Consider the following 68186-nt stretch of genomic DNA (forward strand, 5'->3'; position numbering starts at 1 on the left):
TCAGTTCCTTGATCCAGGAAGAAAGCAGATGACCTCCTTCCAGGAGTGCACACACAAGCCACCTTGGGGCTCCTCCTGCCACGTGCAGACCTTTAACTGTCCCCTTTAGGCTTCGTCACACAAGGATGAACAAGAGTCAGGCCTCAATAACCACCAAGCGAAACCCACATATATGGGGCACTTATGGGATCACAGGGTCACATGCTTTTTATGGTCATCTCGCTTAGTCTTCCTGATTGTCCTTTGACATAGGTATGAATACCCCCACTTTACAGTCAAGGAAACTGAGGTTCAGAGAGGTCCGGCTTGCTCCAGGAGTGATGCCATGGGAATCACGACATGAATATACTTGATGTCACAGCCCACACTTCTAATTACCCTGTCCTACTGCTCCTTCCAAACTACAGTCACAAGGCATCAGCAGCAGAGACGGACAGATGGGATATGGTGGCAATTCGGAAGAATTCATGACCAGCTCAGCAATGCGGGAAGGCCTCGTGGAGGAGGAGCCAGTGAAGGCTGGGTGGGATCTGACCAGTGGAGTCTGTAGAACGGTCGTTCCAGGAGGAGCAAAGGCTCACAGGTGGGAAAGCACGAGGAAGGTTCTGGACACTTGAAGCCAACCGCTTAAGCTCATGTACCGGGCACGTGGGGAAGAGAGGGAGCGAGAGGAGGGGAAAGGTGGGCTGGGGCCGTGTCGTAGAGAGTGAGGTGGAACCGACCTTCTGAGAAAGGCCAGACCGTGAGTCACATGGGCTACAGAGCCCATCCCCAGATGCCGAGGGAGTCCTTTTGCTTCGAGTCCTTTGCTGGAGGACAAGACCCTTTTCTCTGAACCTGTGAGGCTGTAGCAGCCAACCCCTGACCCCTCTACCCAGACACCTGGACGTCAGGTAGAAGGGGTGCAGGGAGAAGGGAGACAATTCATTTCAGACAGGACATGTGCATTCCTGCCACGGGGAGGCCCCTAAAAAGTCCACTTGCATTTTCAATTCAGATCCTACTTGAAAACCAGCTGGACTCTTAACCTTTTTGTAAACCTTTTTTCTCTCCTAACCAGGCTTTAGAGAGCTCAGGAAGAGACCTGATTAGTTACAGACTAAAAAGATAAGTTACAGACTAAAAAGCAATTTTCTTTTGCTTATTCGAGCTGTAGTTGAGGATTCCATTATACATATACTGAGATTCTGGGTAAGACTGTGTTTTGTTTAAAAACTTCACTACCAAAAACAGCTTTTAAATATCTTTTTTTTTTTAATGCCCCAGATTGTCCAATCCTCTCATTGAGTGAGGGATTGGAGGCCCAGGGGGAAGCCTAGAAGTCCCTTGAGGCCACACAGCAGTCAATGAGTGACAGGGTCTAGCCATCCTGAGGCCCAGGGTGGCTGCGAACACAGCCCAGTGCTCCTGCCGTAGTTCGGAGCTGCGTGGCCTATGGTGGGAAGGAGAGTGGGCCGAGGGCTCAGGGCTACGAATGTCCAGCATAAGTGCTCCTAGAAGCCTCCTGGGGACCCCAAATACCTTAGATGTGTGTTTGACCAGGGCTGAGCCTGAGACCAGGTCCCAGGCAACACCCATGCAAGCCCTTCTCTCCTCTCCCTGGCAGACCCCTTGCCTGCACCCCATGAGGCCGCACCTGGCTCAGTCATTCCTCCACCAAGGGAAGCCTAGCACTGCCTGGACTGAGAACTGGGTGAGGGGTCAGCAGCCCGGGGATCCAATCCCGCTGGGCCCTGTCCTAGCTGAGCAGCACTGAGCTGCCCCCTGTCACCTCTCTGGCTTCCTTGGCTATAAAATGATCAGAAACTTCCCCAAAGCAAACAGGGATGAGGGGAGGACATAGGCCCCGCCACAGTCATATACACAGTTCCTCAGAGGAGTGAATTCAAAACGAGCTCTGGGAGCAGGCTGCCTGGGATTGTGTGCGCTGTGTGAATTTGGCCAAGTACCTTAACTTTCCTGTACCTCAGTCTCTTCATCTGTAAAATAGGGATGGATAATAGGAACTACTCTCATAAACGAGTTGTGAGAAAATTAAGGAAGATAATATAGGTTGAGAGTTTAAGACAATGCCCGATACAGAGTAAGTGCTCAATAAAAATCGGCTATTATTGTTATTGCTCCTGGAGCCTCGATTGACCCCACACTCCCCACCTGGTAAAAAAGACACAGGTAAAAGCACTTGGAAGACACAGCTGTTTGTCTTCCCAGGCGCCTAGCTGGGGTCTAAAGTGAGCGTGGGGTGGGGAATTGCTTAATACATGCTCCCAAAAGTCTTAATACTTGGAAAAGAGGTGGATGCAGCTCACTGCAGCCTCGTTCCCCACAAACCTTCCCTTCCTCACTCAGTGCACCTCCTCCAGGGGTCAAGGGCTGGTAAATGAATCTTTAAATGATACATATTCCTCTGTGTAATGTTTAGTAATAATGAGCTTGTACGCCGGGTGAGTCACCAAACCTGGTTCGTGATCTATGCCTCACATATAGCCATGTAATTCCCGAGGTCCAGAATCAACAATCCTGGGAATTTATTCATTCAACACACATTAATTGAGTGCCTGCCAACTTACTGATTCATGAGTTGGAAGGGGGTAAATATTATTTGGAAGTCACACAAGGGCAGGCAGTTTATGTTATTGGACAAGAACCTGTCCTCTGATCTTGAGCGAACTATACTTATGTGACCTTGTTTATGAATTAATGAGAGCCAGCTAATCTTTCAAAAGACCTCGATTTGCAGTTTTGGTCAAAAGCCCTTCAGCCTTTACGAATGAACACCTCTCTTTCTAGGTTGGGCTAACCCTTTCGCAAGTTAAAAGCTTCCTGTGTCTTTAAAAGGGGGCGGTACCCTGTCAAATAGACCCTAAAACATAGGCTGAAGGCGCGTGTTGTCCCACCCACTTTCTGTGACGTCCTGCGCCTCGGCTTCTGATTGCTCGCCTCAGACATCAATCGCGGGGCGTGTGTCTTGCTGGGACACAGTGGAGGTCTCGCCTCTGGTTTGCGGAGCGGTCGGGTGTGTTCGCCGCTCGCCCCCACGCCCTCGAGGACCCCGCCGCCCGACCCAACGGCGGAGCCAGCCAGTGGCTCCCGCGGCGCCCTCCCGCACCGGATCGCTCCTCGCTGGGGCGGGACCTAGCTCGACAGCTCCAGTCACTATGGTCAGTGGTCGTGGCGGGAGGTGGGGAAGGGGGAGCGGGGAAGGGGCGCGGTAGGCGGGGTCGCCGCCGTGGCGCATGTGCACTCACGGGACGGGGCTCTGGCGCGAGGCTCAGGTCTCAGCGCGGACCCCTGGCTTTCGGACGTCCCGGAATACTGAGGCAGGACGGAATCTGGGGGCCCCTGTCCTTCCTCGGAAGGTTCTGCAGGGCCCGGGACGCGCCCCGCTATTCACCATGAACGCCCAGCGATGGGAACCCACCGGTCCCCCAGGCCCCCGTCCCCGCGCGTTCGTCCCAGCTGCCCTGAGGGTGCAGCCCTGAAGTCGCAAGGTAGGCGCCCTGGACGGGGAATCAGGCTAAGGAGCACCCTTGCGTGTTAAGTAGTCCCTAGTCCGAAGCTCACGGCCCCATCACCTGTCCGATGATGTCTCAGCCATCAGAGACCCCCCTCCCACTAGGGGCGCGCGGGTGGCCGGATCACTGAACATTCTCTCCTTCCCGCTCAACACAAGGTGTTTGGAGTTAGGACCCACATGGAGAGGCTGCTTCAAGTTGTGAGGCACCTGAATGAAAAGTTCAGGCGAAGCGAAGACTAGAGGAACCCCAGATTCATTCAGTCCGGTCTGAGCAGGAAGGGCTGGAGAGCCCCTCTGAGCCAAATCTGGGGCTTGGGCAGGTGGGGAACTGAGGCTCAGCCAGCCTCTGGACTCACAGTCCAGTGCTCTTCGTGCCACATCCGTGCATCTTCTGGGCTTGCAGAGAGGGGGTCAGACAATCTTCAGCGGGCTGGGTGTGATGACTGCCCCAAACCCCTAAGCGCTGAGCGCCCTGTTCCAGGGATCCTGTAGAGCATAAGGGCTGGTAGCCCTTAGGGTGGCTTGGGGTCACACAGCCTGAGCTCAGATATCTGCTCCACCTCTTGGGAAACCGAGAGGCTTCGGTTGGTCCATTCCCTTCCCCAGCACTAATTTGCTCCTCTGTACACTGGGATGCTGTGAGGACCATGTGCGGTGATACAGCTTTTCTTGTGATGACAGAGTCCTGGAAAGAAGTGTGCACAGGTTCTTTGCGCTTGGCCTCCTCCTTCCCATGTCTGGGCAGGGAAATGGGTCAAAGCTTGGTTTCAGCAGACACATTCTGAGTGTAGCATGGGTAGCCGGGTCATCTGAGCCAGGGCTGTCCTGGACAAACCAGCTTGCTGCTGGGGCACAGCCGAGGCCCCTGGGGCATCTGGGAGCATCAGCTTCCTGCTTCTACCCAGTGCCCAAGTGCTTACCTGGCTCTGCTGCTCCTGGAAGAAGGCCCAGGTGTTTTGCATCACCTACTAGGGAGTGGCAGGAGATGGGGTAATGGGTTTCGCCACCACGAAGCCTGAGGCTGGCATGCCTTCCGGCCACTAGTGGGTAGCTAATGGCCAGTGAGGATGGGACCTCAACTTCTTGTCTTTGTGCTGCACAGTGAGGCCTCTGACCCCACCCTCCAAGTCTGCCCTGGACTCATGAGACCAGAAGCTAGAGGGCAGTTGGGGTCAAAAGCACCAAGCCCTTAGCCTGTCGTTGGGTCTCTGGCGCATTGGAGAGGGGTGAAGAGGTTAACCCACCAAGTAGGACATCTGCCTGGGAATCATGGGGGTAGGGGCAGGGGATGTTTAGGGTCTGTTCTCTTCCATTCGCCCACCATTTATTGAGCACCTGCTGTTTGTCGGGCACCACGGTGGGCCCTGGGCTGCGTGGTGTGGATGCCGCATGGTGTGTGTGTGTGTGTGTGTGTGTGGTGGGCAGAGGAGAATGCCCTTGAAAAAAAAAATGTCTTCTTTTTTTTCCCCATTTCAAAGTCATGGGTAGAAGACACAAAGCCCCTTGGGAGGGACGAGGGCCCGACCTTGGCCTGCCATTGGCGAGGGCTTTAGTTAGCAAGGGGTCTCGCGCTCACTCAGAGTGCCTTTAACTCTGGGCGAATGAAGGAGTGTGTCCGCCATGAACAGTAAAGCGCTGGACCCTTCTGTGCTTTATTCTTTTATTTATCAAACAAGCTCCCAGTAGGCATTTTAGTCAGGCCCCATGCTGGGCACTGATGAGAAAGACCCGTGGCCGGCCCTCTCAGGAGCTAAGTGCCTGCTGGTCACCATAGCAGACATAAGCACTTCCTGAGCTACTGGGCGTGGCCTGGGAGGTCTGACCAAGGACTTCGGGAGTGTGGCAGGAAGCCGGTGCTCTCCAAGGTGGTGGAGAGTGTGGGGAAGGCTTCACAGAGGAGGTCTTTTGAACTGGGGGTTGAAGGACACATTCTTCCGGAAGGATTAGGGGAAGAGAACTTTCCAGGCAGGGTGGCACAGCTAAGTGCCTGGAAATGTGGTTCAGAACGAGATATTCTGGGAAAGGACAGTGGCCTGTGTGGAAACAGAGAGCTCGGGGGAGGGAGGAGAGTTGAGTCTAGAAAAGTAAGTGGGGTCAGAATGTGCTGTGCACGGCTTCATGGGCCAGGCTGTGGGGTTCGGGCTTGATTCTGCTGAGGGGGAGAATCATCAAGAGATGGTTGGCCTGGGTGACCTCTCTAGCAGTGGAGTGGCCGCGGGCCTGGAGGTGGCCAGGCGGAGTCTGAGACCGGCTCATCCATCAGCTCAGTCGTCCATGCAGTGTCTGCTGGGCAGTGCGGGTCTAGTCGTAACAGGCAGGCAATGTCCTTGCCCTAATGGAGCTGACATTCTAGTGGAGGGGGACAGACAGTGTGCAAGTAAACGAGCAGAGCCTACGTGTCACAGAATGCTCTGAAGAAATAAAACGAGTCAAGGCGATGGGGTGGAGGAGGGGCAAGTTCAGACAGAGTGGTCAGGGAAGGCCTCTCCGAGGAGGTGAGGTCACCTGAGGCCTGTGAAGAGGCCGAGGGACATTCCGGGCAGCAGGAACAGCGGGTGCAAAGGCCCTGGGGTAGAAGCGTGTGTGTCTTGTTGGAGGAACAGGAGGAGGGCCATTGTGGCTGGAGCGAGGTGAGCAGGGCCAGATGGCGCACAGCCTGCGAGGCGTCATCCGAAGGCTGAGTCTCTTCCTCCGTGAGGGGAGCGTTGGAGGGTATCGAGGAAGGGCGTGCTGTCGGCTGGTGGACGTGTTAGGCAGCCTGCCCTGGCTGCTGTGCAGGATGGTTGGGACGGGGGCCGGAGTGGAAGTCGGGAGTCAGTTGGGCAGACGCTGTTGCAGCCTCCCTGGGAGGTGGAGGGGGGATGGACCCAGGGGCAGAGCCGATCGGGAGGACAAGAGGGGAAGAGGACTCCTGGGTCTTTGGTGTGAGCTCTGCGGGCTGGAGGGGCCTTTCAGGGAGCTGGGGACACCTAGGGGAGGAGGCTGGGGTAGAGCGAGAGAGGAGTTAGGAGCTGGTGGCTGTTTGAGGCTGGAACTCCAGGGAGAGAGGTCAGGGCTGGAGACGAAGCTCTGAGGACCCGTCGGGCAGATGTTGTGTGAGTCCAGGCATAGAATGAGAGGCCCATGCCTGAGTTCAGGGTCTCTGCAAGGCCAGCCGATAACTCAGACCCAAGGCGCATGGGGGCCCGGATGCAGGGTCTTCCTTGTTTCCAGAGCCAAACAGTAGAGAAGGGTGTTCAGGTAGTGGGCTGAGTAATAGCCCCTGAAGGTGTCCACATCCTAATCCCCAGAACCTGTGAGTAGGATACCTCATGTGGCAACAGGCAGTTGGCAGTTGTGACAGAGTTAAGGATCTCGGGATGGGGAGCGCGGTCTGAAATTCCTGGGAGTGGGGGCAGTGGTGTAATCACAGGGGCCTTAGGGAGGCAGGCGGGTCAGAGTGAGGAGACGTGACATGGGCAGGAAGGGATCATGAGCCCAGAAATACAAGTGGCCTCTGGAGGCCGCAAAAAGGAAGGAAATGGGCTCTACTCTAGAACCGCCAGAAACGCAAACTCATCATAAGTCCATGTTGATCTAAGTTCCTGACTTTGTGCTCATTGGTTAGAGCAGCAACAGCAAACTAACTAATTCAGGGTTCTAGGGCTTCTTCCCCCAATTTTTTTCCTCCAAACATTTTTGATTACTCACTTCAATAAAAATACTTTTGATTCTTTCATAAATTCTTTATTATACCTCATACCCTGAACAGGCATTTAAAAGGCTGTTCTCTTCCAGTCCCTATACCAGCCCACTCTGGAGAACTCAGGCCCTGGGCAGGTAAGGCCAGGGCTGGAGTCCCTGGGAGCCTCGGAAAGTGACGGCGGGGACCTTCTGAGAAGGGAAGTCGGCCAGGTTCTGCCCTTTGCCCTGCTCTGGAAGGAGAGTCGGTAGCTTGAGGTCAGGCCACGCCGTGAGTTTTGGCTTCTCGGTGGCTGGGGCTGGTTAATGAGGCTGACTCACAGCCCAGGTTGCCTGGTGCAGAAGCCCCAGAGGGAGGTTGAGCTGGCTGAGGGCCGCCATTGCCTGCTGAGGCCAGGGGCCGGGGTGCGCTGTGAGAGGCCCGCCGACACCTCAGAGCCTGGGTTGGAGGATGTGCTAAAAGCGTACGCTGTTGGGGGGTCATGGTAGAGATGTGAGCCCGAGACCTGGCTGTCGAGGAGCCATCAGGCAGTGACATGTGGAGCCAGTGGATTCCTGTCGTGGAGGGTGAGAAGATGCAGAAAGACAGTAGCTTTTAGTCATTCATTTAACAAACATCTCATCCCCGCTCTGTTCCAGGCCCTGGGTTGGGCCCTGGGGAATCAGGCAGGTGAACAGAAGGTCTCAGATGGTTTGACAGGCTGTCTGTCCTGTGCCAAGGGAGGTCTGAGTGTCTTTGGAGACTTTGTTGAGTAGGGACATCCAGGCCCCCTAGAAATGTCCTTTCCCAGTCACAGAGCCTCTTCTCTGTCCTGGATGCTGGGGGGCAGGAATCAGGGCCTAAGAAGCTCCTTGTCAGACAGGAGGTTGGAGTCTGTCCGATGTGGAGACGGCTAAGCCACTTACTGCTTCAGGTGGCAAGCTCTGTAGAAATCGAATCGCCGCATATCCAGACACGTTTTTCCAGGTGGAACGGGGTTGGTGACATCGGAGGCTCCTCTGCGCACATGTGGTCTTGGGGTTGACATCATTGTCTAGTCAGTCGGGAGGCTAAGGGGACGCCGGGGAAGGCCCCTGTGGTTAGAGGCGTAAAGTGACAGTGACAAGCTCTGGTGACACATTATCAACAATGATGGCAATAAATTGATGGAAAATTGAATTTCCATTTATAAAAGTCTCAATTAACGTCAACATTTCAGCGGTGAACGACTGCATGAGCCCTGTCTCCTTGGTTGTGTGCAGGTGCTTACAACTAACTATAAACTATAAACTACACGTGGCTTTAACACCAGCTCCTCCTGCACCGTTTTCTTGCTGAAATCAGAGCCCTTCCTGGGGGAGGCTGGAGGCAGGGCTGCATCTCCCGCTTGTCCGAGTCCTGAGTCTAGACAGGAAAAGCATGAAGCAGAGCCATGGCCTGTGGGCGGCTGGCCGTTAGAGATGCCCCTCATGCTTTACCTGGCTCTGGAGCCTCCAGCTGTCATTACCTGCCTGCTCCCTGCCAGATGAGTCTTTCCCAGCCCTCCTGAGGCCTCGACTGACTGACGGGGAGACTCATCTTCCTGGGTTGGAGTTGATTTTGACTCTGAGCTGGGCTGCAATATGAACTTTCACCGGTAGGTGGTGGATCTGGCCAGATGTTCTAACCTCTCCATGTCTAGCATGTGCTTGACGCAGGTTGGATGTTTGGGAATTGTTGCATGACTAAAAGAAGGAATAAATGAATGAGACAGGACGGACAGAGGAGGCAAAGGAAGATTTCATACTCCAGCGTGAGGGTTCACTAGGTTTAAGGTATTATATTCTATAAAATGAATCAATTCAGCAGTTGAAAGATGGTACCGCACTATGATGCGGCCGCCCTGACTTCCGTCCAGGGAATGTGGTGTGCAGGGTCCTAGTAACATTGTTACACATGCCTGTTGTGGGAAGGTAACAATCGCTGTGTCAGGCAACTACAGATCAAAGCCTTTCTGCTGGTTGAAAGCTCCTCAGTTGCTTTTGAAATCCTTCTTTATCTTTCAGAGTGAAACATCTTTCAACCTAATATCCGAAAAATGTGACATTCTATCAATTCTTCGGGATCATCCTGAAAACAGGATTTACCAGAGGAAAATCCAGGTGAGACAGAGGGTCAACAGGAGAGGATTCTACATTCAGTGGACTAGAGTTGGGAGCAGAGAAGATGCCGCTTTGAAGGCAAAAAGGCTTAGCATTTGGACCAGGTCCTTGGGCAAATTAAAGTGCTCTGAGAATATTCTGATGTTGGGTATTTGCCTTAGTGAGAAATCCTTTAGTGGGAAAAAAAAAAACACAGTTTTTAAAAAAGCTAGGTACTATCCTACAGGCTTTATATTCTAAGACCTCATTACAACATCCTAAGGTCAATACTTTTATTATCCACATTTACAGCCAAGGAAACTGAGGCACAGACATTAAATGGCGGGCGCACGGTCCTACAGGCAGTGCACAGATGAGCTGGGATTTGGACCAGGCAGCCTGGCTTCCTAAGCTGCAGCCATCAGCCCCCTGGAGGGAAAGCCCACTCCAGCGGGGCTGCACGAAGGGCAGTTTGCCGGAAGGGCGCACAGACGCCCACAGAACGGGGGGCGGCATGTGTCTGCTCCTCTCTGCACATTGGCAGGACTGTCCCGTGCAGCTGCAGGGAGCACTTCCTGGGGCAGGCGCATGGCTGGGCGGCACAGCGACTCTCATGCCCCCTGGAGTCCTCTCGCCGTCCCCTGCTGCCCCGCCGCCCATGAGCCTGTCAGCTCTGAGCTTTCTCGTGGCCATGATGGGAACAGGGACTGTCCAACCTCTTGAAAACCATGCTCTGCTGTCAAAACCCCGAGTGCAGCCCCACAAGGCAGCAAAGGGGACTCGGGGCCATTTGGGAGCACCATTAGAGCATGGGTCACAGGGAGGACCAGACCTTTTGAGAAATGTTTGAAGGACGGGCCGGACTGCTTCATATGCCCGAGGAGGCCCTTCCTGCCGACTCTGCAGCCCTCTGGCCCGCCCTGTGGCCACGCTGCAGCCCTCACACCTCTGCTCGCACATGCTGCCCCTGCCACGCACACCCCTTGCGCGCCCCTGATGCTCTTCCCGGCGCCGGTGCTCCAGGAAGCCTTCTTAGGCTTCTGAAGCCTGGTGTGGATGCTATTGCTCCACGGACCCCGCCCCCCCCCACCCCCACAATGCTTCTCCAGTCCTCCTGTCTCAAACTTCTAACTGTCCAGCTTCCCTGCTGGACCTCGGGGCTGAGGGTGGGGCCCAGGTCCCCGGTCACCACCCGGTGTCTGACACAAGGACGCAGTCAGTGTATTTTCATGTTTGGGGGATGAATGAGAGTTTGGCGACCGGAAGGGGCGGGCAGCCTGGGCGAAGTGGGGGCCCGGCTCTGAGAGGACACGACAGAGGGGTGTCGTTGCACACACCCACATTTCCCTCTCTCCCCCGCAGGAACTTAGCAAAAGGTTCACCGCCATCCGCAAGACCAAGGGGGATGGGAACTGCTTCTACCGGGCCCTGGGCTATTCCTACCTGGAATCTCTGCTGGGGAAGAACAGAGAGATCCTCAAGTGAGTGGGGCCGAGGGGCCACTGGGTGGGCTCCCCGGCTCCGAGGCTGTGTTCTCTGCTACGTCGGCCCTGAATCTCCCTGAGGGTTTTTCTTTGGCACAGCCTGCTTAACTCAGGGAGTGAGCCGGGAGGGCTGCCTGGCAGTGGTGTCGATGTTCTGGGATGCTAGATATTCTAACCTCTCCATGTCTAGCATAGGGCCTCATGGCCTTCATAAGGACCTTGAATTTCAGCCTGGGTGAGATGGAGCCACAGTGGGCTTGAGCAGAGCAAGGGGCCCGACCTGCCGGCTGCTGCATGCAGGACGGACGGGCCGGGTGCAGCAGGGGGCAGCAGCCCATGTGCTCGGGGAGGGCCCCGCCGGGGAGATGCCGGGGCATGAGCCGGTGCAGAGAAGTGGTCAGATTCCAGGTGATGGCAGGATGCGCCCACGGATCCGGATCCGGTGTGGCACCTCCGTGTGAGCAGAGCGAGCGGGTCAGGGGTGACTGCCACGCACTTAGCCTGGGAGTTATCAGGACGGAGGAGCTGCTCGCGGCAAAGGGAGGCTGGGAAGGTCGGGAGCGTCATTTTGGCGATGCTAAGTCTGACATGTCTGGGGGCCATCAGAGCGGGGGTGTCCAGCCGACAGCGGGGCGAGCTAGGCTGGTGTTACCCCCATTTTACAGTTGAGTAAACTGAGCCTCAAAGTGACCTTCCCATGGCCACAGTGAAGCTGGTGTCAGCTGAGCTGAGAGAGCCAGTACTCCAAGCCCCCTCCCTTGCCTCATGGGCGCGTGAGTCCTGGCCTGGGTGACACTCATCACCGTGTCCCCAGTGCCTGGCGCAGTCACCGGTGAGCAAGGCATGTGGGAATGCTTCAGAGCCGCAGTGGTGGGAAGGGGGAGGGCGTAGGGGCAGGAGAGCCGGGATGGGGGCGCAGAGCTGTGCTGATCCCGCCTCCCCGGGACCAAGTGACCCAGGGATCCTCTAGCGGCCCTCATGGAGGCACCGTACCATCACCCACACTGCGAAGAGGGGGATCCGGCCACCCCCAGCACGGCGCTCGTCCACACCTGCCCTGGCCTAACAGACTTGGATACCAGGCCAGCCAGGGGCAGGTTGCCTTTGGGCACAAGACACCCCACCTCTGGTCTACGTCCCTTTCCACGCCCCCCCCCCCACGCCCTCCCTCTCACCTCCTGTGACAGGGCACCTCAGCCTCTCCCGGCCTCCCTCCCTGTCTTCAGTCCCTTGTGAAATGCCCCTCCTGTGTTTTCCTTGGAGTCTGGCCTTCCTCCGCAGGGGACAGGGGACGGGCTGCAGCCCTGCCCATGCGAGCTCTGAGCTCCGCCCCACCCCACCCCGCCCCCAGCCTCTCTCCAGGGTCCCTCTGGTGTGGGCTGCTTCCCCGCCTCTGTGGACCACGGTCACTGGATCTGTATCTCGTCTCTGCTGCGCTAAGCTCTGTGTCCTGGGGCCGGGGACCAGGTGGGGCTCCTCGTCGTGCCCCCCAAGAGTACCAGGACACGTCCCAGCATGCGGCTGTGCCATGAGGCGGCCTGCAGTGGGGCCACAGAGGGCGAGGCAGTGCTGACAAAGCAAGGGCCGTTGGATCAGGTCTGGAAGGGTGGCCGGTGCTGGCCAAGGCGTAACTGCTTTGTTAGCCGATTTCTTTGGTATAAATATTCCTGTCGTGATGGATTGTCAAGCTGCCATCATAGGGGCATTGAGCAGGGAGACAGGAAGACACACTGCAGTCCAAATGGTATCTCTGCCACATATACACAGCAGACAGCTAACCTTGAGAGCATAGATAATAGTAAAATATTTAGGAAGTGATGAGTTTTGAATATTTATTATCTTTGTTTTTTTAGTATAATTTATTCAATTGTAAGTTTACATAACTTGATTTGTAAATAATGGCTCTGTATTTAACGCTGGGCTGGCGAAATTCTTGAAAATTTAACGATCAATTAGCTCTTGTGAGTGGGGATAGCTGTCAGTGGCACACCACTTAGGAGAGCGTCCCTGGCCCAGGGGACGGTGGGTGCTAAGGGGCGAAAATGAGAACGGAGAGGCTGTGGGTGGGAGGGAGGCTGGGAGACGGGCCCAGAGGTGCGGTTGGCGAGCGAGGCAGGGCCCTCCCTGGACGCTTGTGCTGAGGGAGAAGGCCGTGTGTGGGAGGTCACTCCAGAGGCCCCTCTGGAGAAGGGACCAGGAGCAAGGGAAGGCTGGACCAGAAATGGTGACGGTATGGCAGGAGCCATGGGGACAGGACGGAGGGGCAGGGTCGAGACACTTTTGAAAAGTAGAATCAGCATGTCTGGGAGCGGGTGGTGATTACCTCAATTTTCTCATCTGCGAAATGGGTATAACACGCACCTCCTGGGATCGTACACAAGGAGGAGGACAGGACAAGTCAGTGAGTGGTCCGCGTGGAAAGGTAGGAAAGTCCTTCGCCTTAGTGACGTGCACCTCCTCGGGTGTGTCGGGGGGGGACAGCGGGTGACAGCTGGCAGTCACAGCGGTGCTCGCCGTGCCTCCCCGTAAGCATCAGTCCACCCCCTTTAGGTTCAAAGAGCGTGTGCTGCAGACACCCAACGACCTGCTGGCCGCCGGCTTCGAGGAGCACAAGTTCCAAAACTTCTTTAATGCCGTGAGTCGACCTGGGCACCTGGGCGCCACGGCCGAGGGGCGGGCCCTTCCGAGCCCGCAGAGCCGAGGAGTGGGTGCTGGCCCGAGCCCCCCCACAGCCCACGGCTCTGCGGTCCTGCCGCTGGCTGCTCCCGGCTGGGGAAAGCCCGAGGGCCACTTCCTGCCTGGGGGGACAAGGGGGGCTGGGGCCTGGGAGGAGGCGCCTCCTTCAGGGCCACTGTTCTCAGGCTGGAAACATGCCCCCAGCTTCCTTCGCCCCATTCCCTCTCCACCCTACTCCCCTGACCCCGTTAGCGAAGGAGGGGGGAGGGGTTGGAGGACTCTCAGTTCTAAATGTCTAAAAATCCCAACCAGATCATGGTTGCCAGACGTGGCTCTGGGCTAAGGCGCTTAATACGCCCCTGTTACCTATTACTCGGCTTTGGTCAGACCTCAGGTGGATGGGTTTTCGTACCTCAACTTGAGGATTTAAAAAAAATGCAAATGCACGTGGCGGGGAGTCCCCTGGAGCGGGGGCCGTGGGTCTGACGCCCTGGCGCGTCCAGTTCTACAGCGTGGTGGAGCTGGTGGAGAAGGACGGCTCGGTGTCCAGCCTGCTGAAGGTCTTCAACGACCAGAGCTCCTCGGACCAGATCGTGCAGTTCCTCCGCCTGCTCGCCTCGGCCTTCATCAGGAGCCGCGCCGACTTCTTCCGACACTTCGTCGACGAGGAGATGGACATCAAAGACTTCTGCGCTCATGTAGGTCCCCAGGGCCCCAGGCTTTGGGGACTCAGTCCCCAGTCCCAGGGCTCAGCGCTCCCCTCTCTCTCCTTGAGACCCTAGCACCGGCATCCCTAGCCAGGGGACTTGGGTGTCACCCTGAGCACAGATTAGCAAGCCGGAAGTATCCTACCTCAGCTGCCTGAAAAGTGTGGCTTTTGAACAAGTCACTTTCCATCTCTGGGCCTCAGATTTCCTCAGATTTCAGAATAAGGGCTTTGGACTGGACTGTTGACATGTAGCAACCCTGGAGTCACATTTGCCCCAAGACCCCAATATGTGTTCTATTGATCATGTTTGGTATTAAAGAACTGCCAGCATTTAAACACTGGGCAATTTTCATATGAAAACCTGGGTTTCTCTGGAAGAATCAGAAGATCCAGCTTGCAGGGCTTATCCGTGTGTGGCAACAGTCAGCAAGAGCTAAGTGGCAGCCGCCCCAGTTATGTGGGACATGACTCTCTCTGCTCTTGCCATTGTCACTTCGGCATCCCGACTCACTTCGCCTAGCCCTCTGTCAGCACTTAAGCTTGACATCCCTTCATGACAGAGGCCCGTCCTGCTCCGAGACTCTTTGGTTCTGTGCATTAGGAAGCCCGAGCTGAGAAATCCCCGCCCCTGCTTTCCAGATTCTTCCTGGTGTCCTCTTCTTACAGACAACTAGGGGGCTCGTTTCGGGATCTAGCTTCGGGCTTTGCAATTCTAGCGATTTCTAGCTGTTACTTCCTCACCGAGCTTCAGTTTCCCACTCCGTAAAATGGGGGCGTCAACACCTACCTCATGGACCGTTGTGAAGATTCTCTCACAGCACAGAGGCTTTGACCCAGGACCGCGAGGGGCCAGGGTTGGACTTCTCACTTGCCCTCTGCTAGGCCCCCTTCCTAAATTGGGTTTTTTTTGTTTGTTTTTTTTTTTCCATTTCGGCCTTTGCAGGAGGTGGAGCCCATGGCCATGGAGTGCGACCACATCCAGATCACAGCCCTGTCGCAGGCACTGAACATCGCCCTGCAGGTGGAGTACGTGGACGAGATGGACACGGCCCTGAATCACCACGTGTTTCCCGAGGCCGCCGCCCCTGCCGTTTACCTGCTCTATAAAACATCGCACTACAACATCCTCTACGCAGCCGATAAACACTGATTAAGTGTAGGCCACGCAGTGGAACCTGTCACCTAACGGGAGACTGCATTCTGAACGGAACCTCCCGGCTTTTCCCTTTTTTAAGCGATTTAGACTGTAGTTAGAAGACAGAAAATGGATAGCCTTTTGGGCAGTCACTAGGAATGAGGCCTGCCCGTTATGGAGTGTGGTAGCTTGGCAGTGTTCTTAGTATTTATTTTTATGGAGGGTCGAATGCTTTCCAACTCGTGACTTGGAGGCCAGGACCTCTAGCTCTCCCCCGCAGTTCCCCGAGACCTGGGTAGGCCATCTTCCCTCTCCGGACCTGTTTCTTCATCTGGAGGAGGTCACTGCCAGTGTTGACATTTGTGTAAAACACTGTTCCTTTTCACCAGAGGCAGTGCCTCTCTGTAGGCGAGGAAAAGCTCAAGGCCAACTGTTTTAAGTGGCATACTCGTTTTATAAAAAAAAAAAATCAAGTCCAGTCAGCCGTTGGGCTGGACTTTGGCGGGCGGCTGACCGAAGCATTGGCCAGTGGAGGCCGACCTGAATGTGAGAGCTTCGGTGAGGCTTTCTTACCCAACTTCAAGAGCGAAAAGAGACTTTGATGCCGAAGTCTGGAAAGGGGCCTCCACGTGAAGCTGCACACTGGGCCCCCTCTCCCTCAGGGCCAGGACTGCCCGCCGGCCCCGCCCGGACAGAGGCTGGAGAAAGACGAGGCTCCGGGACCGGAAGCTGCCTCGTCATCCCCAGCACGTCTTACGAGTAGAAGCCAGAACCTCGGCCGGGTGGAGACGCTGGCCACGTAGCCGTCGCCTCCGGCTGGGCAGGGCAGACTCGGTTGCGCCAGGTTGTGGTCTTCGTCGTCTTTCCCCTTCCCCACTCCTGCTCGGTTTATGGCTGGCGAGAGGCTAGGCAGGAAAGGACAGAGGCAAGCTGAGGAAGTTGGCAACGGGGGAGACGTCCACGGTGGAAACTGCCTGGGCGCCAACTTCCATCCGCCCGGGCGTGCCCCGTGATACCCTCCACATCTCGCTGCCCCAGGACCTCGGAGAGCCCTGGCTGGGCGGGGGGCACTGCCAGCAAGGCTCGCTGTGGGAGGAAGTGGAGATGGCAGGGGTGTGGAATGCCCTGTGGGGTCCTTCCGCAATCGCAGGCCTTCTTCTCACAGGTTCCGTTCTGCAGGGACTTCTTAGACTCTTGGTGCTGCAGCGTGAGGCTGCCGACGGCCCGACCGTACACAAGGAGACCCGGGCGGCCTCTCAGCAGACCGCTCCACGTCCTGGCACACAGACGTCAGGTCTGTCAGTGGTCTGCCTTCGTGAGCAGACGTCAGGACGCTTTAATTCCAGGCAGGGACCCGGCTTCCCATCGTGCTCTCAGCTAGAATTTGAACCCCCAAGTGCTCAAGCTAAGTGATTATGTCACTTTTCCACAGAATCTGACCCTAATCTCTGATCTGGTTCAGTGACCCGCCTTCTCTGGGTAGGAGTGCCGAGGTCTGTGACGGTACACTGGAGGGGCGGGGGTGGGGGACATGTTCCATGGTTTCTGAGCATCAGGATCCCCGTTTCCAAACTGAACGCCCTTGGCCGCTCTGAGGGGTGTGAGACGAGTCCCGGGTGCCCAGCCAGGCTCTCAAGCACAGCCTAAGTGGCACTGGCTGCCACTTCTCTGCATCTGTGGCTTGTGCAGCGTTCACAAAGCAGAGCCTCTGTTTGGCAGACTGGCTGGAGAAATCCCAACAAGCCTTGCCTATGCTGCGCTTCCAGGCCTAGGGGCCTGCCGGGCCCGGCTGCGACCCTCCTCCCAGGAGAGAGCCTGTCACTTTAGTCAATGCCCGAGAGAGGCGGGCCAAGCTCCTTTCGTGCATTCACTCTCTGCTTTACCGTTTCACAAAACCACTGGCCAAATCCAAACCACTGCTGTCTTCCCTCAAGGGAAAGCACTATGGAGAAGCAGCCACGGCAGAATTCAGGGAAACTAAGCTGCTCCTGGATGTGGACAGGGTTCCGTCTCAAACCCAACCTAAGCTGGAAATATCCTGTCAAAAGTGCATCAATGCACCTAACCTACCGAACCTCAGAGCTCAGCCCAGCCTGCCTTAACCATGCTCAGAACACTTACATGAGCCTACAGTTAGGCAGTTACCTTGAGTTTTATCTCAAGAGTTGCCTTCCTCTTCTCACCAGAAGCAGGAGGCACAGATGGGTGTTTTGTAATCATGGCGAGATGAGAAAACACAAAATACAATATCAAAAAAACCGCTGATGACAGCACAGTGTCGCGGACCGGCAGTTGCCCCGGTGAACTCCCGGCTGGCCCGGAGCTGCGGCTCTGCCGCTGGCCAGCATCACACGTCACCTCGTCGCGGGTCACTAGCCCAGGAAAAGATCAAAATTCAAACTGTGATTTCTACTAAATGCATCTATCACTTTTGCACAACTGTAAAATCGAAAAACGTTAAGTCAGGGGCAGTCTGTAACTTGTTGAAATCTAGGCATCCACGACAGTCACCTTGCTTGTCAACAGCAGCCAGTCACTCCGGCAATCCACTTCATGGATAATTCTCTACCCCACCCCATGAAGCCATCTCCTTGTAAAGTTCCTTTGAGAGTTTCTCTTTTAACTATACATTTATTACTTTCTTTCCAAAACTTTTTAAATCAATGGGAATATTTAACAAAGTACAAACTGCCCTTGCTTTTGACTCGGTTCCTATTTTAAGCACAAAGGGTCTCTGGAGCCAGCCTGAGTATGAATCTCAACTTTGTTACTACTCACTGTGTGACCTTGGCCAAGACACTTTACCTCTCTGAGCTCCGATTCCCGCATTAGTGAAATGGAGGCAGTGCCCACACGTCACGGGATTATCGGTTAAAGCGCACGAGACCGGGCGTGTGAAGGCTGCAGGAGCTGACGCACGGCGTTCTGCAGCGGGTGCGCCCCAGCCCGGCCCTCCCGAGGGGCGCAGCAGGGCACTCACGATGGGGAAACATGCCACTGGGGCTCCCCACACGGTGGTCTAAGAACCAAAGACGTTCCCACACTGAGCAGGATGGGGGCGGGGCTGCGGCTCAGGGAGTGGCTGTCCAGGGGCCCCTGGTCCTGCGGGATATGGGCCAGGCCCTACAGCTTCCCTGGGCAGTTGGTGGAAACCTTTCCTAGCATTAAAATGGATTCTGTAACAACTTTTGTTCTGGCTGCTTAGTATTTGGTACCCTTGGGGCTTATGTCTGCGAGAGCAGATGGGGCGGGGTTGGGGGTGGTGGGGACAGAGCTCCTCGTTCAGTGGAAGATCCAGATGCCCAGCAAGTCCTGCTCTTGGGCAGGAGGTGCCAAAGGAACCACAGCTTTGCCAAAGCTTCACCTCATCGGGTCAGAGAGCGGAACTGCCTGGAGGCTGGCCTCACCTTTTCACACTTGCCCCTAACACCTCACCCCACTGAAAGGGAAAAGAATTTGCTGTTAGAGGGCAAGAGCAGGGTGCCTCCGTCCTCGTCCTCGTCCTCGGTGGATCTGTCTGGCCTGTGAAAAGCGGCCTCAGGCCTCTCATGGCTCAGGTGCTGCTAAGGGACCTTGAGCCTCCTGAAATCTCCATGTATCACTCAAAATGAAAGAGTCTCCCTGCCATCCCCTGACAGTGGTCACTCAGGAGCTGACCTCACAGACCAGGCCGTTTTCTGCAGATGCTGGGGAGACATTCCTCGGAAACACTGGCATCTTTTAAAACCAAAGCAGTTTTTGAACTTGCCCTGGGCCCACAAAGAAATACCTAGGGTTCTAGACCCGACTCTGCCACCTGGCTGCTGTGTGATCCTGAGCAGGTCTTAACCAGTATCAGCTTTCTCAACTCCAAAAAAAGGATATTAAGACTTAGGGGGCTTGCTGAAGACGAAATGATCAAGTAGCTACCAGTGCCTTATACCTGCTCAACACTCACTGGTACCGAATCAGGTTAGACCACCCGTCCTGTTGCAGTGACCCAGAGGGACTGAGGGAATACTACTGCCACCCTGCCCTATGACTGTGGCACTTGTAGCTACTCATCCAGACCAATCCAGAGGGAGCTGGGGTGGCGCCGGGAACTGGTCCCCTTGGCACACGTTTACACCATGCCCTGACCGAAACTGAAGGGCTGCGAGGAGCCCAGAGGAGATAATGAGTGGCAGGTGCTGTGAAGAGGGTGAGCATGGCTAATTCTGGTGCCCAGGGCAGGAACGCTTGACCCTGTTGGGGGCTCAGGGACCTAGAGCACATGAAGCAGTGCTCAAGGATGGGAAAGAATCAGGCCACGGGAAAAGCTTATGCAGAGACTCAGATGAGGGAAAGGGCCCATGGGACCAGGGGAAGCAACCAGTTCTGTCACAGAGGAGGGGAGCGGACAGAGAGACCAGAGAAACTGGCTAGGGCCAGAGCCTGAGTGCCTTGCATGCCAGACTTACTGGCTTCCTCATTCCCCACAAGTGGCTCTGTGATGGTAAGGAAGCCTGTGTTCTCCTGGAATCTGAGGACAGTGACCTCTTCCCTAGAGCGGTTCCAGCAAAACGCATGCCGAGGACCCAGGCAGAAGTGACTTTACGGTGATCTATACAACTCTCTGGCCTCCTGCTCTATCCACTGTCCAGTGTGGTGATAAGCATCCCACATGCATCCTGCAGCCAGAGGACTATGACAGTGTCCCCCATATTCTGGCTAAAAAAGACACAGGATGATCAGCTGGGCCTACTGTTTTTAATTTTAATTAAGGAAATTGAGTCGAACATACAAGAAGCTGTAAACACTAAAATACAGAAATATATAAGCTGCTGCATAGAACTCTTACCCCAAACACCACAAAGCTGCACGAGGTCTCTGACTATGTGGTGTGGAAGAGGGAGGTTTTTATAACCCGGGCTGACAGTGAAGTGAAATGCAAGGTGAGGTTTTCCATATAACCAGGGCACAGAGACACAGTGTGCGGTCACCAGGACACTCTACTTTGCACTTGAACTCGGCTGCAGCTCTTCCTGCTGCTGCTGCGCTTTTGGTTTTGGCTTCTTCTTCTTCTTCTTCTGTTTGGAGAGGCAGCTCAAGGCAGACTCACCGTTTCTTGAAGTAGGGATGAGCACGGGAGGCTTGCCAGACTGAGTTGGGTACCTGGTTTTTAGGTCGTCTTTAAACAGCGGCTGGGACAGTAAATGGCGCAGCTCCTTCTTTAGGACCTTCATCCGCTTTTGTCTCCGACGCTCTTCTTGCTCGTCAGCTTTTCCTCCTTGAAACACAATATAAAACAGATCACATTTACTGTGACTTATGGAAGTGTTTGGTTTCCCTTGATGGGTAATACTTGCGATGAAAATGTTTCAGAACTCTCGGGGAGGCAGGGCTCAAAAATTCCCTGCAGAAGCTAATGCGGCTAAGTCCTAACAGTTCAGGAGGGTTACTCAGGCCTCTGTCCTTCGCCCCTCACAACAGCCCCCTAGACAGGAACTATCTCCATTTTACAGCCTGGGAAACTCGGAGGTCACGTGCCCAAGGTCACAGAGCTAGCTGTCAAACAGATTAGAACCCAAGTCTGAGGACTTGAAGGTCAGTTTTCCTACAACACGCCCACTTGCTGCCTGGGGTTTGGCAACTCAACAGCGACAAACCCCTCAGGGGACAGCGCACACCGTCTACGCAGCCCAGCTCTCCCGTAGCTCCCCACCAGCACTGTGACTGTGCCTGCAGAGGTGGGCACAGCCGAAGGGCTCTGCGCCAGCCTGTCCTCAGGAAGGGAAGCCAGGGCCTCATGCATCTACATTCAGCCCAAGCCCCAGGCCCGAGCTCCCAGGAAAACCGGCTCCCTGTCATCAAGCCCAGCAGGTTGGTTCCCGGCTTCCATGCTGAGCAGAGCGCAGCAAGTCGGTCTCCGGACTTGGTGGCTTTGACCCCAAGATGCCAACATCCCAGCTGAGCTGCCCTCTGTGGGCTGGAAAGAACAATGACTCTAACTCTGGGGCTGTCAGTTCTAGATGTAGGTCTACTGCTTAGACTCAGGGCCGTTCCTAGAGCAGGGACCACACAGGTTTGTCCGCGAACCCTTAGCCTCCGGCCCAGGTTCGGAGTAGGGGCTCCGGGGACGCCTGGTGGTGGAGCCGTTTTCCTGCACCAATCGCTTCTCTTCTATGAGCCTCCAGTTCCCGTATGTAAAAGGATAAAATTCCTGCCATTCATGTCATGAGATTGTGGAAAAGATCAGATGCGATGTTCCATTAGCTTGGAAGACATATAGTAGCAACAATAATGGCAATAAGTAACTAGAAATGTATCGACTACTTTCTACATGCCAGTCACTGTTGTAAGCACTTTACATTCATTAACTTAAGCCATCTTTGCAACAACCCCTTGAGGTGGGTACTTTATGACCCACATTTTTTAATGAGGAAAGCCGAGATACAACTGAGATATTAAGAAACCTGACCTGGTAATACAGCCAGGGAAGGGAATGGGCCAGAACTCAAACACGGGCGGTATGCCTGGGAGCCTGTCCCTGATGCCGTTATACGCCACTGCATCTCAACGTGAAGGATGCAGTGGAAGGCTCCAGACAAGCAAGACAGAGAAGAAAGGCCAAGGGTTTCAGACTCATGCGGGACTACGGCCTGTCTCAAGGAAGGAAAGGCATCTTGCAGATTTTGACAGGACTGTGGGAGTGGACAGGCTCCAAGGAGACAAAAGTTGAAGAGAAAAACAAAGAAAAGCAGCGGAATGCACCCTTGCTCGAATCCCACGCGGCCCACGTACCCTTATACATTTCTTCATCCAGCTCGATCTCCAGGGCAGCGGCTGCCTGCTCAATCCAAGAGTTGTGCAGACAAGCCTGGAAGTTCCGGTACTCGGCTTTCTCAATCTGTCGAGCTAAATGGATTCGCTCCTGGGGGGAGGGAACAAAGTGTTCATCTGACAGAGGGTTCAGGCCTCTGTGAGGAAAGGTCTCAATTAGACTGTTTTTAAAAAACGCTCTCGAGATGAATGTTCCCGATAAAAACGCAGAGGGCGATCATTCACGTGAGTGTGCACACACGGAATCGCAAGAGCTGCTTCCTGAACAACAAGCCTTCGGAACAGCGCCCCCAGACGCCTGCCTCGGTCAGACTGCCCGTCTACGGGTGTCAAAGGGAACCATTTCCCAGGCACTACAGCTGGCTTCCACGGCTGAGCTGAGACCCTGAAACACCCCAACAGGCTGAGTTAGGGCCCAGCTCTCAATCACAGGGACAGCAAAGTCACAGAACCACCTTCCCTCTCTTTCATGTTGTCCTTTACCAGAAGCATTTCAACTCTCCCTCCCGTGAGCGTTGGGGTCAGACCCAAGTGACAGAAAACACCAGTGAAAGGGAGAGACCTTGTGACGTGGGGTAGAGGAGTCACAGAGAGCCAGGCTGGCTCCCAACGCTGCTCACAGGAACCTCCCACTGTCCGCCCTCACCGTCCACACCTCCCCACGGGGCCGACATTCCCTTCGAGCCAGAGGAGCCAACGGTCCTGAACTGTTCCATGCTTCTGTTCCCTCAGCTCCCCAGATTTCATCTCCTCTTCGCCTCTCCACAGCTCTGTGTGCAGGAGGCTCAGAGGAAAGCTCACCTCCCACCAATATGACCATGTGTCCACCGGTCCCACAGGGCTCCATTTGTACCTGAACCTGAGCATGGGCTTGGCATGCCTCATGAGCCAGCGGACCTCTACGGAGAATCCGCCCTGCTTGGCTACCTGACGCGCTCTGGCCCACAGCAGCACCCACTCAGAGAAAGTCTGCCAAGTTAAAATATAACTCAAAGGTAGGAATTATTGGCATCTGCTGCAGGAATGTAACAAATCTTGAGTATCTGCCGTGGCAAGGCACTACGGCTGGCTTCGGGGGACTTCAGGCAGCCATGCTCGCTGCCATTGTCCTGAGGAGGGGGGCGGTGATGGAGGCTTTAGGAGCAGACAGTGAAGGAAGGGTTCAGGAAGACAATTTCTCACTTTTGGCCACTGGCCCTTCCTCCCTTATACTAGACACAGCGTCCCCATTCCTGAATCTCCCCGTTTGCTGGTGGCAGAACCATCACTTAGTTCCCAAGGGTCGCACTGTGGAGGAGAAGGGTGAGGGCGCGGCGCAACCCCTGCCCTCACTAGCACTGAGCTTTTAACTTCTTTTTACCTTGACGGCGTCCATGTACTTTGTCTGCACGGGGAACAATGGGATGTCCTCATCTTTCTTGAGGGTTTTGTAAATCTTCTTAAAGTTGATCACGTCCTCAGGCCCAATCAGCATGAGGCTGAGACCTTCATTGGTGGCACGAGCAGTTCGACCACTTCTGTGGACGTAAATCTCCGAAGTGCGAGGGACCTGCCAAAGGAGGAATTGGGAGGTCACCACATGGCCATCACTAAGCACTGCTCTTCCCGACAGGGCCAGCGACCCAATGCTGGACCCTCCTTCGTCCCGGCCAGGCAGCTAGAAACCCCTCCAGCACTGCGGACCGACCCGGCCCTTTTCCCTCAGTCCCACATTCACTCTGGCCCCAGGTTTATTGCCCGTTCACTGGGTAGACTGCCTTCCCGTGCCCCTGTGCCCTGGTTTAGGGCCTCGTGACCACAAGTGGAAAATGGCAGTCACTTCTTATTTGGTCTCTAGTTGTCCCTGACCCAGCTCAAAGCAGCCAGTGTCATCTTCCCGACTCAGAGCTCTGACCATTGTCCCACCTCTAAACACTCCACTGGTTCTTCATGCACTCTGCATGGATGATTGGTGATGGTAATCAAAACCAGTATTTACTGATTACAATGCGTCAGGCAGGAGGAAAGCCCTCTGCGTGTATTACTCACTAATTCCTCAAAATACCATGAGACAGATGTTTAAGATTACTCACACTACAGACCAGGAAGAACTGCTTAGACCTAGGAGGTATGGTAAGTGTGTTTCAGTGTCATTGTTTGTAAAGTGGGAGTAATAACGCTACTTGTGCTTTTTTTTAAAGCGTAAAGCACTAAAAAGGAAAAATAATAACGCTAGGAAAGCTGCCACTCACCGGGTACTTACACTGTGCTCGGTGCTTCCTCGGCATCAGTTCTTTTAATTCCAACTACCCTATGGGGTGGGTAGCATTACCACTTCCACTTGACAAACAATGACACTGAAACCAGAGATGCTAAGTACCATACCCAAAGCTAACCAACTACGAAGCAGCCAACAAGCCTCGCACCCTCGAAGTGTGGCTCTGGAGCCCACACTCTCACTGTCATTCTATGCGAACATTCGCCAGGTACACACACTGACATTAACGCTGGTAGCAAGAGCGGCTGACGCTGATGATGTGCTACACGGCTTTCTGAGATCTTCACACGTGATGACTTAATTTTACCTTAATAAGAACTTGAGAGGTAAACACTGCCATTTAACAAATGAGAAAACTGAGGCACGAAGAAACTAAATAACTTGCTCAAGGTTACGTGGCTGGGATTTAAGCCCACGCAGGTGTTAACTACCAGACTCTTCTACTCTCTACACCAAAGTGACCGTATTACATGCTCATCTTATTATCCCCATTTCATGGAAGAGACTAAGATGCTAACTGCCAATGTCAGGTAGCTTGCCTGAGTAAAAGAGAGAGGGGCCCTCTGACACCAGAAAGTGCCAAGAGGTTTTGAGAATAAATCTCACCACAGTGTTCCAAAAGTGACAGCAGCTGGTCGGTCACTAGATGCCAGCACTATTACCTGTTGCGTGAGGCCTTGGGACCAACAATTCCTCTTCCCTCTCCCAACTGTTGCTTTAAAAATTCCTCCATTTGATGCTGGGAGATGTCTACAAGCTCCCTGATGCCCCTACCTGGTAATGGATGACATGCTGTACTTTAGGAATGTCCAGGCCCCGAGCTGCCACATCCGTTGCCAGGAGAACACAACTGTGGTAGAGAAAGAAAGCTCATTAATCCTATCTAAGAGCATTACTGATCGACTTCTTACCACCTGCTGAGCACTCTAAACACTACGGTCCTTGCAAACACTCTATGAGATATTATTATTTCCCTTTTACAGATATAGAAACTTAGGCTCAGAGAGATTAACTTTCCAAGGTACATACACGGCTGCTCAGTTGTGGAGCCAGGATCCAATCCTGGGTCTAGCTGACCACAACCACCAAGTCACTCTGCAATACTGAAGACCGCCTCAGGCGAGTTCAATGGAGCCGCACGCACTCCAGGCCGATGACCGCATCTTCCATCACCTGCCGCGTGCTGCCCTCCAGTCACAGAGACGTCTCTGCTTTCCCTCAAACATGTCAACCATGCCCTCGCCTCTAAGTCTTCGTACTTGCTATACTCAGGTCTTAAAAAGTCTTCCTCAGATATTCACATTTCCTTACTTTTCTTCCATTCTCTGTTCAAGTGTCACCTTACCAGAGAAGTCCCCCTGACCACACCCCCACAGTCTACATAATTCCGCGTAACTTTACTACTCAGCAGTCAGTACCACTTGGCAAACTACAGTCTACTTACTTTTCAATTTATTATTTCCCTCTACTGGAAAGTAGACTCCATGCGACTTTACATTATTCACTGTGCTATTACCAGTCCCGAGAACAGTGCCTGGTTCAGAGTAAGAACTTGATATGCTGGGTGATGTTTCCTCATGTGTGTAGTTAAAAAAGTCAAAAGTACCTGAGGTCTATCTTAAAAACAAGATTCTGGGCCTTCGGTGTCCCCACTTACTGTATCTACGAGGTAGGGCTGGGGAATATGATGCAAACTAAAGTCTGTAAAACATTAAACCACTGCTCTAAGTCACGGTCAGCAAACTTTTTCTGTAAATGGCCAGACAGTAAATTATTTTTGGCTTTGCACATGACGGTCTCTGCTGAAACTACTCAACTCTGCCATTATTGTGCAAAAGCAAACACAGTCAATACATGATTGGGCCTTGCTATGTTCTAATAAAACTTAATTACAACCATGCAGTGAGCAGAATTTGGCCTGGGGGCCAGAGTTTGCTGGCCTCTGATTGAATAAAGCACTAACTCCACCTACCAATATTCAAAGGGAGGTAAACCAGATTTCTGGAAAGGAAATCACCCTGTAATCTGCCAAAAAACACTGTGGGGAAAATGCCAAGTTAGAGTCGGCCTCAACTTCCCGGGCCCTCATCCTGACAATGTGCTCCCCGCTGCCCGAGCACCAGTCTGGCCCTACGGCAGACTGGCCACGACAGCACGCAGGGCACGGCACGCGCTCTGGGGCCGGCCAGGCTTGTCCGAGGCCCAGCTCCTCCAGGCTGAGAAACCTCGGGCAAGCCGATTCGCTTTTCCAGACCTTACTTTTTTCATCTATGAGAATAACGACAATAACAATAAACGGTAAGTGTTAAAGCTAACATTCGGCAAGTACATACTGAATGCCAGGCCTTATTCTGAACACTACACGTGTAAATTCACTTAATCTTCATATTAACCCTCTGAAGTGGCTTCTATTATTATATTATCAGAAAACTGAAACACGGAGAAGGAATTTGACCAGCAAAAGTGGCACGGCCAGGGTTTGACCTCAGGCAGTCTGTTTCCAGTCCGTGCTCTTAACCATCAATTTATTCTGCTGCTGCTTCTGAAATGTCGGCATAGTACTTCTTCTGTTGTTAAGTGGTCAATAACAGCGGGTGTTACTGTCACCATTATTCATTATTAAGGAAATTTCTGTTGGGCATTACTAGCAAACATACTAAATGACGGGGAGCCTGCCTCCACTATGCAAGAAAAGGATACCTTCTACTAATAAGGATCCCATGACAGAGCGTAGCTTTCTACCGTCTCCCCACCATCCTCGCAACCTTGACCTAGTGGCTGGAGGCTGGGCTCTGGGGACAAGTCTGACTTACTCTTCCAGACGGGCAAACTGCTCCAGGTTTCTGAGCCTCTGCTTCTGGTGCATGCAGGCATGCAGGGTCAGTGGCATGATGTCTAGGACCTTGAGGAGCCCAGAGAGGCGTTTGATGCAGGAGATGCTGTTGGCAAACACTAAGGTGCGACCCGGATACTGCATTAGGAAGTAGTACAGGTATAAGTCTTTCTCATCGGTCTCACAATGGATTTTGGTCTCTGTCAGCGTCTCCACCGTGGCCTCATTTCTTGTGAGGTCAATGACCTTGGGCTTGCCCCTCATGCCAATCTTCTGCATGAGAAGGTCAAGTTTGGCAGTTTTGTCAATTTTCTTAGTGTGCTTCTTGTGAAGGATCCGAGCAGGAGCTTGATGTACCAGGGTCAGTGTGGCAGAGAAAACAAGAGTCTGTCTGTTTGGGTTGTACTGGGAATCACTGAGCATTTCTAGCAGCTGTGAGAGCTCAGCAAAGTGGCCTTTCTCAACCATCCGATCAGCCTCATCAACCACCAGACACCTGTAGAGCCAGAGACCCATATAAGCTGGTTAGTACCAGGTAAGAGAAATCATCTACAGCAGTGGTCCCCAACCTTTTTAGCACCAGGGACTGGTGCTCCTCTGAGAATCCAATGCCTGATGATCTGAGATGGAGCTGAGGCGGTGATGCTAGCGCTGGGGAGCGGCTGCGAATATAGCCGAAGCTTACTTAGCTCGCTCGCCCACTGCTCACCTCCTGCTGTGCGACCCGGCTCCGAACAGGTCACGAACTAGTACCAGTCCGTGGCCCAATGTTGCGGACCCCTGAACTACAACACTCTACTACCTCCCCCACTCTCAACACACACACACACACACACACACACACACACACACACACACACACACACACACACACCTGCCCCATGACCACCATTAGAGCCTCAACTAATCTCTCTCGTGCATGCTTGGTTTCCTAAAGGCCAAGGTCTGGCTGGTACCATACCACGGCATTTTGTGGCAGGAGAAGGCATTGCACACACCACCATGTCGCCTCAGGCCCACTTCAGAACAGAGGATGAGGGAAAGGGAAGCTACTGTCTCTTACCTGAGCTGCCGAAGGTTGCTCAAATGAGGGTGCTTTTCTTTAACTAGCTCCCACAGCCGGCCCGGAGTGGCGATCACAATCTCAGGCTGGCGGTTCAGCATCCTCTGCTGTTTCTGCGTGGACATTCCACCCACCAGAATAGCAGTCTTAATTCCTATGGCATACAAAGCATACGGGACACTGTTAATCAGCCTAGCTGCTCATTTTGCTCCACAGGTGACGCAGGCTCTCCCAGAGGAACACAGGCATCAGTTACCAGCGCAGTCCCCGCCAGAAGTGCTAAGAGCTCAGCCAGCCTTACTTGGTGCCACTCAAGCACTTTATAAGTTTTCTACGAGCTGGGCCTTGCCTACTCCCCCAACCTCATTTCCTTCTATTTCCTCCCTTCCAGCCACAACAGAAGGCTAGATGTGAACCCATCCAACACTCTGGGAAAAGTGAGCAATGGTGCACCACCATGCTGGGAATATAGTTACCTGTAGCTGTGACACACCTTCCCTGGGAAACGCTGTCCGTTTCCCTCAACTAGCATTAACGAGAATCTCCTCCAATGCCTAGTGCTGTTCTCCTCCCTCGTGGAGGACTCCTCAAGGTATCCGGTGTGAAAGGGACACGCAGAATCATGCAGGCAAAGTGCTTAGCAAAGTACCTCGCATGTACTAAAAGCTTGGTAAATAACTGCTTTTGTTATAAAATTAAAGTTCCCAGGTAGCCCTTCCCAGAAGGAATTCCCTGAGAGAATTAAGTTCTAATGCCCTAAGGCAAAGGTTGGCAAACTTTTTCCTAAAGGGCCAATTATAAACACTTGGCTTTGTGGGCTAAATGGTCTCTGTTACTACTAACTCTACTCCACCCTGCCTTGGTCATACAAAAGTGGCCACAGACAATATGTAAACAAATGGGCGTGGCTGCACTTTATTTACAAAAACAGGTAGTTAGCCAACCTCCGCCCTAAGCATCCGCTGAATCCAATAAATCAATCTCCTATGTATGTAGAATGGCATGCGTTAGGTTTCATTCTTGGGAGAACTGAGAAAGTGTCACTCAGTTTTCTGTAGGGTTTAATTCTCCGCCAGATGAGAATGGTTTCCCATACAGGGCAGCAGCCACAGCTCAATCACCTGTGTCACCCCAGCATCTAGGACTCTCAGGAAATACTCATTAAATGGCGCTAAGCCTCACCTGTAAACCTGGCCACAGCATCGATGTGTTGTCTGACCTGGACAGCCAGCTCTCGAGTGGGAGTCAGAACCAGCCCGAGCAGAGGACGCTTTGGATGTGTTTTAGAGGTGGCACTTTGGCCACCCAACTCTTGTTTTAGCTTTCCATTTTGCTCTTCCTCAAACATTTCCTCTTTGTCCTCATCCTTTTTAGGGACAGCCTTCTCACTGATCAAAGAAGAAGGTCCTTCACCAGCATCATCATCACAGAAGGGCAGCACCTGGCCTGAGCTGGGTGGTGCTGCAGCCTTCGTTCCAGCCTCACTGGGCAGTGCTTCCCACTCAGTCCTGATTTCGTCAGACAAAGCTCCAGTCTCAGCTCCGACCTCAGTTCTGGTCTCGCCAGGTGGTGCTCCTGTGTTGCCGAAGGCTGGAGTAGGCTTCTTCACCTGACACTGCAGCACTAAATGGATCATTGGAATGGCAAAGGCAAGAGTTTTCCCACTTCCTTAGAAGAAAAACAAACAAACAAACAAAGTGTGAAACAGATGCACATACTTTTGTCTGGGGTTCTTTGTTTCACATAGAATAAGGGATCCCCGACCACCCAGGTATCACCTTGAGCAACCCAAAACTCCTCTACTCTGCTCAGGTTCTGTTACGCTGCACCTGTAATTAGGGTGGAGCCTGAGGAAAAGCCTGGTAGCCCTGAGGTCACCAATGATGACCTACAGACAAATGTCCAAACAATGAATTCCTAAAGAGATGGGCAAGCTGTGTGTGTGTTTTGTTGCTGTTAAGGAACAACAACAACAGGAATGGAAATCTGTATAGTATGTTCCCAAGACCTTTCTTTGATAAGGAGGAAATAAAATTTTCTTAGCTTTTGAGAAGAGTTTACATTAGCATACTTTTGTCTATGCTTGAATAATTTTATCCTGGCCTTTGAATGTATACTGAGTCCAAATTCACATTGTCTGGGTGGTCAAATAAACAAACAAAAAAACAAACCTCAAGCTGAGAACTTAAAGTAATTCTGAAGTTGTAATGTCCTAAGCGGAAGCAAATGAATGATCTTTGGAGAAAGAAATCTTTATTATAGGCTTCAAAGAAGCCTCACAACTAATTTTCAGAGGAAAATGAGCTGCTCAGTAAAAAGAAATAACCCACAAGAAAACAAGGTACTGTAAGAAAGCACTATAAGAAGAAAAAAAGAGAGAGCAAAAATAGACTCAGAGAACTTCAGATAAAACAGTACTTTTCATTAGAAATAATAAAAGATAGAAGGCAGTGTAACAACATCTATATTTGGAGGAGGCCTAAAAAACAATTGACAATCTAGAACGCTACACTCAGCAAAAACCTCCTTTAAAACGAATGTGAAATAAACGTTTTTAGATATACAGAAGCTGAAATAATTTATCATCAGTGGACCTGGACTATAAAAACATTAAAGGAAGTCTTTCATGTGGAAGAAAAGATGGTATCAGATAGAAATCTGGATCAACAAAAAGAAATGAAGAGCAGCAGAAATGGTAACGTGACCAAATATAAAAGATGTCTTTTTCTCATTGAAAACGCTTTTAAAAATAATTGACCATTTAAAGCAAAAATACTAAAAATGTATTTTGAGATTTCTAACAAAGTATTAAAAAACGCATAAAGGAGAAATGGAAATACATTGTTGGAAGGTTCTTGTACTAAATGTAGAGTATGTTATCACTTCAAGATAGACTGTGATATATTAAAGATATAGACTGTGAACCCAAAAGCAACTACTACAAGGACATAATAAAGAGTTACAGTTAAAAAGACAATTCGAGATAAAATGTATCACAAAAAACATTCACATCAAAGGAAGGTAAAAGAAGAAAAATAGTAACAAAGTTTAAGTGAAGACTCACTGGTATTTGCAACACAGCTGAATCTCAAACTTAAGGCTGAGTGAAAGTGCAGACACTCAAAAATACATACTGCATGATTCAATTATATAAAATTCTGGAAAATGCAAAGTAGTCTATAGTGCTAGGAAGGTCCGTCAGAGGCTGCCTGGGGATGAAAACGACAGAGGCCAAGGAAGGAGAGATTACAAAGTGGCCCAAAGTATCTTGTGAAGGTGATGGGTATATTCATGATCTACATGGGCAGCTGTCTGTCCATAGCCACACGTCTTGAATCTTGAACCTGCAGATTCACAACGTTCCATACGGATGGCCTGACAGGAGCTGTGGTATGAATCCAAACGTCAGGCTCCAGCCACGGTGGCTCACAACCTTGCCTCTGCCTTCCAGAAACCCACTTCCGGACCTCTGCACATACCACAGCATGGCAGCAGAGCGCTCCACACAGAGGCCCAGCCTGGAATCCAGGCACCGCCGCTCTTCGCTCTTCACTGTGCAGTTTTACAGACGCCGTCTATCCTCTGGGAGGCGGAGTTTCCACACCAGGCGATGAGAATAACAATGGAACCTACCTCAGGGTGGTTGTGAGAACTGTGCTCATCAATACCATGCCCTTAACACAGTGCATGATGCATTTTAAATGCTAAGTAAATGTTCTCCCTTGTTATTACCTCCATTCCTTTTCTGGGGCCTTCCTCGCTCTTCTAGAAACCAAGGCACAGAGTGCCCGGTTAGATGGTCTATTCCTTTGCCATACAATATAGTAGTCAATAGCCACACACGGCTATCGAGCACTTAAAATGTAGCTAAACTGAGGTATGCTGCAAGTTCAAAATACACATCGGATTTTGAAAACAGTATAACTATAAGAATGTAAAATAGCTCATTAATAATTCTACAATTACATACTGAATTTTTTTATATAACTAGTTAAATATATTAATTTTCACCTGTTGCTTTTTACCGTTTTAATATAGTTCCTAAAAAATTTAAAATTACACGTCACTCACATTATGTATGTATATTTCTACTGGTTGCTGCTGGTCTAGTTGGACTAAGAGTGCAGGCAGTACAAGCTCCTCCCCCTAATCAGTAGTTTAGTCTACTCAGAGTCAGTCGGCTTGTCATTGCTTAAGGCTTAGATGGCCTGGGGAATGTTTAAAGGAAACTTTAAATACAGTCTAGTCCTAACAGTCACCTCCTGCCCAAATCCGTCTACAAAATCCACCCAAGGGTCATCCACCACACATTCAAATCCTTCCAATGACAATTAAGTCGCCAACTCCCAAAGCAACCCTTTTTCTTTGGATAACTGAGAATCAGACACTTATTCCTTATCCTAATGAAGATGTACCTCTCCAGAGGGCTGATCTTAGCCCTACTCTACTTCTCCGAGCTATTTAGAAAAGGACCAAGAATAGGGGGAATAAACTACCATTTGCAGATCACTTACTATAGCAGTTATATGTAACCCACATAGCAGTAGGTACTGCTGTTATCTCCATTTTATGATGGGGCCTATAGAGCTCAGAGAGATGGACTGACCTGCCTAGGGTACCAATCAGGAACTGGCATATTTTGACTCAGAGCTAGTTGACTTCTGAAACACCTTCATTTAACACTGCTTTTGTGGCTATGTTCCCAACATCTCCCTCTGTCCTAGTTATCCAGCCTGTCAGCAGCCACAGGCACAATCCAGAAGCAATCTTGCCCTGGGCCAGACAAGGGTGCCCTTACCTGTCTCAGCAGCCCCCAGGATATCCAGTTTGTCACGGATGGCAGGTGCCAACGTCAGAGCTTGGATTGGTGTAGGAGCAGAGAAGCCGAGAAAGCTGAGTGCTCGGAGAACTGGCTTGGGTACAAACAGGTCTTTCCAAGCTGATACATCAGCCTTCTGATCATGCGCCTCAGGCATCCACGTCTTTGCTTTTTTGGGCACCTTTGGAGTAGAACCCTGTGAAGGCTCTGATTTTTTTTTCCCTTTCTTTTTCTTCTTTTTTGGAGCAGCCTGGGTTGGGCTCTCTGATGCCACCTCCTCTACTTCTAGATCAGGACAAACTGCGCCATCTCCCAGGGGCTCTGGCTCAGCATCTTCGACCTCAAACTCTTTCTGGGCACTGGTTTCTCCAGTTTCCACGTCATTACTCTTCTTCAACTTCATCTTTTTCTTCAAGGAGCTAGATTCTCCTTCCCCCTCTCCTTCTGAAACAGTTTGTGCTTTTCTCTTCTTGGGCTCCTCCTTTGAGAAGAGACTGGAGGAATTCTTGGAAGGGGAGACCAACTGGTAATCTGTGAGTTCCTCAAAGCACACCAGGTCATCCATCTGTCCATCCGCAAATATATTTGGGTCAATCTTCACCTTCTTCCATTTTCCCACAACCTTGATTCCCTTTGTCTGAAATTTGCCATAGTTTGGCGGCTTTGGCCTTGATTTTGTCTCCTTCAACTTCATGGTTGCTGAAAAGGAGAGAAATGTTCTGTTAGGTTGGCAACTAAAAAGCATAGGCTTCTGAAACAAATATTTGTATGCAGCTGATAGAGTGTCAGGCCCTGCAAAGAGGTGAGGACACAAGATGGCTCTAACACTGATACTCCCAGCTAGAGAAGATCAAAAAAGGAAAGAAATACACCCATAAGGCAGGCAGTTTGGCTTGGAACAGGGGGGAAAGGGATATGGAGCCAGGACATAGTAGCGAAATTGGATTCCTGATCCAATGCTTACTGCTGTGTGCCCTTGGAAATCCTGCTTAATTAATTCTCTCTGAACCTCAATGCTCCCATCACTTTCAAAGGAGGAAGGGCCTAATAATATCTAAGTCAGGAAATGTTCTGTGCTACTAAATAAAATCATGTAAAGCATGGAGAAGGCCTGCGATACCCAAGCCATTTTGAAAGCAGATTAAGAATCTGGATTTTTTTTTTGGGGGGGGGGGCGGGGTGGTGGTGCTAGGGGCTGAGGGGCCCGGCTTTACTGAAAGTGAAAAGCGCTTTCTTCCTTCTCAACTCTTGCCCCGGCAGGGTCTGTCCCACCATTCTGGCCTTTGACAATGGGTTAAAACTCATCCAGTTTATTCATTACATTTTAAGTGACTTAAAAACCATTTAAGCACGAGTGGTTTGAGTGAAACTCGATCCATGTTCTCCCTTTTCAGAAAGGCTAAGAACAACAGACCCTACGGAAAAGACAAAGGTGAATCCCGAGGCAAAACCCGAGCACCACTCTCCAGCTCTGGGTCTGTGGTGGGCCTACTGCTGTTGGCCTCAGTATGTCATTGGATCCTCACGCAAATGCAAAACAAGTGACGCACGTCCACAACCCATTAGCCTGGCGCCTCGCGAGGCCAGCACGACGGCCCGCAGGGACGTTCGCCCACCGAACCTGGTCGCCACGGTCACAAACAACCTGAATTCAACAAGAGGCGTGGGGGATGGTCACGCACGTGGGGACGCGGAGTGCGACCTGCAGAGCAAGCGGGATCCCTCCTCCTCGCTGCGCCCGGCTCTGCGACTGGCGACAGCGCCCCGCCTCGGGCACGAACGGGCGCGCCACACGGAGAAGCCGAGGCCGCCAAGCCCTGACGCCCACAAGGGGCTCCGGCGTGAGGCCGGCAGGCTGCTGGACCGGGCGAGCGGCCGCCCTCTCTGGACCTGAGCGAGACCCCGTGGCCTAGAGAGGCCCGCGATGGGCGCCCGAGAACCCTCCCCCAGCTCCTCTCGGGTGGCCGCCCCAGCCTCGCTCCAGCTCCGGCACGCACCGTGTGGAGATGCCGCCTCAGCTCACTCGGACGCCGGCCCGCCTGCCGCACCACAAAAGCACTCAGCGAGCCCGCAGCTGCAGCGCCCACCGCAGTTCCGGGGCGGGGCTTACGCTCCAGCACGCGGGCGCGCTGCGGCACGAAGTCCCGCCCCCATTCTAGACGCCGCCACCTGATTCGCCGCCGCACGCGATTGCCGGCTTGCGCTGTGCGGAAGTGGAGAGCCGAGGGACTGCAGGAACCGGCTGCTGGGTCCGTGCTCTTGCTGGGATCAGGGAGATGGAGGGGCCAGCGGAGGTCGCTGTGCTCCAGCCAAAAGAGCTCTACGGAAGCTCACGCTTGGGAACCGACGTTTTCTGGAGTGCAGTGACTCTCCACGTGTTGAGTAAGTACTGTGAGCTTGGAGCCCTGCGAACGTTTTAGCATTTAATTTACAACGCAACCAGAAGACTGTTGGAGATGCTCTTTTCCGTGATTTTTTCCTGCCTCATTTACCGCTTGCTGACGGTTAGGGTAGGTCCACCTGACTCTAAAGCCCAGGCTTTAATCACCAAGCTAAACCGGCTTCTTTATTTTATATAGAGAAATCAGCTTGCCAGTAGGTAATCACCTTTTTATGTGGGTGTCATGGGACCATCTGGGAAACCTTTCCATACACTATGTCTGATCACCTTGGAAAGTCCTAAAGGACAATGGGGGAATTCACCAAGCTTAGGTCAAGTGAGCCTCCCCACTATGGGATGGGGCTTAACTCATCTCTTGAGAGAAGTTGCCAGTGTGTCCCCGAGAGTCTAGGTAGCATAGAGCCTATGCCCAAGTGACGCTTGAAGTCTGATGGCAAGAGACCAGAGCTGTTCCTGATGGCAGAGTGAGGAAGGAGAGCTGCATGTTCCTGCATGGCAGGACAGTTTCCTGTCTCCCATGGGTCAGTTACACACCTTGGAGAGTGAGCCCTGACTGTTAACCTTTTGCACTGACAGTTGGACTTCTAAAAGGATTTACCCTGTGGCTTGGGCAATGGGAAGCAGAGGGGTACATAACCATGAATATGCCCTTGTGGGATCAAAATATGTGGAAAGACATTTGGGCTCACCTGCAAACACCCAATAGCAGCATTTGCTGTGTGTTCTGTACAATACCCAAGGCAACTTGCAAAGGAGTCTGGAGCAATCCACCAGAATTACCAAGCAGTGAAAGACTAGCAAAGTGATTATATTGACTCCCTCCCTGAGAGTGAGGGTTCTAAATGTGCCTTGGTTTAGGTGGACATTTCCTCTGACTTAACCCAAGCTTTCCCCTTTTGCCATGCAAATGAGACAGACACCATCTGGATATTCGAAAACCTTAGTGCCATCCATGGCGCATTGGGATATGTTGGAATTAGATGATCCTGAAGAGCAGCTTACAATCACCCCATGCTCACATGAGCAAGGTAAAGGCAAAGTCTATCTGGCTATGAGCCTAACATGAGAATGACTCAACTGGTTCATTTTGTTGCAGGATACTTGGACAGAGAGCCTGGACACTGAGGCAATAAACAGGAAGTGGCGTTTATTGGTGCTGGCCTGGGCTGGAGGGATTCTCATCCAAATGCTGAGCCCCCAGCACAGCCTTAGGCATCTTATACTTCTTCATGTCCAGTGATCGGTGCGAGTTCAACTGTGACGCTGAAAAACCTTCAACTTTAAGCAGTTAGCTCCACCTCCGCTACCACAATTTCACGGAGTTGTTAGAGGTCATCCAGGGTGTAACTGTTTAGCCCGCTGACATCCTCAGCAGCCAGCCTCAGTGTGCACAGGACTGCAACTCTGCTTTGTGTTATCAGGCAATTACCTCCCAAGGTAGGCAGGGGCCTGGGAAGTGGGGAAGGGAGGGAGCAACAGGGCTCAATTCAAGGGATCCCTCTTGACTGGCTATAAAGGCTACTGTCACTGTGATCAGAGGTGATTGTACTGGGAAGGAGTTTGAAGCCCACATTTACCCTGAGACTTTGGGAGTAAAGTCATGTCCCAACCCAGGTTACTCACAAGCCTTATGCTGGGTCGGGGGCAGTGGTCAGGGAACAGGGATGGAATGTTAGAGATGAATAGAACCCTGGACATCAGGGAGCCAAGCAAAGTCATTAACTTCAAAAGTCTGTGTGCATTTGGAGGTTGTGCGGAAGTGGCCCACAGACTGCTTATTCTCTTGTTCTCCCTCACTCTTTCCTTTCCTATCTCAACTCCCTAATTAATTTAATTAATTCTTCTTCTTCTTTTTAAATTAGTTTTACAGTTTCTTAGCATCCTCTCTCAGCAAAGGTTCAGAAGTGGAGGTTCTCGGCACATTATTATGTTGCTTCCTGTCTGTGAACCGCAGCAGAAATACCAATGAACCATCCACGAATGCCAGGGAGGTTCTGCACTTAGCCATTCATCTATGGTTAGAGTCTGAAACCATTAATGGGAATAACCAACCATAAATTCTGGAGAGTGTGTGGAGGGAGGCTGAGGGAGAGGACGAGGAGGGATTCTCAGGTTGTGTGAACTGTACCTGTAACGTTTTGTTGTATCCGGCAGCCCTCGAAAGGCACACGGACCACCAGAATTCATTGAGTGATGGGAAACACGCTCTTTATTCAGCCATCTGGGTCTGCCAGGGGTACACGGACCCCAAATTAAGCAGCCCTGAAATGTAGAGGACAAGGTTTTTAAGCCCTAAATCCCATTCTTCAGTCTGTCTGAACACAAAACTCTATTTCCCTCCTATTCACTACCTGTCGACCCACAGGTCGGGTGTGCGAGCGGGGATACAGAAGCAGAAATCTTATTGTTAGAGTGTTGTGTTCTCATAGGTAATAGCCTATGTTCTCACGGCGATAGCCAAGCAATACTTTTCCCAGCCAGCACACTTCGAGTTCTTGAGCTGAGGGAGGGGCATATAAGTGTTTGTCGTATTATTATTTATAGCTTTTTGGGTGCCTGAGAATGTTATTATACACAGTGCATATCTTAAGAGCCCCGTCAGGTGAGAAAGAGGAGAGCAAGCAAGCATGTCTCGTTCATCAACCTGCTGTGGGCAGCAGAGACACGGAATGGCACTTGGTACGAGCCTGGGGACGGAAAGGGGGCTGATGAGGGCAGTTGCAGCCGATGTTTCTGTGGTTGTGGGTGGTTCTGTCACACCCTAAGGGTGATCCCGTTACGAGTCAGTTGGACTCCTGTCAGAGCTTCTGTGAAGTCCAAAAAGTGCTCAATTCTTTATGCTCCAATACGGTGTCCAGATCTGTGTACAACATGGTGGTCCTTCTGTGTAGATCTTTTGAATATCTGAACATCTGGCTGTTGCAAGGATTAATGTTATTTTGAAAACCACCTCCCTGTCTCCATTAGAAATTAATATTTATCCTTCGAATATGTAACTGTGATCAGATGTTTTATTATGCAGAGAGCATATGCCATTTTTGATTTAAATGACAAAGCATCTTGCATTAACCAACACCAGTAGATACAGTGGCTGAAATTCCATTTCTATGATAACTCAATTTTCAATTTGGCTGGGAAAGTGTTGTAGCCTCCAGGCCCTGACAGACACAGGGACTGCCAGAAATCAGTGAGTTATAGGAAACACACTCTTTATTAAGCCCGCTGGGTCTGCCAAGGGTACGCAGACTCCAAATTAAGCAGCCCTGAAATGTAGAGGTGCAGGGTTTTTAAGCCCTAAACCCCATTCTTCATTCTGTCTGCACACAAAAGTCTATTTTTTTTTCTATTTACTAACTGTCAACCCACAGGTCCGTTGAGCAAGCGAGGGTACAGGAGCAGAAAGCTTATTTTTAGAATGTTATGTTCCAATGGACGATAGCCAAGCAGTAATTTTCCTGCCAGCACAAAGGAGGGCGGTATGGCTGTAGTTTCAGTTTCCTGTAAAAACGAAACCTATCCCATTGCTTGCTGCCTGTGTCCATCAGAGCAGAGTTGCTCAAAGCGACCAGAGCCACACGTCCAGGAATATCTGAACCCCAGCCGCCTGGGTCTGGTTCACATTCCAGAAAATCCTCTTCTCTGGCTAAAACGTGGCAGGGTGGCCCCAACATTAGGTAGGCTGTGGGTACAGGGAATGGCGGGAGACCCTGTGTATCCACTTGCAGAACTTTCTGTTGTTTCCCATTAGGGCGGCTGCCATCAGATAAGTAGTCGGGGGGAGGTCTCGGGAGGGAAGAGACTAGGTGCCTATCCGTCCTTGGGCTCTGGGATTCCAGGGGCAGTGAGCCTTGTCCGTGGCTGGGTTGGGGTGAGGCAGGCAGGGGACTCGAACTGTTAGGTACGGGAGGAACCAGATCAGAGCCTCCAGCCAAGCTTTGGAAGCAGCTGGATGTGGGTTGGGTGGCGCTTTGACATACAAAGACTAGTGACCCTGGGCGAATCACTGACCCACTCTGTGCCAACAGCGTTTCCTCGTTTATAAAACGAGGATATTTCCGAATGTTCTCATTTCCTAATTCTGGTGCTTTTGAAATGCTCCCTGGAGATTTAGGGGTTTCAAAACTATCTAAGGAATTGGCACCGGCATTTTCCGGGGGAAGGAGATATAAAATCCCTCCCCACCCCCCACTCAACCTGCTATCATAGGTCCTTTCTAACCCCAAAACCCACACCTGGGCCCCTTCCAGACGTGCTGCCCCCACAAGCTCAGAGCAGCCTCCCTATCTCCACTGGAGCCCCTGGAGGTTTTCAAGGTGGTGGGGAAACCCCAGTTCTGGTGTCCGCACCCCATCAAAGCTCCATTTTTGGTGCAGATTCGGCTCTGCCTGGTTCCTGTTATTCTGAGCACCATGCAAGACATCTTGGCCTCTTCCCTCAGCAAGATGATGTCGTCGGCAGCGAGCCTTTCCAATGCTGGGTGGGCGGCCTCTAGCAGTGTCCTGGCTGGACTGCCATCAGTGGGTGAGTGTCCCTGGGAGGGCTGGTGGGGGTGAGGAGGCCGCTGGGGAGCGAGGGCACCGGGTCCTGTTCAGAGACTCACGCTGGGGGACAGGGTGGGGAGCCTGCGGCCCCTCTCCCCTGCACTACGCTCTCCCTGGGCGTCTGCCCTGGCTCTCTGTCTGTGAAGGCCCAGAGGGAGGCCGGACCCCCAGGTGAGCAGTGTGGGTGTTTGGGGGGGAGGTTGGCTCAAGGAGTCTGAGTTCCCTCCCTGCTGGGCTCGAGTCCCCTCCAGCAGACTAAGGGGACCCAAGGCTGGTCACATTCACTGATTGTCACTAGAATTCAACCTCTTTAGCTTTTCCCCCACACGTCTGACCAGCTTTCCGTAGCCGTTCATAACGTTGCGTCTCAGATCCAGAGCGTTGATTTGAACAGAATCCGCCCGTTTGGGCCCATTTCCTTTGTGAGTCCATGTGAGCCCCTCTCTGGTTTTCCGTATTTGTTCTCACTGTTTACTTTCCCTTGAGTCCTCATTGCCCTGCCCTCAGCCAGCCTTTCCAATTGTTTAATGTGTATCCGTTTTTCATGTTCTTGTGACATAGGTGGTTTTTGGCTTGAATGTGTTTTAATTTACATACAGAATAACGTGTTATGTATCTCCTTCTATTGCTTTTTTCTGCCTGAAAAACTATGTTTTTGAGATCTGTCAGTGTCACTGAGTGAGCATCCAGTCCTGGCTTCTCCCTACAGCAAACTGATTGTGGGCACATGGACCACAATAGACCCTTCTCCCTGAGTGGACATCCAGGGGTCCCTCAACCTTCACCAGCACTAATAGCATAGAAGGGAATGGGGGGAAGGGAGTGGCGGCTCTCCCTACTACCCAACTCCTGACCTCTGACCTCTGGGTTCTCCCTCAGGGCTCCCCCTGCCGTTGGATGCTGCCCTGGCCTCCACTGTGTCTACCCTGGGATCCGTGCTGGGGACACTGGATGTCTTCTCTCCACTGGAAGTTCCTGCCGAGGCCCCGTCAGCTTCGCCGCTTGGAGGTAACTGGCCCTGGGTAACAGACTCCCCTCCTCGGGCCCCAACTCAGTGTACAAAAGTGTGACCAGAAAGTCAGGGCCCGAGCCGAAGCCAGAGGTCCTTCCTGTTTGTCAAAGGTACTGAAGCCTCCTCAGCCGATGATAAGCAAGTCCGAAATCTAAAAAAATGAGAACAGCTAGGTTTTCTCAAACGCTGTGATATCCTAGTTACTGGGTTTACACTTGACATTTATCAATTGGTTTAATTCTCATAACCCCAAGCAAAGATATAATTGTCCCAGGAAACTGTGGGAGCCCTGCCCAAGGAGGGAGCAGGGAGCTGCTGGGAGCCGGAGCAGAAAGGGAATGCAGAGCCCAGGCTCAGGGGAGGCCTCAGCGCAGGGCACGACCACAGATGACCCCCGGGGGAGCTGGGCAGACAGATAGTTAAACTTTCTGATATTGCGGCCTGTGCGTGCCAAGGTGCCGGACGGCCTGGTATCACCTCGCCTGCCAAACTGTAACGTTAAGCGTTAAGCGGTACCTTCTAACCGGGCTCTTGAGCTTGAGTCTCTCTGGCTCATACCCCACCCAGGTGGGCCCCTTGGACATTCAGGGTTTGGTTTCCACATCCTTCTTCTCTTTTTACTTCCTCCAGCGTCACCTAGAGGCTCTCTCCCTGGGGGGCTGCCTGAGCTCACTCCTGCTCATCTTGCTATCTTTGGTACTCCTGGCCCCAAAATTGCAGTCTTGGCCATTATGGCTGCAGCAGACCAGGACCTCTGCCTGCTCCCCAGGGACCCACTGTGCTGGAGAGCCAGGCCCATGCACACGTAAATGTGATCCAGTGCTGTGAGTGGCTCCAGCCACAGGGAGCAAGGATTACATTCTGACTGGGAGGATCTGGGGTGGCTTCCTGGAGGAGGGGGCGACAGGTCAGGCCCCGAAGAATCATTAGCATTCCGCTCATTAAGGCATTGCTCTCAAGTAGCATTCAAGCATTCCACAGTGCTTGCCGGCTTCCGCCAGGTTGCGCAAATGAAGCACATTTTTCTATGTGAAGATGTCTGGCTGTGTGGACTATGGGAGAAAGCCATTGAACCCTACATAAGCAAACACTGACCCCGTTTTAAGTGAGCTAACGTCTTGGCTCAGAGAGCGTGACCCGCAGCCCCTTTGCCTCTCCCTGCCCCAGTCAAAACACTGTTCCTTAAGTGACCTCACCAGAGATCATGCATTCACCGAGAGCTGCTGCGGTGGCTTGCCTTCCTCCCACATCTGTAAAGCTTTGTTTGTTTTCGTGTTGTTTTTGGTTTTTACAGAATCTGGCTGGGACACAGAGAAAAAGAAACCAATAACTTCTGATGCCCCCACAATCCTCCAGCTAACCACTCAGCAGACAGATAGGGCAAAACGAAAAAAAACCTGTACCTGATAACCGAATTTTCGGGATCAAAGACCTCAGACCCTACCCCAGATAACTCTAGGCCAAGGCATGCACACCCACTGAGGACAGGTCATTTGCCTCTGCGATCAGACACCCCGGCAATGCCCGCCAAGCTCAGGGCTGCGGGGTCCACCTTCTCAGGACATCCCACTTCCCCGAGTGAAGCTGTGGTAGGCGGTGTACAGGGGGTGTCAGGCCAGGGTCATTCCTTCCTGAGTTTCCTACCTTGGTGCGGCGCCGCACCCCCCCCCCCCCCCGCCTTCCGCCACAGGTAGGCTGTAGGCTAAGGGAGTGGAGGGGAGGCCAGTGTGGATCTACTCACAGAATGTTCTTTTGGTTTCCAGCTAAGGCTGCCGCAGCCGTGATCGGAGGAGGTGAGTCTCTTTATGGAAGGGATTGAAGTCCCCATCTGTCCCGAGGCCCTGGGACTTGGGCAGCAGCCGGCTCGTGCCCGGGTTTGCCCCAGGCCTCACGTAGTTGGTAGGAAAGGAGGTGGAATGATGGAGATGAGTAGGAAGCAAGGAACTGCAAACAGGAAACAGGGAGTTTGAAACAAGGAGTGTCATGGGAACCCCTCAGGCGCAGAGGCAGCCCTGGCAGGCGTCCCGTCTTCTCCTTGCAGAACGTTGGCTGTGTGACCCTGGACGTGTCTTTGCATTCCTCTGAGCTCCCATTTCCACCCCTGAAAATGGGCCAGTGTTGCGCATGTAGGGTTATCATGAGGCTTACATAGAATGAGACGTGCACAGAGCTGGGCCAGAGGAGGGGCATTAAAGAGATGCCGTCGGCTCAGTGACCCTGGGTCTAGCGGCTTCTCATTGCTGTGGTGACAGCATGGAGTCCCAGGGTTGGGGTTAAGCAGAGCCCTGTGCCCTGTGACCCCACAGCCCTTCCCTCTGCTCTCCCCACTTAGCTCTGCCCCCCTTATCTCGTGGCTACTAGCTCTGCCTATAGTCTCATCGAAGCTCAGAGTTCACCCCTTTCGCCACCCACCATGAGGTCCCCAAGCTTGACGGACTGTGTGTGTGTGTATATGGGGGGAGGTCCATTCCCCTGAGCCATCCCCTTAACCCAGCTCCTGTCCCCTGACAGCCGTGGCCGTGGGGGCTGTGCCCGTGGTGCTGGGCGCTGTGGGCTTCACCGGGGCTGGAATCACAGCTTCATCCTTGGCAGCCAAGATGATGTCGGCCGCCGCCATCGCCAATGGGGGCGGAGTTGCAGCTGGCAGCCTGGTGGCCACTCTGCAGTCCGTGGGTAAGTGTCCCCTGGCACGGCTCACTGTGCCAGGCCAGGAGGACAAGAGCCTCAGAGGATCCAGCCCAGATCTTAGCCCCAGGGATCATCCTGGGCGTTTGGGAAACAGAGGGTGCCGTGGGGTGGGGGGAGGTCTGGGCCTCAGGGCCTCCTGAGAGGCTCCGGAGTCTCTGACTCACTGTTCTGCCCCATAGAGCTGTCCCTGCCTGCCCATCCCTCTCTGCTCACCTTCTGCTTCTCCCCCAGGAGCGGCTGGACTCTCGCTGACGTCCAAGGTCATCGTGGGCTCCGCAGGGTCTGCCCTTACGGCCTATATGGTATAGCTCTCTGTCACTTCAGCTGCAGAGCAGGGGACCAGGTGAAGCCCTCCCACGAGCTTGATGCAGTGGGGACCAGTCCTGGGTGACAATGTGCCTGACCCTGCAGCCCCATTAGAAGATAAGGAATAAAAATGAGTCGTTGCGCCCCTGCTGTATCTCTTCCTTCTCACAGTCAGAGTGGGGGAACGCTCACGTCTCTTTCCCAAACATGTGGTCACTGAGTCACACGGTATTGGGGTGCAGTGAGCTGCAGGGGCCTATGTGGGGAGGCAGGAAGCTGTGCCTAAGTGGCCTGGCTCAGCCTCTGAAAGCACAGGCCCGTGTCACCGCCCAGCCCTGGCCTCCCCGTTGCCCCCCAGAGGAAAACATGTGACAGCAGCGTCCTCGTCCATCTGGGGTGCAGTAACAACAATCACAAAGACTGGGTGGCTTCTAAGCTACAGAAATTTATCTCTCCCTGTTCTGGAGGCTGGGAAGTCCCAGGTCAAGGCGCTGGCAAATTAGGTGTCTGGCGAGAGCCTGCTTCCTGGACAGCCACTTTATCACCTTGTCCTCCCATGGCAGAAGGGGTACGAGAGCCCTCTGGGGTCTCATATAAGGGCATCAATCCCTGTCATGAATGCTCCGCCCTCATGATCTAAGCACCTCCCAAAGGTGTCACCTGTGAACACCATTGGCTTGGGGGTTAGGGTTAAACATGTGAATTTGGGGGGTGAGGAGCACGAACACTCAGACCTTAGCAGGCGCGTCGGGAGAGGGGAGCTTAGACTTCATCCTGCGTGTTCCGGAGAGACACGGACACTTTTCAGCAAGGCAGTCACGGGCCTCGCAGCCCTGCACAGCCTGCCCTAGGCGCTGTCAGCAGCCCGCCAGGATCTGTTTCCAGCACGAAGGAAACTGGTGAGTCTAGTGGACGTTTCAAGAGTTAAACTTCCGTGTCCTCTATGGCTCCTACAGGTCAATGAAGAATGGTTGCTATGCAGACATAAGAATAAACCCCTTGGGGTGTTAATTCAATACTTGATTCTCCCCTTTCTTTGATGCCTTGGAGAATCTGATAGAACCTTCCCTCCCCACCTCAAATACACATTCTCATAACAATGGCTCCTACTGTTTGTTAGAGCTACTGAAGGCCCTCCTTGGAGCTGAAGGCAGAAACCCTTCCTTAACTAGAATTCCTGGTTCCCCACAAGACAGGCGCTTGGGTCTGACCTGGGTCCAGGAGGTTGGACAGGGGGGCCTTCCTCGTTGCTGAGGCCCGATACACAGCATGCGAGCCTCCTCCCCAGATCACTCGCTCTGGCCCCCACTTCGTGTCCCCATTTCCTTCCCTACCCCAGTCACGAAGGGGAGACCTTCCAGCTCCCAGAGGCCCCGTCCCTACTCTGAAGTCGACATTGAGTCTGCAGCCCCCACGACCGGGGTTCCTGGGTCTGCTGTGTTTCTCTGCCTCAGGCCATCAGGGTTTGGCCTCTATAGCAGGTGGAATTCTAAGCATGGCACCCAGGCCTCCCGTGCCTTGTCTACTTCCCCACTCTCGGGTGAGGGTGGGTCTGTGACTGTGTTGAGATTTGACTCCTGTAATTATGTAGTTATATGATGACAGGGACATTTTGCAGGTGGGTCTAATCTAATCCCACGAGCCCTTTAAAAGCAGCGTTCTCTGCCTGTCACACAACAGGAAGTCAGAGATCGGAAGTAAGGGAGGGGTTTGAAGATTCTTACCACAGCCCCCTCATGAGACCCCAGTCTGGCTGCGACCTTGATTTTGGCCTTGTGAGACTCTAAACAGAGAACCTGGACCTCTGACCTACAACTATAAGACAATAAAAGGACATTATCTTAAGCTGCTAAATTTGCAATACTCTGTTACACAGGAATACAACACAAATACAGCCTTGACATTCTGTCTCCTTTCACCAGGCCAAGGGGTCACTCGGGAGCTGGCCGAACATGGGGCAGGCTCAGGACTCCGGAGTCCATTGACCCTTGGGACTCCAGGTCCTGCCCTTGTGTGGTCCCAGGGTTTCTGCCTGCCCTTAGGAGCCCCCAGTGTCAGGGGACCAGGGTACATTCACTGCCAACCACGTTCTGGCATATGGCAGCCCAGTGTGCTACAGGGAACAGTGCAGGGCGGCGGAGGTGAATTCTCACTGTGGCAATCTAGGATAGCTTCCCGTCTGGACCAGAGTCTTCATCAGTGTGGCAGAGGCCCCTAGTGGTCGCCTCGTGTCTATTCTGCATTCCAGTCTCTCCCGCAGCTAGGTGTGCTCCTGGGATGCACTTCTGGCTAGGTAGAGGTGAGCAGAGGAGAAGTCTGCTACTCTCTGTGCGTGCAGTTAACTGGAGTGGGTGGGCCGCCTGGTGTGGGGAGTGCCCCTCCTGTGTGCTCTGCCGCAGGTAGAAGAGTGACCATCTCCCACCCCGCAGATGAGAGCAGCACCCTGAGGAAGGCAGAGCAATACAGTGCAGGTACCTGGGGCTCTGGGGACAGCCCCGGGAGCCCTCCCGGTTCCCAGGTGTCTACATGACTGAGTAACGGAGAAAGTCTCCTCCCATTCCAGCCAAGAGGGCCTGTCTTACAGCAAGCAAACATCTATTCTAATGAACACAGTAGGGTATCTTTGATCACAGGCACTAGAAGAATCGATTCCACAGAGAGGATTTACCCATTCCTTCTCAATATACCACTAAAACCACAGTGAAAGGCTAAAGCGAGGCTTAAACTCACATGGACAAAGAGAAGGGGAGAGAAGTTTTAGGAGCCAGAAATCATGGGCGCATGTGGTTCTACTTAGCCGTCCCCCAAAAAGCTGTATCTTAAGTTGGGAGAGAGAGGCAACTGAGCCCTGCAGGACCGTTCCGGAGGGTGGCACTGGGGTGGACGGGCAGCAAGAGAGCTGGCTGGAAGTCCGTTTAGGAAGCACGCAGGTCCCCAAGTAGCCCTCTCCGGCAAATGACTGGAGGTTTATTTTCAGCAACATTGGGTCTCTGGGCCAGGAGGCACCAGGAGCTTCCTAAAAATGAGTGTCGATACTAGTGTGGAGACCCTCGGTCTTCTTCACTGACAGGCGCCCGGAAAGCCTGCACGTGGGTTATAACTTCTGGAACAGAGGGAAAAAGGGGCCTCTGGGGAACCTTACCAGCCCGAGAAAAACATCGCCTGAGGAGGACTGCCATCTGAGGGCTCAGCCAGATCACAGCAAGAGCCGCTCCTGGAAGGGAAGGCTCAGACTGGAAGGGACATGCCTGCAGCCCCTCCTGTCTCTGGCCCTTTTCCCCCTTTGGCCCCAGCCATGGGGCACACACCCCCTGGCAAGCATAAGCGCAGCTTCCTCACTGGCTCCCCCAGGTGGGGAGGGGACACGGTGCTGGTCTGAGAGTGTGGAAAACGGTGGGCACAGAAAGGGACCCCAGCTGAGGGGAGGGATGGGCACAGGAGGGATGGGGCGGAGGTGTCGCGACCTCCGCAGCACGTGGACTCGTGGGCTCGGGGAGGAGGAAGGGGCTGTTCCCTAGGAGCACTGTCCCCAGTCCTCCCGAGTCCCCACAACTTCTCGGGCACCCTAAACGCTCACAGAGCAACTTTAAAAGTGCTGGAATGAGAGGATCGAAACAAATGGCATTAAAAATCGATTTACTGTGGTCAAGACACTGCCCATGCGTGACTCATCATGTGAAATCGGCTCGCCATTCTAAGAAAGGCGATGCTGCCGACCACTTGGCAGCTGTCAACGGAACCTGTAAGAAATGGCCCCGAGAGCTCAACTCCCGCTGCTGCCGAAGACGGGCATCTTTCTGGAGGCTGAGTACGGTTGACTCTGCGGGTCATTTCCAGATTTAGAGCCTTAAACTGGCTCCCTGCCCACCAGCTAGCTCCCTCTCAGCTGTGGCCTATGTTCAGGGAAATAAAATTGTTTCGCAATGAATCAAACAATTTCAAAGTGGTGAAGCAAGGCGGGGTGGGGCGGGGGGTGGAGTAGGTCACCGGGCCACCGGTACCAATCATCTTGGGGCCAGCCTCAGCTGAACTCTCAAGTGTCATTGGTAACAGGGACTTTTTAGAGAGGAGCACTTTTTCAAACTGAGATTGGGCCACACTTGCCCTGACAAATTAGGGACCACGCACTGGTCCGAGGGACTTACCCCATGGCCCTTGGCATGCGGTGTTGTCCAGGGTAGCCTGGCTTGGGGGCCAGCCCCAAACCCGAGCTGTGCTCTCTGCTGGGATTCCGACAGACCTGGGCCTGTCTGGGGTCCTGACCAGGTGGGGGTGCTCTGAGAGACTGTGGAGCCCCCTGCCAGAGCCTCATCCTGAGAGAAGGAGATGGATCGGGCCTGAACCCTCATTCAACAAGGAGGTTGAAGGTTCCTGTTGGGGGTTGCGAGTGCTGTGGCTGTCCCAGGCTCAGCCCTGTGGGCTCCCGCGTGGGGCCTGAGGAGAGGGCCGGAAGCTGTCTCAGGCTGAGACCCAAGACAAGGATCTGAGTGCAAGTGGTTTATTTGGGTGGTGACACCGGGGGGGCACCCAGGTGTGTCTGGAGGGACTAGGAGATGCGACAGGTCATGAAAGGGCCACTAATGAGTGAGTTCGCACTGTGAGCCACAGAGACCTAATCCTACTGACCTCTGCGAGCCCGCGTGGAGCGGGCCTCGTCCCACCTGAGGGCCGTATAGCCTCCAACTAAAATCCATCGCTGGCTAAGGGCTATTCTGGGGGAGCAACACCTGATACTTCCTTGTAGGCCTCAGAGGTGGGGTCCTCGGAGGGAGCTGCAGGTGCTGGCAGGTACTGGAAGAGTGTCGGGGAGTACAGGGACGTCTCCAACAGGGTCCGCAGCACAGCTCAGTAGACAGAGGTGAACGGCACTTATGCCCGGAAGCGGGTACGCCCCTTCTGCTGGGCCTGTCTGGGGGGGGGGGGGGGCAGCCAATCTCATCAGGGCTTGAGCTGAGTTTGGATCTCCCCGTTGCTGTGGTTGCCGTCAGTGACCACCAGCTTCGCCGTAGAGCCTGATTTTTCTCGGTATCTGCTGCACCCCGGGCGTCAGGGTTCCGTTTTGCGTGTGCATCTTGGAGAGGGTCTCTCCGTACTGCGGTGGCGCTGGCGTTCTCTGTGGTCCTGTCCAGCTACAGTCTGGGGGCACCCACTGGGCCTGGGCCTGGCACTGGGGTTTTCTCAACAGCCCTGCCCCTCTCCCGGCGGTGGGCGCGTTCTGAATACAGGCCCAGGAAGTTTTTGCACCTCAGTCTTAGGGGAACGTTTTTTTTTCTTACCCATCTGTGCTCCGGAAGGGGTGCGGAGTGGTTATAGGCTTAGCTGTCCTTCCCCCAGCAACAAAAGGCTCTTGTTTCCTGGGGGAGAAGGAAGGTGGGAGCCGAGGCTCTGCTCCTGTCTTGCTTCGGCGAGGGGAGTTTTCTCTGGGTTTCTTTCTGCCCCGCATCTTTCTTCGGAGCACCCAGCATGTCCTTCGAGAACTATAGACCACTCTTGTGTCTACAGCTCTCCGGGGTTCCACATGCTCACAGCAGCCTGTACTTGGCCTTGATCAGTCAAGACTTTTAGCTGACTTCCCACCCGCAGGCGCTGCAGCCCCACCTCCCTCCCATGCTCTGCCCCAGGCGGCTCGGTGCTCTCCTGGGGGCCACTGAATTTCCTGAGAGTTCCGGCCATCTGGTGGCCCTGCTACTCCAGCTCTCTTAGGGGTTTAAGAAAAGTTATGCTTTGGCATGCTGCTCGATACATCCACTGACTTGTCTGCTAAATGCAGCGTGTGCATCCTGGAGGCCTCCTTAGGATGACTGGCTGGGGGTGTAAGCAGAAGTTTTAACACTTCTATTTCTATTTATTTTAAAGCTCATCCTAAAAACAAAACAAACAAAACAAAACAAAAACAAAACACACACAAAAACAAACAAAAACCTCCAGAGAATGACACCTCTCTAGCAGAAACAAGACCGCATTCAGGAGGTGAACGGAGACTCGGGGACACGCCAGAGGGCTTGCCATCAGGGTAGGAGCTGGGGAATGTCAGCTCCCTTTCAGATTCCAGACATAGCGTAGTGACCGTCCTGATTCAATCTCCACCCCCTGAAGCGCCGGACCTCGCTGCAACATTTGGCATAGGGTACCATCCTAGGGTTTCGCTTGCCAGCCTCCCCACAAAAATGCCGCGGTTAGGCAGGGAAGGCTGGAGCCGTCTTATCCCCGGGTGTCAGGTGCCCATTCGGGAGGAAGGGGGAAAGGCCCTGGCATCAGTGGCTCCGTAGGTGTTCAGCTACCCCTCACCTTGGCCTCCCGACAGGATCCTCTGTCCACGCCAACTTTGAATGAGGGGTACGCTGAGGCCCACCGAAGGCCCATGAATGGCCCTGGGTGATATAGCCAACCCCTTGTGAGACTAGGACCAACCAGAGCCTCTGACGACTGATTCTGTGCTTGATCAGCCCGCCACTCGCCTCTGACCCTCCATATGCCATCCCTGAATTAAATGACAAAGCATCTTGCATTAACCGACACTGGTGGATACAGTGGCTGAAATTCCGTTTCTATGAAACTCGAGTTTCCATTTTTCTGGGAAAGTGGGGCGGTATGGCTGTAGTTTCAGTTTCCTGTAAAACGAAGCCTTTCCCATTCTCTGCCCGAGTCCATGAGGGCAGAGTTGCTCAAAGCAACCAGAGCCCGACCTCCGGGAACCTCTGAACCGTAGCCGCCTGGGTCTGGTTCACATTCCAGAACATCCTCTTCTCTGGCTAAAAGGTGGCAGGGTGGCCCCAAGCTCAGGTAGGTGTGGGTGCAGGGAATGGAGGGAGACCCCACCCTCACTGCCCAGCTCAGCCTTCTGAGTCGTCAGCATTAAGGGACACGTCTCTGACGGTATCTCTACTGCACCCGCTTTGTCAGAACAGGGGGGATGACGGGAACGATGCCGCAGTCAGAGGGGCTGCGCTTCGGGTCCTGGTTCTGTTTGCCGAGTAGCCCAGAACCAGTCACGTGACCTCTCCGGGTCGTGATTCGGCTGTTTCTAAGGCAGGGGTAGCAGCATGGCCCTCTCCGGGTCTCCCAGCACTAGGTCATATCCGGTTCGGTGGTACAAAGACCGTTCGCCCTGGCCTTACTCTCCTCACGAAGGCTGCGCTCAGGACCCTGGTCGGCCGGCGGCGCAGGCTCAGGCCCAGCGCTTTGCGCGTCACTGTCCCCTGCCAGCGCCCGGACCCCCTGGTCCCACTGTGCGCTTCGTTTCCTCAGTCGTGCTCCTGCCGAGATGCCCCGGGACCTGGTCGCTTGTTTCCTCCGAGGACTCGCCGTGGAGCATCCTCACCCGGAAGCGGCTCCAGCCCAGGGACAGGGCAGCGCAAGGTGCGCTCTATTCTTTGTTGTCGTTGTGATAAATTACATACAACATAAAATTTGCCAATGTGTCCATTTTTAAGTCTACAGTTCCATAGTGTTGAGTATATTTGCGCTGTCATAAAACCAATCTCTGGAACTTTACCTTGCAAACTGGACCTCCGCACTCATTAAACAATATCTTCCCGCTCCTCCCTCCCCCGGCCCCTGGCAACTACCTTTCCACTTTCTGTCTCTATGAATGTGACTACCCTAGGGACCCCAGGGAAGTGGTGTCAACGTAAGAAAGGTCCAAGCCTGCAGAGAATGTTTATGCGTTTGTTTGAGCCACACTTAGGACTTAAGTCAGGGAGCAGGGTCTCGAAAGCCCCGGAGAATAAGTTTCACAGCTTCTTTTGTACATTAGCGATTAAGCAGGGGACACAAGGAAGATTACGTGGAGGTGGGAGGTGGGGAGGGGGAGCAAGTCAGGGGTGGAGTACAGGATCGTTAACAAAATCATGTGCTGTCTTCAGGGTCACTGCCCCCTCTGGGGGTGTCACTTCTGGTATTTTAAAGGTGCGTTAACCCAGGTGCCCAAGAACCATGGACAGGATCGCTGAAACCCCTTCCCTGTGGAAGGTACAGGCCTGGGGTGTGACCCCCCACCGCCCGCCCAGTTAGGAATTGAGGCATCTCATACCTCTTCATGTTCTTTCTACACCAGGAACGTGCATTTTGATTGGTTGGCGGGCCTAAGGGGCGTGGCCGACCAAGTCCAGTGATCTGTGCAAGTGCAGCTGTGACACTGAAAAGCCTTCAACCTTTGTAGGAAGGAGTTAGCTCCACCTCCGCTGCCACAATTTGATGGGGTTGTTGGACGTCATCCACGGTGCAACTTTTTAGCCTGCTGACATCTCAGCAGCCAGCATCAGCTTGCAGAACTTTAACTGTGCTCTGTGTTATCAGGCAATTACCTCCCATGGTAGGCAGGGGCCTGGGGCGTGGGGAAGGGAGGGAGCAACAGGGCCCCATTCAAGGGACCCCTCCTGACTGCCTGCCAGGGCTACTGTCACTGTGATCAGAGGCGACTGTGCTGGGAAGTAGTTTGAGCCCACATTTACCCTGAGACTTTGGGAGCAACGTCTCATCCCAACCCTGGTTACTCTCAAGCCATATATAAGACTTAAGCTGGGTCGGGGGCAGTGGTCAGGGAACAGGGATGGAATGTTAGAGATGAATAGAACCCTGGACATCAGGGAGCCAAGCAAAGTCATCAATTTAAAAAGTCTGTGTGCATCTGGGGGGCGTGCGAAAGTGGCCCACAGACTGCTCATTCTCTCGTTCTCCCTCACTCCTTCCTTTCCAATCTCAACTCCCTCATTAATTCTTCTACTTCTTTTAAAGCTAGTTTTACGGTTTCTTAGCATCCCCTCTCTGCAAAGGTTCGGAAGTGGAGGTTCTCGGCACATTAGTATGTTGCTTCCTGTCTGTGAACCGCAGCAGAAATACCAATGAACCGTCCACGAATGCCAGGGAGGTTCTGCATTTAGCCATTCATCTATGGTTAGAGTCTGAAACCATTAATGGGAATAACCAACCCTAAATTCTGGAGAGTGTGTGGAGGGAGACTGAGGGAGAGGACGAGGAGGGATTCTCAGGTTGTGTGAACTGTACCTGTAACGTTTTGTTGTAGCCGCGAGCCCTCGAAAGACACACGGATCACCTGAATTCATTGAGTTATGGGAAACACGCTCTTATTCAGCCATCTGGGTCTGCCAGGGGTACACGGACCCCAAATTAAGCAGCCCTGAAATGTAGAGGACAAGGTTTTTAAGCCCTAAATCCCATTCTTCAGTCTGTCTGAACACAAAACTCTATTTCCCTCCTATTCACTACCTGTCGACCCACAGGTCGGGTGTGCGAGCGGGGATACAGAAGCAGAAATCTTATTGTTAGAGTGTTGTGTTCCCATTGGTAATAGCCTATGTTCTCACGGCGATAGCCAAGCAATACTTTTCCCAGCCAGCACACTTCGAGTTCTTGAGCTGAGGGAGGGGCGTATAAGTGTTTGTCGTATTATTATTTATAGCTTCTTAGGTGCCTGAGAATGTTATTATACACAGTGCATATCTTAAGAGCCCCGTCAGGTGAGAAAGAGGAGAGCAAGCAAGCATGTCTCGTTCATCAACCTGCTGTGGGCAGCAGAGACACGGAGTGGCACCTGGTGCGAGCCTGGGGACGGAAAGGGGGCTGATGAGGGCAGTTGCAGCCGATGTTTCTGTGGTTGTGGGTGGTTCTGTCCCACCCTAAGGGCGATCCCGTTACGAGTCAGTTGGACTCCTGTCATGGCTTCCACGGCATCCATTTTGTAAAGTCCAAAAAGTGCTCAATTCTTTATGCTCCGATATGGTGCCCAGATCCGTGTCCGGCTTGGTGGTCCTTCTGTGTAGATCTTTTGAATATCTGAACATCTGGCTGTGCAAAAATTAATGTTATTTTGTAAACCACCTTCCTGTCTCGATTAATGAATAAATTAATATTTATCCTTGGATTATGTAACTGTGATCAGATGTTTTATTATGCAGAGAGCACATGTCATCCCTGAATTAAATGACAAAGCATCTTGCATTAACCGACACTGGTAGATACAGTGGTCAAATTCCATTTCTATGATAACTCGAGTTTTCATTTGGCTGGGAAAGGAGGGTGGTATGGCTGGAGTTTCAGTTTCCTGCAAAAAAGAAACCGATTGTATTGCTGCGTGAGTCCATCAGGGCAAAGTTGCTCAGAAGAACCAGAGCCACACCCCCGGGAACCTCTGAACTCCAGCCTCCTGGGTCTGGTTCACATTCCACAAAATCCTCTTCTCTGGGTAAGACGGGGCAGGGTGGCCCCAAGCTCAGGTAGGCTGTGGGTACAGGGAATGGCGGGAGACCCTGTGTATCCACTTGCAGAACTTTCTGTTGTTTCCCATTAGGGTGGCTGCCATCAGATAAGTGGGGTGGGGGGGAGGTCTCGGGAGGGAAGAGACTAGGTGCCTATCCGTCCCTGGGCTCTGGGATTCCAAGGGCGGTGAGCCTTGTCCGTGGCTGGGTTGGGGTGAGGCAGGCAGGGGACTCGAACTGTTAGGTACGGGAGGAACCAGATCAGAGCCTCCAGCCAAGCTTTGGAAGCAGCTGGATGTGGGTTGGGTGGCGCTTTGACATACAAAGACTAGTGACCCTGGGCAAATCACTGACCCACTCTGTGCCAACAGTGTTTCCTCGTTTATAAAACGAGGATATTTCCGAATGTTCTCATTTCCTAATTCTGGTGCTTTTGAAATGCTCCCTGGAGATTTAGGGGTTTCAAAACTATCTAAGGAATTGGCACCGGCATTTTCCGGGGGAAGGAGAAATAAAATCCCTCCCCACCCCCCACTCAACCTGCTATCATAGGTCCTTTCTAACCCCAAAAGCCACACCTGGGCCCCTTCCAGACATGCTGCCCCCACAGCTCAGAGCAGCCTCCCTATCTCCACTGGAGCCCCTGGAGGTTTTCAAGGTGGTGGGAAAACCCCAGTTCTGGGGTCCGCACCCCATCAAAGCTCCATTTTTGGTACAGATTTGGCTCTGCCCGGTTCCTGTCATTCTGAGCACCATGCAAGCCATCGCGGCCTCTAGCAGTGTCCTGGCTGGACTGCCATCAGTGGGTGAGTGTCCCTGGGAGGGCTGGTGGGGGTGAGGAGGCCGCTGGGGAGCGAGGGCACCGGGTCCTGTTCAGAGACTCACGCTGGGGGACAGGGTGGGGAGCCTGCGGCCTCTCTCCCCTGCACTGCGCTCTCCCTGGGCGTCTGCCCTGGCTCTCTGTCTGTGAAGGCCCAGAGGGAGGCCGGACCCCCAGGTGAGCAGTGTGGGTGTTTGGGGGGGAGGTTGGCTCAAGGAGTCTGAGTTCCCTCCCTGCTGCGCTTGAGTCCCCTCCAGCAGACTAAGGGGACCCAAGGCTGGTCACATTCACTGATTGTCACTAGAATTCACCTTCTTTAGCTTTTCCCCCAAACGTCTGACCAGCTTTCCATAGCAGTTCATACGTTGCGTCTCAGATCCAGAGCGTTGATTTGAACAGAATCCGTCCGTTTGGGCCCATTTCCTTTGTGAGTCCATGTGAGCCCCTCTCTGGTTTTCCGTATTTGCCTCACTGATTACCTTCCCTTGAGTCCTCATTGCCCCGCCCTCAGCCGGCCTTTCCAATTGTTTAATGTGTATCTGTTTTTCATGTTCTTGGGACTTAGTCGGTTTTTTGGATTGCATGTGTTTTAATGGGCTCCCCACTCAGTGTACAAAAGTGTGACCAGAAAATCAGGGCCCGAGGCGCAGCCAGGGGCCCTTCCTGCTTGTCAGAGGTACTGAAGCCTCCTCAGCTGAGGATAAGCAAGTCCGAATTTGAAAAGAATAAGAAGGGCTAGGTTTTCTCAAAGGCTGCGGTACCCTCGTCGCCTGGTTTACACTAGATATTTATCAATTGGTATAATTCTCATATCAACCCCAGGCGAAGATATAATTGTCCCTTATTTACAAATGAGGAAACTGTGGGAGCCCTGCCCGGGGTGAGAGCAGGGGGCTGCTGGGAGCCGGAGCAGAAAGGGAATGAGGAGCCCGGGCCTAGTGGAGGCCTCAGCGCAGGGCATGACCACAGATGGCCCCCGGGGGAGCTGGGCAGACAGTCAGACTTTCGGATGTTGGGGCCTGTGCGTGCCAAGCTGCCGGCCGGCCTGGCATCACCTCGCCAAACTGTAACGTTAAGCGTTAAGCGGTACCTTCTAACCGGGCTCTTGAGCTTGAGTCTCTCTGGCTCATACCCCACCCAGGTGGGCCCCCTGGACATTCAGGGTTTGGTTTCCACATCCTTCTTCTCTTTTTACTTCCTCCAGCGTCACCTAGAGGCCCTCTCCCTGGGGGGCTGCCTGAGCTCACTCCTGCTCATCTTACTATCTTTGGTACTCCTGGCCCCCAAATTGCAGTCTTGGCCATTATGGCTGCAGCAGACCAGGACCTCTGCCTGCTCCCCAGGGACCCACTGTGCTGGAGAGCCAGGCCCATGCACACGTAAATGTGATCCAGTGCTGTGAGTGGCTCCAGCCACAGGGAGCAAGGATTACATTCTGACTGGGAGGATCTGGGGTGGCTTCCTGGAGGAGGGGGCGACAGGTCAGGCCCCGAAGAATCATTAGCATTCCGCTCATTAAGGCATTGCTCTCAAGTAGCATTCAAGCATTCCACAGTGCTTGCCGGCCCCCGCCAGGTAGCGCAAATGAAGCACATTTTTCTATGTGAAGATGTCTGGCTGTGTGGACTATGGGAGAAAGCCATTGAACCCTACGCTAAGCAAACACTGACCCTGTTTTAAGTGAGCTGACGTCTTGGCTCAGATAGCGTGACCCGCGGCCCCTTTGCCTCTCCCTTAAGTGACCTCGCCAGAGATCATGCATTCACCGAGAGCTGCTGCCGTGGCTTGCCTTCCTCCCACATCTGTAAAGCTTTGTTTGTTTTCGTGTTGTTTTTGGTTTTTACAGAATCTGGGTGGGACACAGAGAAAAAGAAACCAATAACTTCTGATGCCCCCACAATCCTCCAGCTAACCACTCAGCAGACAGATAGGGCAAAACGAAACAAAAACCTGTACCTGATAACTGAATTTTTGGGATCAAAGACCTCAGACCCCACCCCAGATAACTCTAGGCCAAGGCATGCACACCCACTGAGGACAGGTCATTTGCCTCTGCGATCAGACACCCCGGCAATGCCCGCCAAGCTCAGGGCTGCGGGGTCCACCTTCTCAGGACATCCCACTTCCCCGAGTGAAGCTGTGGTAGGCGGTGTACAGGGGGTGTCAGGCCAGGGTCATTCCTTTCTGCATTTCTCTACTTGGGGCAATGCCCTGCGCCCCCATTGGTGGGCTGTGGACTCAGGGAATAGAGGGGAGGCCAGTGCGGATCTACTCACAGAATGTTCTTTCGGTATCTAGGCAAGGCTGCCGCAGCCGTGATCGGAGGAGGTGAGTCTCTTTATGGAAGAGATTGAAGTCCCCATCTGTCCCCAGGCCCTGGGACTTGAGCAGCAGCCGGCTCGTGCCCGGGTTTGCCCCAGGCCTCACGTAGTTGGCAGGAAAGGAGGTGGAATGATGGAGATGAGTAGGAAGCAAGGAACTGCAAACAGGAAACAGGGAGTTTGAAACAAGGAGTGTCATGGGAACCCCTCAGGCGCAGAGGCAGCCCTGGCAGGGGTCCTGTCTTCTCCTTGCAGAACGTTGGCTGTGTGACCCTGGACGTGTCTTTGCATTCCTCTGAGCTCCCATTTCCAGCCCTGAAAAACGGGCCAGTGTTGCGCATGTAGGGTTATCATGAGGCTTACATAGAATGAGACGTGCACAGAGCTGGGCCAGAGGAGGGGCATTAAAGAGATGCCGTCGGCTCAGTGACCCTGGGTCTAGCGGCTTCTCATTGCTGTGGCGACAGCATGGAGTCCCAGGGTGGGATTTAAGCAGAGCCCTGTGCCTTGTGACCCCACTGCCCTTCCCTCTGCTCTCCCCACTTAGCTCTGCCCCCCTTATCTTGTGACTGCCAACTGTGCCTAAAGTCTCACCAAGCTCAGAGTTCACCCCCTTGTTGTATAGGGGGACGTCCGTTCCCCTTAGGCAGCCCCTTATCCCAGGCCCTGTCCCCTGACAGCCGTGGCCGTGGGGGCTGTGCCCGTGGTGCTGGGCGCTGTCGGCTTCACCTCGGCAGGAATCGCTGCCTCTTCCTTGGCGGCCAAGATGATGTCAGTCGCCGCCATCAACAGTGGGGGCGGAGTTGCCGCCGGCAGCCTTGTGGCTTTTCTGCAGTCCGTGGGTAAGAGTCCCCAGGCACGGCTCACTGTGCCAGGCCAGGAGGACAAGAGCCTCAGAGGATCCAGCTCAGATCTTAGCCCCGGGGATCATCCTGGGGGTTTGGAAAACAGAGGGTGCCGTGGGGGTGAGGGGAGGTCTGGGCTCAGGGCCTCCTGAGAGGCTCTGGTGTCTCTGACTCACTGTTCTGCCCCATAGAGCTGTCCCTGCCTGCCCATCCCTCTCTGCTCACCTTCTGCTTCTCCCCCAGGAGCGGCTGGACTCTCCCTGACATCCCAACTCATTGTGGGCTCCGCTGGGTCTTATCTTGGTTCATGCTTATATAACTATCTGTAACATCGCTGCAGAGCACAGGACCAGGAGGGCACTCCCACCACCTTGATGCAGTGGGGACCAGTCCTGGGTGACAATGTGCCTGACCCTGCAGCCCCATTAGAAGATAAGGAATAAAAATGAGTCATTGCGTCCCTGCTGTATCTCTTCCTTCTCACAGTCAGAGTGGGGGAACGCTCACGTCTCTTTCCCAAACATGTGGTCACAAAGTCGCACGGTATTGGGGTGCAGTGAGCTGCAGGGGCCTACGTGGGGAGGCAGGAAGCTGTGCCTAAGTGGCCTGGCTCAGCCTCTGAGCACAGGCCCGTGTCACCGCCCAGCCCTGGCCTCCCCGTTGCCCCCCAGAGAAAACATGTGACAGCAGCGTCCTCGTCCATCTGGCGTGCAGTAACAACAATCACAAAGACTGGGTGGCTTCTAAGCTACAGAAGTTTATCTCTCCCCGTTCTGGAGGCTGGGAAGTCCCAGGTCAAGGCGCTGGCAAATTAGGTGTCTGGCGAGAGCCTGCTTCCTGGACAGCCACTTTATCGCCTTGTCCTCCCATGGCAGAAGGGGTACGAGAGCCCTCTGGGGTCTCATATAAGGGCATCAATCCCTGTCATGAATGCTCCACCCTCATGATCTAAGCACCTCCCAAAGGTGTCACCTGTGAACACCATCGGCTTGGGGGTTAGGGTTAAACATGTGAATTTGGGGGTGAGGGGCACGAACACTCGGACCTTAGCAGGCACGTCGGGAGAGGGGAGCTTAGACTTCATCCTGCGTGTTCTGGAGAGACACCGAACGCTTTTCAGCAAGTCAGGGACGCAGTCACGGGCCTCGCAGCCCAGCACGGCCTGCCCCAGGCGCTGTCAGCAGCCCGCCAGGATCCCTTTCCAGCACGAAGGAACCTGGTGGTGAGTCTAGTGGACGTTTCAATAGAGTTAAACAACTTCCGTGTCCTCTATGGCTCCTACGGGTCAATGAAGAATGGTTGCTATGCAGACATAAGAATAAACCCCTTGGGGTGTTAATTCCCCTTGAGTTTCCACACATAGCGTAGTGACCGTCTGATTCAGGTTCCACCCCCTGAAGCGCCGGACCTCGCTGCAACATGTGGCGTAGGGTACCATCCTAGCGTTTCGCTTGGCAGCCTCCCCACAAAAATGCCGCGGTTAGGCAGGGAAGGCTGGAGCCTTCTCATCCCCGGGTGTCAGGTGCCCATTCGGGAGGAAGGGGGAAAGGCCCTGGCATCAGTGGCTCCGTAGGTGTTCAGCTACCCCTCACCTTGGCCTCCCGACAGGATCTTCTGTCCACGCCATCATTGAATGAGGGGTACGCTGAGGCCCACCGAAGGCCCTTGAATGGCCCTGGGTGATAGAGCCAACCCCTTGTAAGACTAGGACCAACCAAAGTCTCTGACGACTGATTCTGTGCTCGCTCAGCCCGCCATCCCCCTCTGACCCCCCATGACCCGGCAGGTGGGAAGAGCAGAGACCTCGGATTCACGACGCGCCAATCAGGGGTGCAAGGGGCGAAGAAGAAGAGGCACATCTACACAGGAGCTTTATTTCACACGCTTCTCTGCCCCGAGCGGGGGCTCTGCAGGTTTCACTTGGGATTTCTCCTGGGCCCCGTCAGCCCTGGGTCCAGCCGAGGGAGAGGAAGGTGGTACCTTTTTTGAATTTGCGAGCAAGGCCCCTAAAACTGACCCAGTGGAGGCCAGGAGGATGTTGGATGACGTAGAAAGTCCGGCTGCCCCTAGGGAAGGGACAGAGTGTGAGCATGGGGACTGTGCAGTGGCCAGTTCCCAGGGCCCAGAGATCCCACCTGGATCCCTCCTCCAGGTCCCGAAGCCACAGGGCTCTGCTCTGGGGAGAGAATGCTGGCGGCAGGAGAGAGAGAGAGAGACAGACAGACAGACAGACAGATAAGAGACGGGGATAGTCGGCCATACACTCTTGAGAGCTGTCGGTCCCCCCACTTTACACTGGAGGTCACTGAGGCCCAGACAGGTGAGGGGACCTGCCTGGACCACCCAGTTGTCAGATTTGAGTAGAAGTGAACCCAGAGCCCAGACATCACTCACCAAGGGCTCCTTCCCTTCCTCTCCGTCCCAAACCCCCAAACCTCACTCTGAACTGGGCAGAAAGAGGACCGTGAGGGAGAGACTGAGGCCCAGGGACCCTGAGGACCACGGAACTGGAGGGAGAGCACAGGCCCTCCCTCGGGCTCAGCCTCGGGGCTGAGTCCTGTCCTGGCCCCGGTCCACCTCCTCCTCCCCTCCTGCCCAGGACACTTACCCACAGACTGCAGAGTGGCCACCAGGCTGCCGGCCGCAACTCCGCCCCCGTTGGCGATGGCGGCTGCTGACATCATCTTGGCCGCTAAGGAAGAGGCAGCGATTCCTGCCGAGGTGAAGCCCGCCGCGCCCAGCACCGCGGGCACAGCCCCCACGGCCACGACTGCGGAGAAGACGCCGTCGTTCGCGGGGTGGGCTCCAGGAGCGGACCCCCTTAGGAATTCCGTAACGGTTTCTGGGGAGTCTGCTCCGAGCTCGGACCAGGGCGCCGAGGTGGAGGAAAGGGTGCGGAGGGCGGAGCCAGCCTGCGGCCGAGACGTCATGCGAGGTCCAGGCACCGTCAGCTCTCTAACTTGCGGGTGACGCTGGGGAGCTCACTACCCCTCACTGAGCCCCAGGTGTGTGTGTGTGTGTAAATGTGGGGGCGAGACAAACCATCGGAGTTTGTAGCAGCACCCCCCGTTCAAGTGCACGCCTCTCTGCATGCTCATCATCTATCAGGGCGACAGGAGCAGCTGGGGGCGGGGGGTGGGGGGGATGGGTCCAGGTGGCCTCTCCCGCCAGGGCATCGTGAGCACCTGTCCCTGTCTCCAGAAGGCTCCGGGAGGGGAGGGTGGGGCTGAGCCCGCCCTCTCACCCCCCGCAGCGCCGCGCCTCTATGGTCTCCCCGCCATGGCGGGATGAGGGGCCCCGCGAAGGCCTGGCGAGGGGATCCAGGTCACTCACCTCCTCCGATTACAGCCGCCGCCGCCCGCTCTAGGGAGCCAGAAAGCGGGGTGGGGGACAGTCAGTTAGTTGGTTGAGGGGCGGAGGGAAAGAAGCGACTCCTCTGGCCCTTCGTGGGTTGGGGTTGGGGTCGGGGAGGCTCGCCCCCCCCCCCGCCCCGCCCAGGCCGCCATCCCGGTGGGACAGCGCGACTCACTTATCATGGTGAGGCCCTCCCGGTCCCAGCGCCGCTCGGGAAACGACTGCGCTCCGTGGGGCGTTTCTTCCCCGGCGGACGGGTGGGGGCGCGGCCCGCGCCTCGCCGCGGCTCCTGGGTCCTGGAACCCGCAGGACGCGCCCGCCCCGCACCTGCTCGCGGAGGGCGCCCTGCGGGGGTGCTATATGTATATATAGCGTGTCGGCCCCCCTTTTTAAGAGTTTGAATTCTCTCCCAGTTTTGCGCTCGTAAGGTATCAGGGCATGAGGTGCTAACGTCACGGTGCGCAAGGGTTTTCTGATAATATTTTCCTGTAGGAGGAATTGCTGCGTCAGGAACTGTGCATTTGTCATGGCGCTTGATGTTACTGTTGTTATAGGTTGCTCTCCAAAAATACCGTATTGATTTACACTCCCCCCAAAAGTATGTGGGAAGATCTATATTTTTCTACTAGAAATTAAAAAAATAAAAATAAAAATTAAAACAACTTTGCTGACGAAGGGTGAAAATGGTGACTTTTTTTTTTTTTTTTACCACTAATGAGGTTAAACAATCTTTAGGTTTATTATGCTTATTCAGTCCTTATTTTGTGAATTGTCTTACTATACTCTTTGACCTTTTTTCCACCGAAGTATTTTCCCTTACAGATGTATAGGAATTTGTCGTATATTAACTATCTTAATCTAGTTTCATAGATGTTACCAAATTTTGTTTCCAGCTCATCATGGTCTTTTTTTTTTTTTTTTTTTTGAATTTTTTTAAACACAGAAAAGTTTTAACATTTATGGAAATTTGCCAGTGTTTTAGTTTATTGTTTTTGTATTAGATACGTCATCGCCTTTAGGTTCTTCTGAAATTTCAGTTTTTAAAATTAACTTTTTAATCAGTCAGGAGTTTAGTTTGGTACATAAAGTACGCATGTGCTTTACATGTCTGTATATGTCTTAGCCAGTTATTCCAACACCATTTATTATTTTTAAATTCTTCTCTGCTTTGAAATTCCGTCTTTATGTTCAAAATTTATATGCTGATATCTATACTTAGTTTGAAGCTATCTCTTCAGGCAACAATATCACACTGTTATAATGTTTATACATCTAATATTTAATATCTGACTGTCTTGTTTTAAGTTTTAAAACTCTTCTAGCTTTTTCTACCTATTAATTCTTAAGATGAGATTTTAAGATCTTTTTTCAATTCCCGAAATAAAAAATTCTTTGCTATTTTGATTGAAATAGAACTAAATTTTCAAATAAATATTTAAGGAGCGACATCTTTACAAAAGCTATTCTTTACGTCCAAGAACATGATATGTTTTTCTTTTTTATTCAAAAAATTTTTATAGCCCTTGGTAAAGTTTTGTAGTTTTCTTCATGTAACAACTATGTATTTTTAAATAAACTTTATTTTTTAAGGATGCTCTTGGTTCATTTAGTCTATTTCTTGTCCCAGTCCTAGAACTGGAATCTTGTTTTTTTTTTTATTAGAACATGGTGTTTGACCTCAACACCTGCATGCCAGGTGTGCTCATTGCTAGTGGGGTATTGTTGTTTTTAGGTCCTCTCGGCTACTGAGCAAGGACATAGATGTTTGTGTAACCCATGTATATACACACACCTATAAACATTTTTATTTGTAAGTACCTGTATGGATGTTGAGCCAAACATGAGTTCACACTGATGTCTCCAACTCTAATCCATCATCACATGGGCCATTTTAGCTTCCTCCCTCTCTTATCTGTTAATTCCCACTCCAACAGGGGAAAACATGGGCCCTTTCACCTGTCATCCATTCCTTAACTGTTCAGTTTCAGTAGACAGAATGGCAGTATCAGAACTATTAATCCAAGGCTATAAATTTTTTTGTGAAGCTTAAAAACACTTCGAAATAATCTCCACTATCCTGAAATGGGATCCACACATAATAATATCTAGTTACACACAATATACCACTGCAATTGTAATATACAAGAGAAATAAAAGGTTATTTACAATAATAAGTGTGTATTTCAATATGTATATGCTCAAGCACTATTATACTAGAAGATATAATGAGTCGGTTGCTTGTATTCGTTTAAGTTTAGATTTAAGATAATATAATATTCAACTGAAAATTAGCAATTGTTTTGTTATATTTGGTTACTTGAAATGAGGGCTTAAGAGATATATCTGTATATCCCTATCCACATATTTTTATCTAATCACCATGAATGTGGCAGCTGCACATAACAGACTGATTTAAATACCCAAGAATGACATTGCTACAGGCGACACAATTTTCTGAAATGATCAATAACTCTTGGTAAACGTCAGAACATATCAAAGTACAATTTCTTTCTGATTTTCAAGATAATTGCAATGCCTGGAAAATTCAATCTATATTGAAACTATGCAAAAAAAAAATGTAAAACGTGGTGAAGTTCTATGTTCAGATAATTATGAATTCTTTTGCTTACGTGAGGGGACCTTTAAAATTTGTACACGGTAACTTTTAGTCTTGTGGGACTGTTCTGAGTATTTCAGAATGTCAGGTATCCCTGGGTCCTAGTACTAAATTCTAGAGCACCCCTCCATTACTTTGATTACTAAAAACATGTCATTGAATTTTGAAAATGTCCTCTAGGGGGCAGTACCACCCCTGTTAAAAACAACCATCTTAGACGATAACTTTAAAAACCTAGGAATGTTTATAATTATTTAAAAAAGAAAATAAAATATAAAACCAGTTATACTCATATTTTGACATTTGTTTCAAGAATAATTTTGAGTATTGAATATTTTACTTGTGCATAATAATTTGGTATATGTGATAGATTAGAGTTATGATTCCAATTTTAATAGTGTACTTCAGTAAGAAATTTAATCTCGTGATTATAAAGATAAAACATATTAGATTTTTAAACCAATTTTGTAAATAATGTTGTTTAAAATTTTTTAAATTAAGAGTTGTATGTTTATTTATTAGATTTATAAGATTCACCAGTGTTCATGGGAAGGGTTTGCTTGTTAGAAACAAATGCGGTGTTTAAAAATAAAATTGATTGTACATATAAACGTAAAAATAAAACTGGTTATGTGACTACATATACAACCTAAAATAATTACAGGATTTGATTAACTAGGTTGTAAAGGTCCTCTTAGGCTTTTACATAGGATATTGACGTTTTAATTAAACCTAAAAAGTTAAGGATATTAGCATTTAATTTTTATTTTGAAAATTTCAATGTTAATTTTTAAAAAATTATTATTATCATTATTTATGCCTACAGCACCTTGTCTTCCTAGGTGGTCTCACATCCAAGTACTAACCAAGCCTGGCCCTGCTAGCTTTGAGATCAGACATTGGGCTTATTCAGGGTGGTATGGCCATAGACCATGAACTATGGCTCCACTGAGGCACAAACCCAGGACATTCTGCATGTAAAGCCGACATGCTAACCGCTACACTATGGAAACACATCTTTAATGTTAATTTGAAAACCCAAGTCATTAATAGACTTTACTGTTTATAAAAGCTGTTTTCAAAGATAACCTAAAATTCAAATGTAAACTGGCCACCTTATTAGTCTCTCCTAAGTATCGCCAACTGTGTCATTTCTGATTTTCTGGAAGCTGCAAATAAAGACTGTAGGCATAAATCAAACACAAAAAAGGAATTAACTATAAAGGAAAAGGTTATTAATTTTAATACATTAAAATTAAGAAGTGCTATTCAACGAAGACACCATGAGAATGAAAATTTAAGCCACACAGTGGGAAAAAAATATTTGTCACAAATATAACCAACAAAGGACCGATATCTGGAATACATGTATTACTCCTGTAAATCAATAAAAAGGCGAACCAGAAGAAAAATATGCAAGGAACTTAAGAAACCACAAAATGAGGCTATTCAAATAACCAATACATGTATGAGAAGACACACAATCTCACTGTGAATCAGGAAATAGAAATTAAAACCACAATATGAGGAGTTCTGCCTCTGGCTAAGATGTAGAAGAATGTGAAAAAACAAGAAATCAATGGATAAATAATATATATATTTTTTTCTTTAAAGCTGGTGTTGACAACTATTCTGTTATGGGACAAAGAGCAAATATTAGGTCACACATAGTCTCTGTAGTATATTCTTCTCCTCCTTCTTTATTCTTTAAAAATGTAAAAGCCATTTTTATTTCATGATCTGTACAAAAACAGGTTGTGAGCTGGATTTGGACTGTGAGCTATAGTCAACCAATTCTTGCTTTAAAGTCATTAAAGAGCTGTTGACACAAAAAATATAAAATAACTACTCCATAGAAATAAGTCTTTCCTAATACAGTGTCCAGCATCAACAACAACAACAACAACAACAACAACAACAACAACTATATATATATATATATGATAAGATATACAAAAAAGTAGGAGAGTGTAACCTGTAATCAAGAAGGAAAATCAGTTAATAGACACAGTTCCAGAGATCACCTATATGTTGAAATTATCAGAAACATACTTTAAAATTATTTTGATAAATATATGAAAGAATCTAGAAGAAAGTATAAATATAATGTTTGAATGATTGGAAATTTCAAGAGAGTCGGATGCTCTAAAAAAGAACTAAATGGAAATTATGGACCTAAAAAATATAATATACGAAATTATAAATTCACAGGGTGGGATTAATAGCATGCCGGACACAACGAGAGAACTAAAGTTGAAGAAAAGTAAATAAAGATGATCCAGCTGAAGCATAGAAAGAGGAAAAAAATGGAAAAATGAACAGAACTTCAAAAACTTGCGAGATGGTATCGAGTGGCCAAACACACATGGATTGGTGACAAGAGAAATAGTAGATTAAAAAAGATATTTGAAAGAATATTGGTTAAAAATTTTATCTATTTAATAAAGATAAAAACAGTAGCTTATTGATCCAGAAAGCTCAGTAAACCCCAAAGAGGATAAATTACCAAGGCACATTATAGTCAAACTTCTGACAACCACAACTTGAAATTTAAAAATTGTTAGCAGCCAGAAAAAAAAAGAACATTTATATAGAAACAAAATTAATAGCAATCTTTTAAAATCAAAAATAATGGTGACCAGGAGACAGTAGAATGATGACTTTAAAAAGAATTGAAAGAAAAAACTTTATCAATCTAGAATCCTATATCTAGTGAAAATACCTTGCAAAAATGAAAGCAATAAATATTTTAAGATGAACCAAAGCGCATAAATTTGAAAGAAATTTGAAAGAAATTTATTCAGGTTGAAGGGAACTGATACGAGACTGGGACCTGCATGTGCAGAAAGGAGCCAAGGGCGTAAGAAGAGGTGACTACGTGGGTCAATATAAAAGACCTTTCGCATTATCTTCACATACAATACGAATGTAATCTTAAAAATAATTATTGAAAATAATGACAATGCATCGTGGGGTTATAAACATAGACAGAGGTGAAATATATGAGGAGCACACAAAGGGCAGGGGAGAGATCATTGGAATTTCATATCGTAAGTTTCTGATACTGTTTGTAACGTAGAATATTAGTTGAAAATAGAATGTGATAAAGATTCAGGTTTCAGTTTCTGGAAAAAGCGCTAGAAATAACACGAGGAGGCTTTGCAAAAAGCTAACGGAGTAACTAAATGGCATACTAAGTGATATTTAATTCACCCAAAATAAGGCAGGGAACGACGAGTGGAGGGAAAAATAATGTACGGGACAAATGAAAAACTAAAGCAGGATGGCAGTCTCAAACCCAGGCGCGTCGACGGTTGTTCAAACATCGATGAACTAAATACGTTATGTATGGGACTTGTCGGACCATATGAAAAAGCGTACAGACCAGTGGCCAAGATAGACCGTTAGACTGGGCCATAAAACGAATCTCATAAATTTCAAACTAGTGAAAACGTACGGAGCACACTAACTGGCCACAGGGCGTTTGAATTAGTAATTAATAACAATAAGATATTTAGAAATCCTTTAAATATATGGGAGTTGAGTAACGCGCTTCTCGATAATCAATGGGACAAACTCAAACATCACAAGTGAAATTAGAAAATGCTTTGAATTAAATGAAGATAAAACACCCAGATGTGTGGGATGTGATGAAATCAGTACATAGAAATATTTTTTTTTGTGCAGCTTCAAATGTTTATATTAGAAGCAAAGAAAGATTTAAAATAAATTACCTGTTTGCACATTAGGAAGAGTAAATTAAATTCAAAGTAAGTAGAAGAAAAGAAATAAAGATAAGAGCGGAAATCGGTGAAATAAATAAACGATAGAAAAAATGAACAATCCCCTTTTGTTTTAATAACTTTAAAAATTCCAGCTAGAGTTTTCCTTGCTAAAGGAAAAAAAAATGAGAGAAAACAAAAATCACCATCGTCAAGAATGAAATAGTAGTTATCACAACATTCAAAAGATAATAAGGAAATGTTATA

General features: G+C 51.6%; 5 protein-coding genes across 8 annotated transcripts; 3 read left to right on the forward strand and 2 right to left on the reverse strand.

Annotated features, from left to right (window-relative positions):
- The first annotated feature begins 2992 nt into the window (after window positions 1-2992).
- Window positions 2993-18487, forward strand: OTUB2 (OTU deubiquitinase, ubiquitin aldehyde binding 2). The gene is made up of 6 exons (XM_016145508.2): window positions 2993-3161; window positions 9224-9319; window positions 10661-10779; window positions 13333-13417; window positions 13962-14156; window positions 15111-18487. The coding sequence occupies exons 1-6, from the start codon at window positions 3159-3161 to the stop codon at window positions 15315-15317; spliced, it is 705 nt and encodes a 234-aa protein (XP_016000994.1). The 5' UTR covers window positions 2993-3158; the 3' UTR covers window positions 15318-18487.
- A 1524-nt stretch (window positions 18488-20011) lies between these two features.
- DDX24 (DEAD-box helicase 24) lies at window positions 20012-35175 on the reverse strand. The gene is made up of 9 exons (XM_016145507.2): window positions 35073-35175; window positions 33055-33774; window positions 29439-29924; window positions 28257-28410; window positions 27174-27689; window positions 25135-25210; window positions 23464-23652; window positions 22065-22194; window positions 20012-20550 (listed from the first exon to the last, which is right to left on the reverse strand). The coding sequence occupies exons 2-9, from the start codon at window positions 33767-33769 to the stop codon at window positions 20273-20275; spliced, it is 2544 nt and encodes an 847-aa protein (XP_016000993.2). The 5' UTR covers window positions 33770-33774; window positions 35073-35175; the 3' UTR covers window positions 20012-20272.
- A 154-nt stretch (window positions 35176-35329) lies between these two features.
- Window positions 35330-44171, forward strand: LOC107511262 (interferon alpha-inducible protein 27-like protein 1). 2 transcript variants are annotated; one of them, XM_016145517.2, is made up of 7 exons: window positions 35330-35457; window positions 36573-36913; window positions 39850-39997; window positions 40897-41025; window positions 42793-42822; window positions 43541-43702; window positions 43949-44171. In XM_016145517.2, the coding sequence occupies exons 3-7, from the start codon at window positions 39886-39888 to the stop codon at window positions 44023-44025; spliced, it is 510 nt and encodes a 169-aa protein (XP_016001003.2). In that variant the 5' UTR covers window positions 35330-35457; window positions 36573-36913; window positions 39850-39885; the 3' UTR covers window positions 44026-44171. The 2 variants fall into 2 exon arrangements, with proteins under 2 accessions (XP_016001003.2, XP_016001002.2); XM_016145516.2 differs by lacking the exons at window positions 35330-35457; window positions 36573-36913 and adding an exon at window positions 38995-39150.
- Window positions 44172-50795: 6624 nt separating this feature from the next.
- On the forward strand, window positions 50796-58691 carry LOC107511263 (interferon alpha-inducible protein 27-like protein 2). The gene is made up of 5 exons (XM_036238991.1): window positions 50796-50806; window positions 54959-55046; window positions 57359-57388; window positions 58062-58223; window positions 58470-58691. Exons 2-5 carry the CDS (start codon window positions 54995-54997, stop codon window positions 58553-58555), a joined length of 330 nt encoding a protein of 109 aa, XP_036094884.1. The 5' UTR covers window positions 50796-50806; window positions 54959-54994; the 3' UTR covers window positions 58556-58691.
- A 1389-nt stretch (window positions 58692-60080) lies between these two features.
- Window positions 60081-62021, reverse strand: LOC107511260 (interferon alpha-inducible protein 27-like protein 2). 3 transcript variants are annotated; one of them, XM_016145515.2, is made up of 4 exons: window positions 61756-62021; window positions 61560-61589; window positions 60835-60996; window positions 60081-60292 (listed from the first exon to the last, which is right to left on the reverse strand). In XM_016145515.2, exons 1-4 carry the CDS (start codon window positions 61760-61762, stop codon window positions 60099-60101), a joined length of 393 nt encoding a protein of 130 aa, XP_016001001.1. In that variant the 5' UTR covers window positions 61763-62021; the 3' UTR covers window positions 60081-60098. The 3 variants fall into 3 exon arrangements, with proteins under 3 accessions (XP_016001001.1, XP_036094883.1, XP_016000997.2); XM_036238990.1 differs by lacking the exon at window positions 61560-61589 and having other exon boundaries at window positions 61756-62020; XM_016145511.2 differs by lacking the exons at window positions 61560-61589; window positions 61756-62021 and having other exon boundaries at window positions 60835-61539.
- Window positions 62022-68186: the final 6165 nt, after the last annotated feature.

Source organism: Rousettus aegyptiacus, unplaced genomic scaffold (genome assembly GCF_014176215.1).
Source record: "Rousettus aegyptiacus isolate mRouAeg1 unplaced genomic scaffold, mRouAeg1.p scaffold_m13_p_3, whole genome shotgun sequence".
Classification (NCBI taxonomy): domain Eukaryota; kingdom Metazoa; phylum Chordata; class Mammalia; order Chiroptera; family Pteropodidae; genus Rousettus; species Rousettus aegyptiacus.

Excerpts from the sequence above, each read along its gene's own strand:
- OTUB2 (XM_016145508.2), top strand. Across the intron at positions 9,320-10,660 it reads TTTACCAGAGGAAAATCCAG|GAACTTAGCAAAAGGTTCAC; the intron begins GTGAGACAGAGG and ends TCTCCCCCGCAG. Across the intron at positions 13,418-13,961 it reads TCCAAAACTTCTTTAATGCC|TTCTACAGCGTGGTGGAGCT; the intron begins GTGAGTCGACCT and ends TGGCGCGTCCAG.
- DDX24 (XM_016145507.2), bottom strand. The coding sequence starts at position 33,769 with ATGAAGTTGAAGGAGACAAAATCAAGGCCAAAGCCGCCAAACTATGGC. Across the intron at positions 22,195-23,463 it reads AGTACATGGACGCCGTCAAG|GAGCGAATCCATTTAGCTCG; the intron begins GTAAAAAGAAGT and ends CCCTCCCCCCAG. Across the intron at positions 20,551-22,064 it reads GGATGAAGAAATGTATAAGG|GAGGAAAAGCTGACGAGCAA; the intron begins GTACGTGGGCCG and ends TTGTGTTTCAAG.
- LOC107511262 (XM_016145517.2), top strand. The coding sequence starts at position 39,886 with ATGCAAGACATCTTGGCCTCTTCCCTCAGCAAGATGATGTCGTCGGCA. Across the intron at positions 41,026-42,792 it reads GTCAGCTTCGCCGCTTGGAG|CTAAGGCTGCCGCAGCCGTG; the intron begins GTAACTGGCCCT and ends TTTGGTTTCCAG. Across the intron at positions 43,703-43,948 it reads GGCCACTCTGCAGTCCGTGG|GAGCGGCTGGACTCTCGCTG; the intron begins GTAAGTGTCCCC and ends CTTCTCCCCCAG.
- LOC107511263 (XM_036238991.1), top strand. The coding sequence starts at position 54,995 with ATGCAAGCCATCGCGGCCTCTAGCAGTGTCCTGGCTGGACTGCCATCA. Across the intron at positions 57,389-58,061 it reads CGCAGCCGTGATCGGAGGAG|CCGTGGCCGTGGGGGCTGTG; the intron begins GTGAGTCTCTTT and ends GTCCCCTGACAG. Across the intron at positions 58,224-58,469 it reads GGCTTTTCTGCAGTCCGTGG|GAGCGGCTGGACTCTCCCTG; the intron begins GTAAGAGTCCCC and ends CTTCTCCCCCAG.
- LOC107511260 (XM_016145511.2), bottom strand. The coding sequence starts at position 61,156 with ATGACGTCTCGGCCGCAGGCTGGCTCCGCCCTCCGCACCCTTTCCTCC. Across the intron at positions 60,293-60,834 it reads GGCCACTCTGCAGTCTGTGG|GGGCAGCCGGACTTTCTACG; the intron begins GTAAGTGTCCTG and ends TCCCTTCCCTAG.